We start from the raw sequence: 58,780 nt of genomic DNA, 5'->3' as shown, positions 1-58,780 counted from the left end.
ATAGTCTAGGTGAAAGGTGACAAAGGCCTGAGCTAGTACCTTATGAGTAGGGAAGAGCTTTTTACTATCTCATCTGATCTATTATTGTCCCCATTTTACAGTTGAGGAAACTGAGGCAAAGAGGTTAAATGACTTGCCCAGGGTCACACAGCTACTAAGTCTCTGAGGCTGGATTTGGACTCAGGTCTTCCTTTAGCAAAGGATAAACTTTCTTTCAGGGAATGTACCTTTATAGGGGTATTTGTTAGGAAGTGTGTATAGTATCAACACAAATTTTATATATATATATATAATGTACACACACACATATATATACATATACACACATATACATACATATATGTATACATACACACCACATATATACGCACACACATACATACACACAAATACAAACACCACATATATACACATATACATATACACATATATATTTTTTAAATTATGTGTTAGAGCACTGCTCTAGCTAAATATGAGGGGTAGGAAGAGAATGGAGAGAAAATACAAATATAATGGGAACTGGCACATTTTGATGGCATTTCCCCATGTGAAAGAGGCTGGAGGCCTGCTTTGGGGGAAGATGTGAAGACCTGTAATCCAAGTGTATTGGAGAAACACCAGAGATTATGTTAACTGATTTCACTTGGCTGACTACTTGGTGAACAGGAAGGAGGCTGACTAGAGCCATTTGTTTTGTACACTCTTTCTTGGTTTGATTTCGATGGATATTGGTGTCTACAAAGTCTTTAGGGGGAGGTCTTGGCTGTTTTCCCCTCTTGGGGATTTGGTCCTTTTGTTTGTGATTTTGTGATTTGTGGTTTTGGTCCTTTTGTATTCCCATTTGTTCTTTTACATTTTAGGTGAAAGAGATTAATTTGGATGCCTTGTACTTGGGAGTTTAGAAAGTTCAGGAGAGCATGCTTCTACGAGCCACTGGAAGTCCCAGATTCCTGAAGACTTGGGACATGCTGGGTCTTGCAGCTAGGCTGGCACTGACGTCACGAGGAGTAGGGCGTGAGCTTTGAGACCCAGCTCAGAGGTAGCTGAGACAACTCACAGAGTATGTGGACTTGGTAGAACCAACACTATGTAGAAACTGTTAGGTGTGAGCCTGTTCTCCTCAGAGTAGTACAGGGGAGAGTGTCCCCAGGTGCTGGAAAATGTTTGTACTTTTGTTCTGGCTGTATCTTGGAAGCAAATATCCCTTTGTAAAAGCTAAGTGATGTTAAGTGATAAAATGGAATTGGGGTGCTAGTCACCAGGATACAACAATGTGGAAGGGGAACACAACTGCTCAAGCACTAGAAAATGCCCCAAACTCCTCAGGGTACACCTAGAACCCTAGGAGGTAGATATATCAGCCTAGCTCTGGCAGAGTGAATCCAAGCACACTTTCTACACAAAGATTGCTAAAATATCCTTGCCCTCAAATAATTTACTCAATTGCAGAGGGAAAGGGATACACAAACAAATACTTGTAGGACAAATAGTAAGAGACATAATCACCGGAAGTGCTTTATGCATGTAGCTGAAGTTGTTAGCCTATAGGGGCCATCCCAGAGATGATCCTCCAGGAACACCTCCGGAAGCATCTGGGGACTCCAGAGATACAGGGATTCAGTGGTCGGGCCTTTCAGGCATGATAAACTTCCCGGCTGATTTAGGCCATGACTAGGGACAGACTGGTTGCTCTGGTATGGTGCTGAAAACCCTGAATAGTCGGCTCCTTAGTCCTCCCCCCACATTTGGAAAGGGGGATAGGAGGGGAGCAGGATGACGCATCAGCTATGAAAAGAGAGAACTTCCAGAGAGCTCTGTCCCTTGGACCCTCTACTTGGCATCAGGTAACTCCAAGGCTTCTGGTGACCGGGAGAGGATTGACTGGTGCTTCCTCCTGACATCATGACTCCTACTCTAAAGTAGAAGATAGATGATCCATTAGCCAGCTTTCACTTGAATCCTTGGTTGCCTTTTCTTTTTCTTATATTTCCTTTCCTGAAGAGCTGATGATGTTTCAGGCTCAAAGTGGACAGGTCCAGGGTTAAATGATATGAGTTCTACAAGTCTGAGGGTCCTTTGTCCATTGAGTAAAGTTGACTGGTGATGAGGGGAATTTCCTTATCCGTGATAACGAGGAAGAAGCAAAGCACTTGGCCTAGCTAGCCAGAAGATGTGGACTTTTGAGGTAAGCCAGCACAGGGATAAAAGTGAAATGTAACATGTTTCCTCAGCAGGCCTGCAAATTGCCATAAGTTCTGATGAGATTCAAGTCCCTCCTCCCCGCCATTGTTAACTGTGGTTATAAATTCTAAACCCTGTTTGTAGTCCTTACTGAGTCCCATGTCACCATTTTCTGTGAGGGTTTCAGATTTAGTGGGTTTTTTTACCTGCGGCAAACAAACACCTGTCCCATACCCGATTTATATCGGACACTGAGCAACTTTCTACTCTCTCCTTTCGTAGAGAGCTGAACATGAAGCACAACTTAATTTTTAAGTAATTGAAGGTGGGGGAGGGATGTGTTTAGGGACCATTTGGAGTATTTGAAGCAACAAACGATTGAGAAATGAGAGTTTAGAGTGACAAGGGTGGGAAACCTTTGGCCTTGAGGCCACATGTGGCCTTCAAGGTCCTCGGGTGCAGCCTTTTGACTGAGTCCAAGTCTTACAGAAGTAAATCTCCTTTTATTAAGGGGATTTGTTCTGTGAAGTCTGGATTCAGTCAAAGAGCCGCACTTGAGGACCTGGAGGGTCACATGTGGCCTTAAGGCTACAGGTTCTCCACCCCTGGTAGACACTCTCCTCCTTTGCATTAGAGACCAGATACTCCAAGATAGAGCCTGGTGCCTGGGTTCAAGGAAGAAAGGGGGCCCTTTTGGGAGAGGAAAGAGTATTGTGTTAAGCAATGCGTCTCCAGGATTGAAAAGATGAGAGGAAGGAAAGACAGTTTCCAGTATATTGGGGAAATCAGTGGTGATTTCACGGCTTCAATAGGTGATGACGGGAAGAGTTCATTCCAGGCTTTCAGGAAAAGGCCCCAGGCAACAAACAGGCAAGTATGGAGTTTGTAGTAATTTTAGATTACGGGGCCTAGAGTAGTTTGAAAGAGGAAGGAACGGGAGAGTGACCTTACATTAAGCTAAGGAGTTTGGATTTTATTTTGTGGGCATTTTTGGAGGCCAGTGAAGGGTTGGTTATTAGGACCGGGCAACACTGTAAAACATCTGTGGGAGAGTATGGAGCAAGGGATATTAATAAGGAGGCTGCTGCAATAGTCCTCGCAAAAGTTAATAAGGGAATAATTACAGACGTAAACTCATCAGTCTCACGGGTATTTGTTGCATAGGAAGATCCACTTTGTTGGAGGAAAAAAAAAATGTTTAATCTTCCACTTCCTTCCATCCCATAGGAAAAAAAAGAAAAAGCTGGATAGCAAATATGCAGTGAAATTGCCATTCTCAGGAAATGAGCTTATCCTTCTCCCTCCCCCCTTCTTATTTTCTTTCATTTCCTTTATTTTACTAATAAATTTGTTTGGACTACATGGAACAAGTCTGTTTTATATCATCAAGGAGGTGACCAAAGACCCACCTTCAACAGGCGGGGGATGTAGCTCAGTGGTAGAGCGCATGCTTTGCATGTATGAGGCCCCGGGTTCGATCCCCGGCATCTCCACGGGTTTTTTTTCTTCTCTTACCCCCGCCCCTTTCCAATTGCAAAGTAACAAAACCATCCAAGAACACAGGAGAAAGAAACGCATCCTGTGCTTGACGAATGCGGGGAAGCAGACCGCGAACGCTAACGTGGCAGCGGCTTGCTTTCTACCGCCCCCGGCCTCTGCGCGGCTCCATCTCCAATGCCACAAGCTCCAGAAAGAGGGCCTGTGCTAGGAAGCTCCCAGGAGCGAAGTCGGCTTGCGCGAAGCCCCGCCCCCCAGTTTAACCTTTCACTCGGCACGTGTTTCGGAGCCCCACCCCCCCCTCCGCACCGTGCGCCTGCGCCTGCGCGCTCGGCTTTGGCTGAACTTCCTGGAACGTGGGGCCGCGTCGGGCGAGGCTTGCGGCAGGTTCCCTCCCCTGGGTGCGCTGCTCCTCCAGGAAAAGCAGGTGCCGCTCCCGCTGGTCGCCCTGACTTGATGTGACTGGACTTTGCGGACTCCCCGTGAAACAGGAGGACTAGAGGAGACTGTCCGAGAGGGAGAAGAACAATAGGAGGGAAAGACTGGGGCTAAGGCAGGGGCAGGACGTAATTACTTAGCGTCGCTGTTAATGAAGGGCGCTGGTAGGATACCCAGGGCGGCCGTTTCACCGAGGCGGGAGTCCACCCCCCCCCCTCCAAGAGGGGCGCTCTCCCCGCTGGTGCTTTTGTTCGCTTTGGAAGAAGCAAAAAGCATTTGGTGACAACTTGATACTTTTTGAAAAAAGGAATTGACGAGGCTGCTTCTCAGGTGCCCGGCTAGCTCAGTCGGTAGAGCATGAGACTCTTAATCTCAGGGTCGTGGGTTCGAGCCCCACGTTGGGCGCATTGTGTTTTTTTTCCCCCACACCTGTACCTTATAGGAAAAACTTCACTACAGGCACTGATGACATATACGTGCGCCCACGCCTCTTTAAACTCAGTCGGCTCTGCGGGCTGAGACCAAGCCCCCTCCCCCAGCCCCTAGTTGGGCTGTAATTTTCGAAAAGTTGAACTCTGTCGGATATGGATGCTTTCCAAATGACGGAAACTCAGTATGAAGTGACTCGCATAGCGACGCACACTGTTTTCCTCGCGAAGAGGTGTCGATGTGTTAGAGTCTATAGTCGGCGATGGAACTCACGTATCCACAGCCTTGGGCCAGGGCCAGCTTCCTCCCATTATTAATAGCTGTGGGAAAGCCGCTTGCAGCTGGTTTCCGTAGTGTAGTGGTTATCACGTTCGCCTCACACGCGAAAGGTCCCCGGTTCGAAACCGGGCGGAAACAGTGGACTCTTCTGCTTTTCTCCTCCTCCCGATCTCGCTGTCCTTGTTCAACATCTTATTCCTTTTCTCCTTCTCTCTGTCGGGATACTGAACGTAGTGGTTAAGTAACTGGTCTTTGCAGTTCTAATGCAGTTAGCAAAGTCGGATTTTGCCGTTTTATGCGGCGATAATTACATAGGTGTTCGTCATTATTTTATACGGCAATCATATTGTCACTTTATATTACATGTCCTTTTATGTTTTGTGCATTTAAATTTTCTATCCCTTCCAAGATTTATCTGGGTCTGCTCTTTCCAGAGGAAGCCTCTTCTCAAAATCCTATGTGTTGTCTCTATACAGCCCACTCTTTTCAACTTGCTGAACCTGAAAAAGTCAATTATTCTCTTAGGGATTTCTGTAAAAACAAGACATTTCTGAATTATAACGAAAAAGGTCAAAATTTTGAATTGAATTATATCACCGTTTATATAATATTACGTTATTTGCCTCCTCCCTCCCCATCTGCTTAAGTGTGTCTGTTCTATGTGAACTCCGATGTTCTCCTCAATAGTTCGTTCAAAGCAACTGCTTTGAAAATCAAAAGGTTTCAGCCTCTTTTCCCTCTCCCCTCCATCCTCCGTCCTGCAGGGATTGTGGAGCTCTGTGAGTTAGTTTTAACCTAACCATTACACCTCAAAAAGGAACAGTGCCTTAACTTAAGAATTCTCGTCTGGGGCAAACGGTGTAAGGTCATTTAGGGTGCAACCCGGAAGTTAGGTGGCATATGCTGGAAAACCTAGAGACTTCTATGCTACTGAAGAAATGAGGATGAAGAATGAAGCTACCAGACGAGAAGAAATCTGCTGAATAAACTGGCAGCGTTGCTAAGGGAAGTTGAGTTAGTTCACCTGGGATACTGAGGGTAGGATGAACACACCAGGATAAAAGTGTTAGCGTGTCCTCTAAATGTCACTGCCCTGAAGCAACATCACCTTCCTACTCCCCAGTCCCATGGAATATGCAGCATGGTGCCTGTGGGAAGAAACAAAGGCTCTGGGTGCCATTCCTATCTCTGCTCAGAAGCTTACTGTGTGACCTTTGGCGAATCATTTCATTTTTTTTTTTTTTGGCCTCAGTTCTTCATTTTGAAAAAAAAGGGAGTAAACACATGACCTCTAAGGTCTCTTTTAACTCTAAATCTATGATCCTAATGGCCACGTGAAATGGAAACAAACAATCAACATTTAACCTACTAATTGCCAAGTGCAAATAGACAATGAGCTCACGGAGAAACATGCAAACAACTTTATAAAATTCGTGTGTTTATCATGCACATGTACATATGTACGCGTATACACATATGCGGGATAAATTGGAAATCATCAACAAAGTAAATTAAAATTGCACAAACATTTTGCAAAAGCACAAATGCAAGGACTTATTACATAATGTGCAAACAATTTCTTGTTACATAATGTGTATGAATTCTTTTCTGCCCTGGGCCACTGGGTCTCCCCTCCCCACCCCCCCAACCCCCCTAGGAACATTCTCTTCTACCTCTTTGTGGCTTCCCTATTTGTCTTAGTCTAGCAGTTGGTGGAATACGAGTTGTTTTGGCCAAGGACAACTACCCACGCTGTCTCTCTCTGGAAGGCCTCCAACACCACTCTGTCTCAATTCCTTCCAACAGGCTTGATTTTAATCACCACTTATCATTCCACCTCTAGGTAAGAGAAATAATCTTGTATTCATACCTAATTATTGAATCAGGAACAAGGTTTTCCCCCTTTTTTACTTCCTTATCCAGAAATGAACCAGTGTGGGAAATCTTTCTCAAAGACAGAAATAATCTTATAGAAATAGCTCATTGTGTTTACTCAGACAGGTCTGGGAAAATGTGGATTCTCTCTTTTGTCAGACAGGTGATAGGGAAAGTGACAAATCCCAAGACCTTCATGAGAATGAGCCCCTTGTTATAATAGTCATTCTCTCATTAATTATTAAATACCAGAAGTTTATTGACATCCTAAGGAACACCTGCTCTTCCAAGGGCATATAAATTGAGCCCACCCACATGAGGGGTCTTTGTGTGGGGGATGAGACCCTTACCTAAATTAAATTCAGAGGCTTCTCAAGGTAGAAAGCAGAAAGGAATTTTATTATGATCTCCAGAAAGGGTGACTCACACAGAGAATGCTCTCAGTGTCAGACCAAGCCAGATGCAGAAAGAACAGACTTTTTGCAGACCCTGAGCGCAGCTCCCCCTTCCCAAACCCCTTCCTCTTGGCTCAGAGTCATGAGCTTTTGAGGGTACAATCTAAACGCAGAATTCTCCCCCTCCCCGTGGCATTGAAAAAGCACAATGAGATATGGAAAAGTACAGAGTGACATTGAAAAAACACAGGCAGGTGTGGTTATCAGTATTCTGCAACATCTGCACAAATTTAATCTCCCCCTTTTCAGGCCACCGGCCCTAGGAGTTCTGCCTGGAACATTCTGTAGCTAATCTGGTTCTCACAGTAAAGTTGGGTGTAGTGTCAAAGCGAGGTAGGTGTGGGGTATTGCAGCATCTTGGGAGTTCCCTGTGTCTAGGTTCCCCTGAGGGATTTTCATTGTATCCCACTCATTTGGCACATGAATGTCACTGACTTTTTTCATTGAAATGCTAGCATTATTAACAAAATGACTACCCAGAAATTACTTCACTGGAACCTTTTGAACTTAATATAGGAAAGGATTCTTTAAACTAGGCAAGAGGGCAAAAGGAAAGGAGAACTGCCTAAAGCCACAGCCTCAGATTAGGTCTATTTACTAAATCTACCACCCAAAAGACTGCAGGCTCGTCATATATTCAGAATAGTATGGGGATTCATTTTTTTTTCCTCCTCTGCTTTTAGGGAGCTATAATCATATGTCCCAATAAAATATCTTTTGTTTTCCCTGGAACCCTCGGGGTGATAGTGCCATGGATTAGAATGAAAACCTCTATGTACCTGGCCTCGCCCTTTATCTATTCTACCTTTGAGCAGATGGTGATAGGGTGTCCCAAAAGTCTTCGTGCTGTTTAAAGCAATTGAAGACTTACAGAATATGCTATCAATCATGGTTTTATCTTAATATTGGCTTTTTTAAAAGACTGGGTAGGCAGAAATGAAAAAATATATTTAAAAAAAAAGCAGATTAGCTTGCAAGAGGAAGTGCAAGTCGTGCCGGGGGATAAGGGGAATGGGGGGGCGGTCCTGGCATGGACACTTGGACCTGGCATGGGGGTAGGTACGTTTCAGCTCAGCTCTCGATTCCATGGCAACTGTACTCAGCTTCAGCGGGCCGCGGTGTCTCTCGGGCAGCTCTCACCTTCCCGCTCTGTAGAGGTCGCTGTGACGTATAGTCTCTGCTCAAAGCGTCTCTTAGTTTCTTAACGCCCCGCTTAATACCTTTGGCCAATCGGAAGTGAGCCTGGGTGTTTGTTAGTTGAATAGGCTTTAAGGGAACGTTGCGCTCGTAGTGTCAGGATGGCCGAGTGGTCTAAGGCGCCAGACTCAAGGCTCTGCCTTTCTCTCTGAGTGTTCTGGTCTCCGTATGGAGGCGTGGGTTCAAATCCCACTTCTGACACATCTACTTTTTAAAATTTTGTAACTCAAATTGACGTTTTTAAGAAACGACTTCAGTTTAAAACTTGGTTTTTTATCCTTCAAATCGGCATCTTTAAGGAGAGAGACGAATTTTTTTTATTTTTGACTTAACTATGTCTCTCCAGAACGGTACAAGCATTTCATTTAAAATCAGTTTTAAGGAACTGCCAGACTGAGCTGGACCCACTCAACAGATAAACCTTTTTTTTTTTTAAAGTTTTTATTTATTTCTTTTGTTTTTTATCATCATCATAGTTTTCTCCAGTACCTTTCTCCCTCCCCCAGAAAGCCAGTCCATATGACAAAGAGTATTTTCAGATAAATATATTCCTTCTAAAGACCTGTTCTGTACTGATATCGGTCATATGTGCAAAGCACTTTGCAGACCTTAAAAGAACAACCACTTAATTAATCTGTAGTGGCTAATGAATTTCTTCACTCTGGATGCCACAGGCAGGATTTTGCAGGACACTATTACCAGGGAGGATTTAACTTGCATAGAATCTATTGTGGAATATTTTAATTCAGAAAGATCTAGGTGAAGTTGACAGTTTTGTCTTCTTCAATTATAAGCAACTTGTACATTGGATTCTTAGATTTAGAACCGGAAGACGCCTCATAGGCCTTTTGGTCCAACTCCTTCCATCTGTACATGAGAGAAATGAGTCTTGGGGAGATTACTTGATATATCAGTCAACAATCATTTATTAAGCTCCTACTATATGCCACCCACTGAGGCTTAGGCCTCAGACTTACCCAGAGTCACCCAAATAATAAATGACACAGGGGGAGATTAAGATCTAGCCTCTGGCCTGAAATCCCGTGTTTCATTTTTATGTATTCTTAACTCCTAGTAAAATGCCTCAAATAAAAGTTTGTTGGGTTTAAATTTATTGAAAAAGGGGATAGAAGCATCTTCCCCTCTTGAGGGGAACCTCAATTTCTCCATCTTTAAAATGAGATAATATTTGCATTATACTCAGAGAGAGATGCTGCTGCTTCCACCACAAGGTGCGGGGGGGCTTTTTAAACCTTAAAATACCGTAGAAATATTCATTAACAGCAAGTCAATAAACATTTATTAAGTGCCTATTATGTGCCAGATACTGTGTTAAGGGCTGGGATACAAATAAAAGGTTAAAATGCTTTTAATATTGTTGACTGCTGCTTGATCACTCCATTACTTTTCATCCTCTAAATTTTTGTCAGTGAAGCTGTGCAAGATTCTGAAATCCTCTTCCTGCGTGTATATTGTCTGTCCTTACTCGAGTTTTGGGAGACCACCAATCAGGTCTCCCTTTGCTTTTCTCTCCCTGTATCCTGTAAATAGTATTGATCGATTCCAGGTTGGTCAGTAAGGATTCAGACGTGAGAGGCTGCATTTTCCCTAACGAGTGGTCCTCTCTTTGACTTCAGCTTTTGTCCAGGACTGGGAGACCCTTTTTGCCCCCTCATTTTCATGGACTTCTAAAGAAATGGCCCCTAATGCTGAGGTCCGGAATTCAGATTTCCCGTTCTCAGCTCTGAAGACCATCTCTTAAGGCATAGAAGGATTTAACCCGCAGTGGTAGAGGAAACTTCTTAGCAGAAACAAGCCAGGATAGACAGAGGGTGGTCACCCAGCAGAAGACAGAGCCTAGTTTCAGTGACCCAGGGGCTGCAGGAGACAGGGTCAGATTAATATCTAGGCAGCACGTGCCTGACCCAATAACTAGGGAGCCTATGCCCAAGTCAGTATCCAAGTAGTCTGGGCCTGAACCAAAATAGAAAACAAGGCCAGACAGTCACTGCATAAGACAAGGCTTACTCTTAGACAAACTCGATATTAAGCAGGACTTACCCACACCATCCAGGAGAACAGGAGCAGAGTTTGACTCAACCACAAGCCCCCATTATGGAAATAGAGAGAGAGAGAGAAGCAAAAAGAAGAAAATGACACCCCCACCCCCCAAAATGAAGAAATTATCTTGGACTCAGAGAAACCCAAGAGATAAACCTAGAAGAAAAGAATAACTAACTCCATGACAAATCTAAGTAAAGCCTAGGAGAAAAGAACATCTCATTCATAAAGATTACTGAAAACATCTGGAAGAAATTAAACAAGAAATATAAAATGGAATAGCTAGGGGGAAAAAAATGACAAGGAGAATAGCCTTGAATAGATGATGAATTTAACTGCATGAAAATTAGAATTAGCTAAAAAGAAACTTAACTACTCATGAAACAAAAAGTATTAAAACTGAATTAAAGGATTGGGGGAGGGAGGAAGATATATTTGGGCATATATATTAACCGAAATAAGTGGCCAGGAAAATAGGTCAAAGATAGCTAATAAAAGAATTATTAGGCTATCTGAAAACCATAAGGAAAAAAAAAAGATTGGATACCCTATTTCAAGAGTTCCTAAAAGAATACTGTCCTATTTCTTTGAAACAAAAGATAAAGTGAAAATGGAATCTATCGTTCACTCGCTGAAAGAAAACACAACCTGAAAACTCCCAGAAACATAGCCAATATCCAGATCTTTAGTAAAAGAAAAATCCTGCCAAGCTAAAATACTGAGAACAGCGAGAGTTCAAATCCCAAGTATCCATTGTCAGGATTACACGATGTGGGCAGCTTCCCCTTTGTAGAAACCGATAGCTTTACAATGCAAAATTTCAAAAAGCAGCAGAAAAACTCTCACAACCAAGAATAAATAAATCAAAACTAAGTGTGATCCTACAAGGAGAAAAATTGGCCTTTATTGAAATAGAGGATTTCCAAGCATGCTTGATGACGCGGCCAGAACTGAATTAACACGCTTCAGAAGGAAAGCCCGGGAAACGGAAGGAATATAGAAAGGAAGATCCACACATTTGATCAGTTGAGAGATCCTATCTGAAGACAAGAACCTCATCTCCAAAAGAAAGAGAAATAAGACACGTGGGACTTCTAGATTGGTTTTATTCTGTTTTTATATCTTGGAAGAAAACGAGAGGCACGGGGGCTACTGTTCCGTGGTTTGCGGTCGTGTCCTGCTGTTCTGTAGGGCAGGAAAGGAAGGGGAGGTAACTCACTATCTGATAATAGAAGCGAGTGGAGACTCGTGTGTCAGGATGGCCGAGTGGTCTAAGGCGCCAGACTCAAGGCTCTGCCTTCCTCTCTGAGTGTTCTGGTCTCCGTATGGAGGCGTGGGTTCAAATCCCACTTCTGACACATTTGTTTTTGGGATTCTAGGCGGCGTAATAACAGTGATTCGTGTTCTGGAGTCTCCTGGTAGCTTTGCCAAGAAAACCCCAAACGGAATCGTGCAGCCCGACGCTAAGTGGCCGTGATTGACAACATAGGCACAAAAATGTATGGGAATACAAAGAAACACAACTCGAAAATTGTTAGGAACAGGGAAAAGAGGATTTAAGGAGCAGGGCAGGATACGTGAGCTGTGAGTCCGGCGTTGGAATTGTGTACTGGCATTAAGTCCGGCATTAAGTGTACTGGGAGAGGCTCGGACTGGCTTTAATAGGAAACTAAGTTGCTAAAGACCTTGTGAGTTGAATTTCTTCCCATGTAGGAAACGGAGGACTCTAACTTTGGATCAGATCTGGAAGGAGGAGTTTTCTGCTAAACTCAAGAGAATTTGGAGAAAAACGGGAGTAAGGCTTGGAGCGATAACAGTACAGCAGCAAGCAACAGTAGCAAACAGAAGATTCTTCCCACAAGACTGCCTTATCACAGTTTTGTTTTGTTACTTAAAAGTTTTGCTTAATCAATATTTACATTCTAACAATGGTTTGCTAAAGTTGATAACTTTTTTAGTTTTATTAATTTATTTTTAGTTTTCAACATTCATTTCCACACGATTTTGAGTTACAAATTTTCTCCCCATCTCTACCCTACCCACCACCCCAAGATGTCATCCATTCTGACCGCCCCTTTTCCCAGTCAGCCCTCCCTTCTGTCACCCCACTCCATTCCCCCATCCCTTTTACCCTTACCTTCTTGTAGGGCAAGATAGATTTCTATACCCCATTGCCTGTATATCTTATTTCCCAGTTGCATGTAAAAACATTTTTTTTAACACTTGTTTTTAGAGCTTTGAGTTCCAAACTCTCTCCCTTCTTCCCTCCCCACCTGCTCTCCTTGAGAAGACAAGCAATTCAATACAGGTTATACACATATCATTATGCAAAATACTTCCATAATAGTCATGTTGTAAAAGACTAACTATATTTCCCTCCATCTTATCCTGTCCCCCTTTATTCAATTTTCTCCTTTGACCTAGTCCCTTTTCAAAAGTGTTTGCTTTTGACTACCTACCCTCTCCCCCATCTGACCCCCCTTCTATCACCCCACCCCCATCCCCTTCCTCCCTACTTTCCTGTAGGGTAAGATATGCAATTGAATGTGTATGTTATTCCCTCCCTAAGCCAAATCCGATGAGAGCAAAATTCTCTCATTCCTCCTCACCTACCCTGCCTTCCCCTCCATTATAACAGCTTTTTCCTGCCACCTTTATGTGAGATAATCTACCTCATTCTATCTCTCCCTTTCTACCTCTCTCAATATATTCCTCTCTCACCCCTTAATTTTATCTTTTTAGATATCATCCCTTCATATTCAACTTACCCTGTGCCCTCTGTCCATGTGTGTGTGTGTGTGTGTATGTGTGTGTGTGTGTATGCATATTCACTTCAACTACCCCAATACTGAGAAAGCTCTCATGAGTTACAAATATCAAGATGATAATTTTAACTGTATTCTAAGTTTTTATTTTTGTTATAGGCTGTGAGAGAGAAGGGGAACATATGGGTAATAGATTAAGATAAATTCAACTACCCAAGAGATCACCCCTCCCCCCATGGCAATCACCAAATCGCTTGGGAGCACAGAACATTTTATGAATTCTATTTGTAATTTGTTCCTGTGTGTGCATTTTAGACTTTGCAGAGAAAGAAAACCAGATAGAACTGTGACCTTGGCCCTAATATGAATCATTCATTAGCTAATCTATTAAGCATGGTGATAAGTATGACCAAAATAGTTAAGACCAAGGTTAAAAGATCCTGGGAGACCTAGTATTATTAGATTTAGGGGTGCAGAAGACCCAACAATTGCTGGATGTCAGCAAGAAGTCAGACACTAGTAAGACAACTAGTAAGTTGTATTGTTATACCAAGAGCGACTGAGACACGCCACAGAGTATGTTTTAAATGGAGAATTTATTAGCCGGCGACCATTCAGGGTTCCACCCAAATCAGAATGGCCCCGAGTTGGGGTGAAGAAGTAGTTTTTATAGAAAATACAGGGTGCAGTGGTTAATTATCTCTCAGAATTTACAGGCCAGGTCACAGGGTGGTCTGGGGGAACAGGAACAAAGGTCCTGACAGATCAAAAGATTCTGACAGGTTATCATTAAGTGGGATAATCTTATCTATCGAGACATTCCTTGGTGGAGTCACGGAGCCCCAGGGACATTTGCTAAGTGCCGAAAGGTCTGAGTCCATTCTTTGTTATGCAAACTGGGGTTTTCTCAGGGGTCTCCTTAGCAATAACTGATTTCTCCAGTACCACAGTATGACCCCAGGCAAGTCACTTCACCTCTGTTTGCTTCAGGTTCTTCTACTGTAAAATAGGCATAGTAATAACACCTAACAACCCAAGGCTGTTTTGAGGTATGTGTAAAAGCACTTACCTGTGAATGCTTGTACCCCTTAATTTTAGTACCTTCCCTCTGTCAAGTATTTCCAATTTGTCTTGTTTATAGAGTGGAACCCCACTTGAGCCCCTTTGAAATGCTCTCCGAGTGAACCCCAAGATTAAGCTGACTGGGGGCATTCTTCTGATTATGACTGACAAGGACCAGGTACCTTGAACTGGACACCATCTTGATTAAGGGCACTTCTCTGATCTTGTTTAATGGATATGTTGAGGGTGAGGAGACGAAGTCCAGGAACCCCAAGACTGGAGTTCCCAGACAGGGTAGTTGAGGGGGAGTACCCCTCAAGGATCCAAGTACTGGAGAGGGTCGGGGTCTCCTGGAATGAATTCATGGACTTAAGCATTCTTTAAATCAAGGTGGCAAAGATTTATTACGCTTTTCAGAGTTCTTAGGGAACCTGCAACCTTACAGGAGTGCAGGTAAAGTTTATATAGGATATTTTGGGGTAAAACTTGCCAAATATTCTAATTAGTTGTTTTGGGGTGGGATTAGGGAGTGTTTAAAGGGGGGGGTCAGTTCTTAAAGGAATATGCACTTTTTGTATCTACTGCGCAGGTGTCTTACCCAGAGTTCACTGGGAAATAGCCCAAAGTGGGGCTACATGGAGGTGTGTTTTTAGGCTTGAAACATCACTAAGTCAACTAATGGTCAGGGCTGACTGGGAAATACCCAGGCTGCTCCCATCATTGTCTTGTTAGACAAGATGAATGTAAGGGAGTATACATATGTCTAGGTCTAGTATGCATATGATAGGTCAGTGAGTAGTAAATATCTCTATGACCTAGTACACAGACAGCTCAGCACATACACAACTGGTCAAATTAAGACATTCTATAGGTGCAGCTGGCTACTGTGTCAGGAGGAGAGATAAGTGTTTTGCTAGGGCATGCTGTCCTGCTTTGCTAGAGAGAAACTGCTAGGGCCAATATTTTGAAGCTAGGGAGAAATGTGATTTTGGAACTGGGGTCCAAGCACAGGCACCCAAGCATCTCATCAGACACTATCTTGTTATGACACTCTCATATTGATGACACCCCCTTGTTTATGGCTGACAGAAGCCAGTCATTCTGGGGGCATCCTCTTGTTCTATGGGAACTGTAATTTTGGCTGACAAAGGACACAGGCATCCTGAATTAGGGAAAAGGGAGGAAGGATGGGTATATAATTTGTGCAGCCTGGCTCCAAAGTGAGCTCATTTCTTATGAACTCCCATGCGTGGTAGTAGAAACATGCCTATACAGCCTAACTCTGTTTGTCTTTCTTAGAACTAACTCTGGCAGGTTGACAATAGTGTGTTTATACATAATAGTTTGCATTAGACAGAGAGAAGGCACTGCTCTTTGACCTTTCTTTGGAAACCCAGCAATTAGCTCTGTACCTGGACCATAATAGGTGCTTAATAAATATTATTGACTGGTTGACTAATTGAGTAAAGCACTCTTGCCTACTTTATCCATTGTGATCAAACTGCCAACCCTATAAGAGACCTCTCCATACATGCCAAGGTCCTTATGGGTTTTTTTGTATTCAGATCATGATGGTATAACACTGATAATCTGACTACTTAGCTCCCCCAGCTAACCAAGTCTCCAGGAGTGTCTTAATACTCTTTAAAGAAAAGCTAGCCTAACATGCATAGAGGAAGGGATCAAGATTGTGCTCTTACTGATGGGGTATAGGCTCTAGGAACCCCTTGAACTCTCCTTGTGATGGGGTTTAGGGAGGGTCTTGAGGAGGAGTCCAAGGAAGATCCTGATGGGACTGGGGAGTACCAGAGGTCAAGACTCCAGGAAAGAAGAGAATGGATTTTGGTAGGATTAAGGGTGGGAAGCTGCTGGGCTAGGCCAGGCAGAGAGCCTGACCTCTAGTCATCCCAGTCCAATCAAGATCATCCTTAGACTCCTCCTCAAGATCCTCCCTGGACCCTTCCTCCCATCACCCCAGCCTACTTGACCACCCTAGATCCCTCCCACAGTCTTTCCGTACATAAGATCCATCTTGCCTCCATGAAGGTGCTCAGGTTCAATCTAGCACAGATTCAATCTGGCCCTCTGGCATTAGCGACACAAATGCTCGGGCTCCTTAAAAGTCTACCCAATATGGTGAATCTTTAATAAACTTTGTTTTTCTTTGGCTGAAAAAAGGCTTGTGTCGAATTCATTTGGGCAGGACCCAGCGTGTTGGTATTTTGGGGTTCTGAGCAACCCTAAAGCCACATTACCACAGCATGTTTCTTCTTCTGCCCTACCACCCCCTTGAAATAGGGGAAATATATTTTTCCAGGTAGGTTGTAGAGGACCAGCTCTGAGAAAGTCCATTCTGGGACAAGATACAGGCCAGGATTTCACTGAAGCATGTTCTTGCCGTTGGGCTGATAACTCAGGTTGTGGGCTCTCCAAACCCCCTCAGTACACACACGTGCTAAATGCCACCTGTGGGCTGTTAACACCATATTGTTATGACAAAAAGGGAACAAAGCACGAAGAAGTCAGGCAATGTAACAAATGTTTTGCACCAGAACTTGTTGATCTGCTTGCCTAAAAAGTATATGTAAGCCCTTTCCCCCAGCTTAATAAATGGAGCTGTGCTATGCTCTCCTGCCTGGCCTATGTCTTCTTTTCACTCTCTGCGGCATCCTTTTTCCCCCTGGTGGCCTGGCCCCATGGCCACTGGCGGCAGTAGGTTGTAAGGCCAGAGCTGGTACATGTTGTCGACCTGAAAGTTTGGTTAAAGGAGGCAAACAAGCTAGGTGATATGTAAATCCATATTGTTTATTCCCTTAAAGCTAGCAGCATGCATACATGTATGGGGCCAGACGAAATCTGACCGTCTGAATAAAAGAATGAGAAGGCTTAAATGGATTTCAGGATGGCGCAAATCAGCATGTCTGTGTTACTCAGAATTTATGATCTCCATGCATGTAATCACAGCATAAGGAAGGAGGTTCTTAATTGGACAGGTTGCAAATACAACAAGATGACAAAACATCCATTGAAATTATGTTCCAGGACATCTGTATTTTCTTTATCATTAACATAACATAACATAGTGTATGTCTTTTAAATATTAAGATAAGAAAAAGTCCCACTATTCAAGATAGTGTTTCAGATTAATGGGCTTCCTGAATGGCCATGAACAGAGAAAAGAATGTTCTTAAGTCAGCCCCATCTGGGCTTGTTGACATAGGAAGAGGTATTCTCTGAGTTTACTCAGAGAACGAAGACGTTGTTAGGTCCAAACTTTTCCTCTGATTTATTAGTTCAGGCTCTGACCCTTATTGAAGTTACTAAATTGATATTAAATAATTATGAATATTAAGGAAAGTTAAGTAATAAAAATACTTTTGCATATATGGGTCATTTTCTTCTTTCTTCGACCATTTTGGAATATAGCCCTAGTAGTGGTATTGTTGGGTCAAAAGGTACATATGGACAGTTTGGTAAATTTTGGAAGCATAGTTCCTAATTGCTTTCATGAATGGTTGGACTAATTCACAGTTCTACCAACAGTGCATTAATATACCTCTTTTTCCACAAACTTTCCAACATTTGTCATCACCCTTTTTTTGTCAACTTTGCCTGCCTAATGGAAGTGAGTTGGAACTTGAGTTGCTTTAATTTTTTTTTTAATATGGCTATTGATAGCATGGGTTTCTTCCTTTGAAAACTGTCTGTTCATATCTTTTGACCATTTCTCAATTGGCAACGTGGGTGGCTTTCTCAAGGAATTTTGTTGAGGAGAGGAGAGATATAGGAGGTTAGCTAGCCCAAATGGTAGATTAACTGATAGGTTTTTTTGTTTTTGCTTGTCTTTTGTTTTTTTAAATGGGGGAGACAAGAGTGTGTCTGTAGGCAGCCATCAAGGAGAGAATAAATAGGTAGAGATTCCATAATGAAGTGATTTCCTTTAGCTTTAATTCAAGAGTATATGATAACAGCAAATGGGGCAGATTGTGGGAGTAATCCAGGGTTAGAATTTGTCAAGGCAGGATTTTAGATTGGACAGAGACAAGAGATTAAAGAGTAAAGTTGAACTGGTTCACCAAGGAGTTCAGATAGGAAGAGTATATAGCCAGCTCAGGAGTGATACTGGCCTGGGAAAGTTCTGCCATGTCTCAGTGCTGAAAGTCACTTAAGATTGAAGATCAAGATTAGAGTGTCTTAAGGCATGGGAAAAGATGAAATGATGAATGTTTATGATAAAAGAATCTGAGAGTTTGTGAAAATGGAACTAGAACACTGTGATGATTTAAAAAGTTCCAAGAGACATAGTTTCTGGGTAATTTAATCATTTTATTAATAAGGCCAGCATACTTATTAATAAAAAGGATGGTCATCTCTCTTAGACCAAAGACCCCTCATGGTGGTGGGCTCATAGTTTATATGCCCTTCCAAGAGTAGGTGTTTCTGAGGGGTGGCAATCAACAATTAATGGGAAAATGAATATTACAATAAGAGGTGGACTTTATTTACATGGATGTCTTGGGGTACATGACTTGGATCACCCAAATATTGGTCAAAGAGACTTATCCATTTCCTTATTACCTGTTTGACAAAAAGGAGAATCAGCACTTTCCCAGACTGGTCTGACCAAACACAATAAGCAGAAATGTACCCATTAACCCAAACTTAGAATTTCTGTCTAATTAGATCTTGGAGATTTCCCACACCAGTTGGTTTCTGGATGAGGAAGTAGGAAAGGGGAAAAGCCTTGGTCCTAATAAAATAATTAGTTATTAAATACAAAAGAGAAATACTCATTTCTCTTAACACTTGTAAATACTAAGAGTGTGAATATTTCTATGTCATGGAACTGAGAATGTGCTGAGAGCATGAATTGAAGAGGAAAGACTATAAGCCAGGAACAGAACTCATTGAAGAAGATATGAGAAGGTTCCATAGATAATGTATGAGTGTCTTCAAATATTTGATTTTCCAGTAGGCAGAAATAGTCTAAGGTGGAGGGAATCTTTCTTGGAACCAAGGAGTTCCACCCAACCTTCTTTCATAATAAAGATTACATCATTCTTAGATTTCTGTTTTATTGAAACTGTAAAACAGAAAATGGAACTGGAATTTTATTTATCTACCTATTCATTCATTTACAATTATGATGTATGAAAAGTCCAAGAGACACAATTTCTGGTAATTAATAATTTTACTAATTATGGCTAGCAAATAATTAATAAAATGGTCATTTGGCTTTCTCTAGTAAAGAGAAATCACAGAGGCCTCTCAAGGCTAATATGTCTTCTGAAGAGTGAGTGTTCCTGATAGGTGGAAATCAACTCTGATTGGTTATCAATTAATGACAAAATGACTATTATGAGAGGTGGGCCTATTCTAATGAAGGCGTGGGGGCCGTGACTTTGATCATGTCACTCTTACTCCTCTATACCGAGACCACCTCCCTGAAGTCTAGAGGAAGAGATTTACCACCCCAAGTTTGCCTTAATAGAGCAGAAAGGGCAGGAATTCATCTAGATTAGATTCTCTTTGTAAGGTTTTCTAGTTGGGTGGGGTTCTGTAATAGTAATTAAGGTGAGACTTTTTGCTGTTCTTCTCTTAAGTGTCTTTAATGATTCTGGCCTTTGTTTGAATGGGGCAGATAAAGTGAGATCTTTTTGTCTTGGGAGTATGGGGGTGGGGAGGCAGAGGCAAGATGGCGGCTGGAAAGCAGGGACTTGCATGAGCTCCCCGCCAAGTCCCTCCAAAAACCTGTAAAAAATGGCTCTGAACAAATTCTACCACTGCAGAACCCACAAAATAGCAGAGGGATACAGGGCGCCAGCCCAGGACAGCCTGGATGGTTCCCGGGTAAGGTCTATCATGCACAGAGCTGGGAACAGAGTGGAGCAGAGCCCAGTGTGGGCTGTGCCCTGGACCAACCAGACCAGGAGCTGGGTAGAACAAGCCCTAGAGCCCCGAATCAGTGAGCTGTGGCAGTTACCAGACTTCTCAACCCACAAACACCAAAGACAACAGAGAAGGTTAATGGGAAAAGCTGTGGGGAGTGAAAGGAGTTTGAAGTTTGGCCACCGCCCTGGGGGAAGCAGAGGTGGTGCAGCTACAGAGCTACAGCTGCAGTTGTTTCCAGCCCCAGACCCACCTGGTGGGAGGAATTAAGTGGCAGATCAGAGCAGGAGTGCAGAGCCTGCTCAAGATCTGAGTCAGGTCCTGGTTGGCGGTTCTTGGGGAAGGAGGAGTGCTGGTGTGGCAGAGCTGGCTGTACAGAAAAAGCTCCGAAAACAACAGTGCATCCCCTCAAGCTTGGAACAAAGTACTCTGTACTCTACAAGCAGTCATACCCCGATGAAAAACTCAAGGGTCAAGTAAGTTTACTGGGAACATGGCCAGGCAGTGAAAACGGACTCAGATTCAGTCTCAGACTTTGGAATCTTTCTTTGGTGACAAAGAAGACCAAAACAGATGGCAAGAAGTCAACAAAGTCAAAGAGCCTACATCAAAAGCCTCCAAGAAAAACATGAACTGGTCTCAGGCCATGGAAGAGCTTGAAAAGGATTTGGAAAAGCAAGTTAGAGAAGTAGAGGAAAAATTGGGAAGAGAAATGAGAAGGATGCGAGAAAACCATGAAAAACGATTCAATGACTTGCTAAAGGAGACCCAAAAAAATACTGAAAAAAATACTGAAGAAAACAACACCTTAAAAAATAGACTAACTCAAATGGCAAAAGAGCTCCAAAAAGCCAATGAGGAGAAAAATGCCTTGAAATGCAGAATTAGGCAAATGGAAAAGGAGGTCCAAAAGACCACTGAAGAAAATACTACCTAAAAAATTAGATTGGAGCAAGTGGAAGCTAGTGACTTTAGGAGAAATCAAGATATTATAAAACAGAACCAAAGGAATGAAAAAGTGGAAGACAATGTGAAATATATCATTGGAAAAACCACTGACCTGGAAAATAGATCCAGGAGAGATAATTTTAAAATTATTGAACTACCTGAAAGCCATGATCAAAAAAGGAGCCTAGATATCATCTTTCAAGAAATTATCAAGGAGAACTGCCCTGATATTCTAGAGCCAGAGGGTAAAATAGAAATTGAAAGAATCCATGGATCACCTCCTCAAATAGATTCCAAAACCGAAACTCCTAGGAATATTGTTGCCAAATTCCAGAGCTCCCAGATCAAAGAGAAAATACTGCAAGCAGCCAGAAAGAAACAATTTGAGTATTGTGGAAACCCAATCAGAATAACCCAAGATCTGGCAGCCTCTACATTAAGGGATTGAAGGGCTTGGAATATGATATTCTGGAGGTCAATGGAGCTAGGATTAAAACCAAGAATCACCTACCCAGCAAAACTGAGTATCATGCTTCAAGGGAAAATATGGAATTTCAATAAAATAGAGGACTTTCAAGCTTTCTCAGTGAAAAGACTAGAGCTGAATAGAAAATTTGACTTTCAAACACAAGAATCAAGAGAAGCATGAAAAGGTAAACAAGAAAAAGAAATCATAACTGTTTTGTTTACATTCCTACATGGAAAGATGATGTGTATGATTCATGAGACCTCAGTATTAGGGTAGCTGAAGGGAATATGCATATGTATGAGTGTATATGTGTGTGTGTGTGTGTGTGTGTGTGTGTGTGTGTGTGTATGTATGTGTGTGTATATATATGTACATATATATATTTAGACAGAGGGCACAGGGTGAGTTGAATATGAAGGGATGATATCTAAAAAAATAAAATCAAATTAAGGCATGAGAGAGGAATATACTGAGAGAGGGAGAAAGGGAGAGAGAGAATGGGGTAAATTATCTCGCATGAAAGTGACAAGAAAAAGCAGTTCTGTAGGAAGGGAAGAGGGAGCAGGTGAGGGGGAATGAGTGAATCTTGCTCTCATCGGATTTGACCTGAGGAGGGAATACCATACACACTCGACTGGGTATCTTATCCCACAGGAAAGAAGGAAGAAGATAAAAAAGTGGGGGGGGATGATAGAAGGGAGGGCAGATAGGGGGAGGAGGTAATCAAAAACAAACACTTTCGAAAAGGGAGTATTCCTCAGCACTGAGACAATTGGGAGTCATTGATTTGTATATAATGTGATACTGGGGATGGGGAACTTTCCCACACCCAGCCTAGGTGAGGTCAGAGACCTTAGGTGTCTGAACAGGATACAATGGAGGAGAGTTGGCGGTTGACTTTAGGGGCACACTCACGGAAGGAGTGTTGAGACTCTGGACAAGCCACAACTGCCCCCCACCCCACCCCCTTGGTCACACAGACCCGTTGGTTCTTCATATGTATTGTGATTTGAATCAGACAAGTTCTGTCTGTTGATGTTAGTAATTTCTGTTTGTATTTGCCTTGAAGTTCAGGGGGCAGATCTTTTCCCCCTGAACTGTGAATGATATTTGTATGTTTGATTAAACATACAAATTGTTAACCCCTTAATATTGCTTTCATTAGAAAAGCAGATCGAAGAACCTGCGTTGGCAGCTTTCTGTGTGCTGGTTGTTGGTGGGTCTTACACCCCCACAGCAGCTGCTAGCAGATTGTTGCTACAGGTTCCAACCAATTATGTACCCCAAGGATCTGGGCAATCTTATGAGCAATGTCCTTCAAAGACTGGATATATTTTTGTACCAGAAGCGAGCGAGACACACCACAGAGTATAAGTTTTAAGTGGAGAATTTATTAGCCGGCGGCCATTGGGGTACTGCACCACAAATCAATGGCCATGTGTTGGGGTGACAGCTTGGCTTACATAGGATATGTGGGGGTACAGGGCGGGGGAACAGGAACAAAGGGCCTGGCTGATCAAAAGATTCAGTCAGGTTATCATACTACTGGGATAATCTCATTTACATTCCTTGGTGGAGTCAGGGAGCTCCAGGGATATCTGCTAGAAAGGGTCTGCCAGGTTATCCTTCAGTGGGATGGTCCTATCTATTGACATTCCTTGGTGGAGTCATGGAGTCCCAGGGGGTTTGCTAAATGCCAAAGATAGATATCTGAGTCCATTCTTTCTGGGGGTGCTTGTCAGTAGCTAGGGGTTTCTCAGGGGTTCCTAATTTTCCTTGTATTACAATATAAGACAGGGGCTTATTTCTGAATGAGGAAAAAAAAAAAGGGGAAACCTTAATCTCAATTAATAATTGGTTGTTACTGTAAGAAATGTGTGGGATGAAGGACCCTCACCAATTAAAAAGTTAATAAGGAGCCATCTCAGGGTGGAAACAGACATAAATTTTATTCAATTCTCAAGAATAGGACGTCCCCGCTGGAACAGATCTAGCAAGGGAGGTGCTTTACAAAAGGCAAAGCACCAATAATTATACCTAACAAAAGAGAATTCTTGCCCACCTCTGACCCTCTCACCATTGGCTGAAGGTGGGCTTACAATCTCAGTACAAAAGCTAGACAAAGAACGGGGAAATCGAGGCACAGAAACTCCAATTCCCAGTCCCTTAGTTAATGTTTACAACTGAGGTGACATCTATAAATCTAAAGAAGGAGAATAGGATAAGGGGAGGGGGAGACCCTCTCCATTCTTCTACAGTACTTTTACAGTAATGGAAAGCAGGTCACAGTGACCCTATTCTTACTGAGCAAATCTTTAAACCAGAACCAGAAGTATGAACAGGGTAAACTTTCCCAGAGGCTGAATTTTCCACTTCCCTATTTCCCTATTTCTTGATTTTTTAAACATTTCTTAGTATAGATATAGATATATATTTATACGTATCTTCCCTGTGAAGTCTTCACATTTTATTTACCTCACACAGAAAGAAATAATTCCTCTCACAAACATGGATTGAACCCATGCCGCAGCATCATGAGCCCCCAAACACAACCACTCCACTTTGGGGGAGACGAGATTAGAGAAATTCGAAAGGAGCCTCACTGTCATCTGGAATGGGCATGTTTCAGTTCTGAATGGCTACCTGGTGGTTGACCGAGCCATGGATTTCCAGCGGGAGGAGACTTTAGAAATCATGTAGCCCAGCTTTCTCATTTTTCAGCCGAGCAGACCAAGGGACTGAGTGGTCTTCCCACTTCTCCAGCCCTAGGTTATCTACCTGTCGTCAGCCCCGAAGGATTACTCTGATCATGCCCCAGGCCCCACTGACGACGGTTTGAAGACCTGTAGCCTGATTTTGCAGACCTCCCTCCCTATTTCTTTCTCAATGAGCACCTGCTTTAGGAAAGGCCGGACACTGGCTTCCTGGACTGACCAAGGTTTGAGAACCTGATTCCCAGATCCAAGTTAGCGAAGCTGAGGATGGAGAGAGGAAAAAAAAAAAAGGAGCCCGGGAGCTCTGGGTGCTGGAGAAGAGAGGGGGCTGGATGGGCAGTGGGGAGCACGGAGTCCTGGGTCCCTAAGCCCAGCAGCGACTGGGCAGAATGTGAGAGGGGGATGCAGGGGAGAGAAGCCCCCCCCGGATCCCTGGGTTTGCACCTTTCTACATAGCCACATTCCGAGGTCCCTTCCTCTCCCTCATCCTCCTCCCGCCGCCTCCCTTTCCCTTTTCTGCGCATTCGCCCCAAACTGGTTCGCAGAAGAGGAAGTCACCTGCCAGGGGTTGAAAGGGTAATTCCTTTCCTTTGCTTTTCCCGCATCCATCTCTTCCAGGTTGCCTCTCCTTGCTTGTTCGCCATCCCATCACGACCCTCCCGCCCCGCAGCTCGCTGGCTGCACAGAGTTCCCCTCCACCCTTTCGTTCCAGAGGGGAATGAAAGAAAGGGTACACGTGAGCGCTTAGCGCGCCCAAGATTTCAGACTCTTGCATTTTAATTTTCGAAGTCTTGAGGTCTGTGCGAGCAGAAGCGAAGAGGTGAGAACAAAAAGAAACACTGAGCAACTGCAAAGTGGGGCAGAGGCAACGAGCAATAAGCGAACAGAGACAGGAAGAAAAATACAAAAACAGAGAGACTAGAATGAAAGAGACAGAATAGAATGAGACAGGTAAGCAGTGTGTTTCTTTTTCATAATAAGAGAGCAGAGACGCGAAGAAAAATACGGAAAAAAACCCTCAAAGACAGAATAGGGTGAAACAGATGAGCAAGGAAGGGGAGAAAAAAAGACTACCGCCCAACGTGGGGCTCGAACCCACGACCCTGAGATTAAGAGTCTCATGCTCTACCGACTGAGCTAGCCGGGCTTCTACAACTATACCCTGACCCATATGTCCCAGGAGGCTGGGACTCTTGACTGGTTCAGAGAGATTTGATCTTTTTCCTTCCAGTCTATGTTTACTTCTTTCACAGTGCTCCCTGTCAATAGTAAGGCGGGGGAGGAACGAGTGAGAGGGTAACAAATATATAGAGAAAACTATAATTTAAAAAAAGTGGCGGGGGGAGGAAGTAAAGTAAAGTAACTTTAAAAAAAAAAAAAGTGTTTCCGCCCGGTTTCGAACCGGGGACCTTTCGCGTGTGAGGCGAACGTGATAACCACTACACTACGGAAACTAATTAGCAGTCTTCGGTTTCCCCCAAGCCCTAAGAAGCATCGTAGATGTTCAGTAACAGCTTTCCAAATCTAAAAGTAATGCCATCCTGAACTGCTTCCTGGGAATTTTTTTTTTTTTCTCAGATTGTATTTCACAGTACCTAGGACCTCAGCCAAACGTCATCCCTGCTTTCAGACCCACATTTCAATGCATTTCAGGCGGGATTCTCGATTTCTTTGGAGTCTGAAATCTTGAATGCTCTAAGTCTTCACACCTACTACTTCGCAAAGGTGCAGTGACCCCGGACCCCACAGCCCTCGCAACTTTATGTCTTGTAAGTCCTGCGGTCTTGCTCTTTTCAGACCCAGTCTCCTTTGGTAGGGCTTACTTTAGAAGCGACTGATCTCCCCCAAATTCCTTCTCTATGGAATCGTCCAGAGTCCTCCTAACCACAAAGTCCTCGGGCTAGAAAGACCGGAAGCTTACAAGAGCGCAGGGGTAAAACTTCCCTCTTTGTCTTCCTGTTCCCACAGCTTCACTCCATTTCCGGTAACAGCCTGTTGGTTGGAGCGGCTAGAGACCTCCGTGGGGGTCTAGAGTGGCAACGGCGTATTCCCCCCGGATGGCCTAGAGCGTCGCCCTTCCTATTCCCCTCCCCCCCGCCGAAACGTGTGTCTTCCATGGGGGGGGAGGGGAGGGGAGAGGAGGGGAGGAGTATCTTCCAATCAACGCGACGGCCCTGGCCTCCTTAAGTACCATAGAGACCTGGATTTTCTGCGCCCACCCCCTCTTCCGCCTACGGGAGCGCCGCCTTGTAGCCCACTTCCTGTTAGCTGAGCGCGCGAGAGCAGGAGGAGAAGAGAGGAGAGGGAAGGGGCGGGGCAGCCCAAGACAGAAAGAGTCAAAGAGCCCCGGGTGGAAGGAAATGGGAGTGAGAAGAGGCCGGAAGTAAAGCCAAAGATACAGGAAGTGGAGGGGAGGAGCTAGGGGCGAGGGGAGGAGACCATATGAGGAGGGGGAAGGGGGAGTTAGGTAGGATTTGCATTCAGAACCCAGACTGAGGAAACAGTCCGGGGTGGAGGGGAAACAGTACCATTTCTCCCTTGTGCAGCGTGGGGGTGGGGGTGGGTAGGAAGGGCTATTTATTAGTCAGGCTTGTAAATGACAGCTCCTCTCTTCTTGGGGCTATAAAGTGTGTGTTCGTGCGTATGTGTGTGTGTGTACGCGCGTGTGCGTGTGCGTACGCGAGCGTGTGCGCCACTGGGTGTTTGGGTCAGGGCACCTCTGTGGCCCCCGTTGGGAGTGGGGAAGAGGAAGGGGGCAGAAAGGGAGGTTGGTTGTCGAGCCCAAAAGAACGAATCTCCCTCTTCCCGACCCCCACCCCCAGCCCTTAGCATATAACCCTCCCGGGCTGACTTGAGACTAAGATGGCGGCCGTTGCCATGGCACCCAACCCAGTCCAGACCCTCCAAGAGGAGGCGGTATGTGCCATCTGCCTGGATTACTTTACAGACCCCGTGTCCATTGGCTGTGGGCACAACTTCTGCAGGGTGTGCGTGACCCAGCTGTGGGGTGGAGAGGATGAGGAGGAGAGGGAGGAGGAGGAAGATGAAGGGGAAGAGGAGGAGGTGGAGGCAGTGGGTGCCAGCGGCGGGTGGGACACCCCCATGCGAGAGGATGAGTACGAGGGGGACATGGAAGAAGAGGAGGTGGAGGAGGAAGAGGACGAGGAGTTCTGGACCAGCAGCATCAACGGCCCCACCTGGGACAACATGGATTACGTGTGGGACGAGGACGAGGAGGAAGACTTGGACTACTACCTGGGGGACGTGGAAGAGGAGCTGAGGGGCGAGGAGGAGGAGGAGGATGAAGATGAGGAGGTGCTGGAGGAAGACGAGGAGGAAGAGCTCGAGCCAGCCACCCCTCCACCGCCAGCCCCGGCCCCCAGGCGGAGGTTCACCTGCCCCCAGTGTAGGAAGACCTTCCCCCGCAGGAGCTTTAGACCCAACCTCCAGCTGGCCAACATGGTGCAGGTCATCCGGCAGATGCACCCGGCCCCGCGCCGGGGCAGCCGGGGCAGCGAGCAAGGCGTGTGCCCCAAGCACCAGGAGGCCCTGAAGCTGTTCTGCGAGGTGGACGAGGAGGCCATCTGCGTGGTGTGCCGGGAATCCAGGAACCACAAGCAGCACAGCGTGGTGCCCCTGGAGGAGGTGGTGCAGGAGTACAAGGTGAGGAGGAGGCCTGGGGTGGGGGACGGGAGGCCAAGGCCGCCCCTCCCAGATGAGAGGAGAGCCGCAGGAGGCTGATAAACGTGCGGGGTAAGGGAAGGAGCTCGGGTGTGGTGCCAAACACTTTACAAATGCCCCCTTTTCATCCCCCCATCGGCCCTAGGAGGTGGGAGCTTCACATGGGTAGAAACTGGGATCGGCCGACCCCTTCAGAATATTCTGGGCACAGTGTCAGCGTGCCAGGGAGCAGACGGCTGCTGCTTTCTGCGCTCACAGGTGCTTTTATTTTTATTTTTATTGGGTAACCAAAGAAAACCCTGGCCCTGACAGTGATCCAGAGACCTCCTAGACAGGGACGGAGAGTTGTAGAAATTTAGGAGAAAAACAAATTGGGGAAACACTGTAGGCTGGAAGTTAGCTGATGACTTTGAATATCTGTCAGGTGTAAACCTGGAATAATTAATGAGGGAGGGCGCTTCTCAGACCCACACCTGCTTCGTCCTCTGGCCTTGCTGACCTGTTTAAATTAGTTGGATCGTTTATACTGTAAAGCAGCAGACAGGATGTTAGCGCCCTTATTGCTTCAACATTAGCCTACCTCTGGTTCTTTTCTGGGTGGCTCCTGATTGAGATCCCAACTTTGAATTCTGATTATAGATCGGTTGATACCTCATTTATTTCTGGGCCTGGCAGTGTTTTTGGACTTGGCAATGAAGAATTAATTGTATAATAGAGTACGTTGAGGCCAAGTTGTGTTTAACTAATTCACTGCATCAGGGTCACTGCACCTAATCTAGAATTGTAAACTGCCTGAGGGGGATTGAGTATTCTTTTTCCTTTGCGTCTCCTACACTATTTTGAACTGGGCTTTCCGCAGTAGTATGTAAAATTAATGTCATTAATATTGATATTGGTTATTTATTCTGAGAATAAATTCAGTATTTGCCCATTCTCTCCAGGCATCCCTCCCAGCAGAATCCTAAACCAGAATTTGAGTTTAGTTGGCAGGTTTTTGTTGGGTTTTTTTTTTTTTGAGTTTCTTTTATTTGTAGAGACTTGTACTCGATACCGTATCAGAGTTTGGTTGGGGAAGGAAAGAGAAGGATGCAAAAGACGCACATGGTCCTTGCCCTTGACAATCTTTGTTCCATCAATTTAAATACCATATTGACAGATAGGAACTTAGAACTTAGTTATAACAGATTGACAATTATGAATTACCCACTGTAATTATTATAAATTACTTTGTCAAAAGTTGTAAGTAAAATTCCACTACTGAGAAAAATGCTTTCCTTTCTTACTTCATAGAATCTTCCTTCTCTTTGACTTTGAGGTCTACCAGCAGAGTTTACAAGTACTATTGAGTAACCACTGGGATACTAAGGCAGAGGAGAGAGAACAGGGGAGGAAAAACATGAGAGTAGAAGACTGATAGAAGATAAATGCATATGATGTGGCAGAGGTTGAACTGTCAGTGGATTTTCAGTGGCACCACCCTTATGTTCTTGTCCTGACCATGTAATAGCTGTTTTTAAAGGAAAAAACATACCTTCTGTTAAATGGTTCACAAAGCATTTTTTATTTAGTCATTGTGAAAGTGAAGGCTGGAGAGCTAAACTGAATCTGACTTCCTAACTTTTGTTCAGAAATTACCCTTCATTTCCTTTTACTCCTAACTTTAAGTAAGTCAAAATAAAACAAACCTCCATTAAAAATAAGACTGCAAATCTAAGGCTTGGCAGCCTTTTAAAGAGTTATGTCCAGGTCTTTTCCCTTTCTTTCCAGCATGGTGGGAGGAAATGTAGTATGTTTTGTAGGCTTCTGACTTTCTTAAAAAATCAGAGAAGTCATATGATTCCAATGGTGACAAAGACTGTAGATTTCCAGCCCTGTATAAAGCTGGTTGGATAAAGGAAAGGAGTGAGAGGTAAATGTACAGGACACTGCCCTTTTTGCTCATTTGTGGAGAGTATTTTTTTCATTGACCATAAAGGAAGGCTGAGTGTTTTATCTAGTGATATAATCATTACAACCAATTGAAAAAAAAATAACTATGCTTGTCCCATTCCTACTATTCACATGTAACAGGCCAAGCTGCAGGGTCACGTGGAACCATTGAGGAAGCACCTGGAAGCTGTGCAGAAACTGAAGGCCAAGGAAGAGAGGAGGATCTTGGAGCTCAAGGCAGGTGGATGTGATTGGGAGGGTGGGCACAGTACAAGGCAAGAGTCCTTTATCTGGAGAGGATGGGAAGAGGCAGCATGGGAAGCAGCCAGACACTGGTGTGATGAGACGAGTGGAAAAGGGGGGAAAGGGCCTATAGTGGGAGATGGAGTGAAGTGGAGATCAAGGGCCAGACGCTGAGATCTTTGGACGAGAAAGGGAGTTCAGTGTGGGAAATGTGATACTAGGAGAGTCTTTGTGAAGAAAGTGGGGAAGGGCAATTAGAGAAGAGAAAGAATAATAAAAAATCTAAGGGACGGAAGGGGCCGTGGAGATCATCTGGTCCAGCTCACCTGTTTTACCAATGAGGAAATTGAGGTTCAAAAAAATTAAGTGACTTTCCCATGGTCACAAATATTGCAGTAACAGAACTGGGATGAGACACCCAGGTCTCTGGACTCCTTAGTGAATACTCTTTCACATGTTACTTAGAACAAGAAACCTTGGATTTGGTGTCCTATGGTGAAGGCCAAGGATAGGGGAGAGTAGTAGAAGTGAACTCTTGGCGTATGGATGGCCAGGTGACCCCCTCGTTCCTTTTTATCCCTCCTAGAGTCAGATGAAGACAGAGCTGGCAGCAGTAGCTTCAGAATTTGGAAGATTGGCACGGTTTCTAGCCGATGAACAAGCCGGGCTAGAACGGCGCTTACGGGAACAGCATGAAGCCCAGCTAGGGCGAGCAGGAGCCGCAGCAGGGCGCCTTGGGGAGCAAGCTACACAGCTAAGTCGCCTGCTGGCCGAGGCCCAAGAGCGAAGCCAACAGGGGGGACTTCGGCTGCTCAAGGTGAGAGTACCTTCAAATTTTATTCCATGTCTAGCTGCCTGTGCCCTTGTTCTCTTCAATCCCAGTTCTTCCCAGCCCTGCTGGTCTTTCCTCAGTCAATCCACATTTACTGAAAACTCATTAAATATGTATTTATCACTCACTGTGAGCAAAGTGCAGAGAATAAACAGAATCCTGGACCCTGCCCTCAGGCAGCTTTCAGTCTAAGTTAGAAAGAGGAGACATTTATAAATGTTGATGTGGTCAAACATTAAATTCTATAGGAATTCAAAGCAGGAAGAGGTTTGGTCCTAGATGGTTCACATTCTATGGTGAGTTATTAGAAGGACCATAAAGGTTGCTGAACTGGACCTAATCTATGTGAATCCATAGAATCACAGAATTTCATAGTTGGAAGGATCTTTGGCATCCAGTACTTGACCAAAAATCCCCTCTATGATACCTGACATGTAGCCTTTGCCCGAAGGCCTCCAATGAGAGGACACCTGCTCCCCACTGTGGCAGTCCACTCCACTCTTGACAGCTCAGATTGCTAGGAAGTTTTTTCTGACATCCAGCCCAAATATCCCTCTTTGCAACCTCCTCCTATACATCCTAGTTCTTTTCTCTAGGGACAAAAAGAACAAGTCTAATCCCGTTTTTTACACAACAGCCCTTCAAACACTCAAAGAGAGCTGTCATGTCTCCTCTGAGTTCTCTGTTTTCCAGGCTAAGCATTCCCACTGTCTGTAACTGAACCTTATATAGCATAAACTCAGGGCCCTTAATTAGATCACCTAGAAATGACTGGTTTGTGCTAAAAAGCATTCAGAAAAGACACATTTGTACTTTAGAATTTACAGATTCAAAATTATAATCAGTATAGTCCCACAAAAAGAGTTTCTTTTAGGTCATATGGGAATTCATAGGAATCAAACTTTTTCACTTTAGTAGGTAGGCCTGTTTCGTAGCATGTCTGTGTAACTACAGTTTGGCAGATGGGAACTACTCAAGTGCAAAGAAAAATTTAATTCCGCTTCACAGATATGTATTGAACCCTTATTGTCTGCAAGGCACTGTGCTGTAGGTTCTGTTGAGGATAAAAAGATAAATAAAACATAATCCCACCCTCAGATATGGAAATAGTCTAGAGGGAATAAAACAGATTCCCAAGTAAATAAGATACAACAGGGCTGTCCAACCTTAGGTTATCTTAGGGCCACGTTAAAATAAAATAATTATTCAAGGGCCACACCCAGAATAAAAAATACAGTACACTAATAGAGAGAGGAGGAACTCGAGTCATCAATATGACAGGCAAAGGCGCGGAGTGCGAAAGCAAACAAAACAACAAAGCGACAGCACAGCAGTATTAAGGTAGGTGCATACTGACTAATCTGCATCATACAGACTGAATGCATCCCACAGATCTGTTGAAAATTCCATGCGATATGTTCTATCCGTAATACTGCTTAAAAACACCAAAGAAAATTAACATCAACAAGATTATTTATTAGTGATGGAATTAAAAAATTTAATATGCGTTCCATGCAAATTATTTTTTTTTTTCACTCATGAAAATTAAATCGCACTTAGGACCGCATTCTGGACAGCCCTGAGATACAAAATAGAGGGCAGAAATTCATGAAAGGTAGATAAAGAAAAAAAGTGTGATCAGAGTTCAAAAAAAGACAGGGTCATTGCTGGTGAAGCAGAATTATGAAAGGTTTTAGGGAAGAAGTCACTTGTAAGGCTGACCTTGAAGGATGGGTAGGATTCTGAATGGTTGGCACGTAGAAGGTATTCCATAGGTGTAGAAGGGAAAAAATACAGGGCATGTTTGGGTAATCTCTGTAGGGCATTTTGATTGAATCAAATGTGTGAAATAAAATTAGAACCAGATGGTTCACATCAAGTGAAGGAGTCTGAACTGAATCCATTATATCAGGAAGCTGCAGAACATTTGTGAGCAAAAGGGGTCACACAGGACCTGAAGTAGAGAGGTTGATCTGGTTTCATTGCATGAAAAGCATTGGAGAAGGGGAGAGACTAGTTTACAGGCTGTTTTAATAGCATAAATGAGAAACAATGGAAGCCTGGACCAGAGATGGTGAAGTGGAGAGGAAGCTGTGTAGGACAGTGACTCCAGAAGCAAAACTAACTAGGTGGGCACCTGAATGAAGAAGAAGACTAAGGAGTCAAAAATTACTGAAAGACTCCAAGAGAGTCCCTCTGACCCCTCCATGGTGGCACAGCTAACAGGCATAGGTCATTTGAGTAGCAGCTCTGGAGGAAAATTAAGCTCTGTTTAAGACAGGTTGGTTGAGGTGGCAGAAAAACATCAGACAGGCCTGGTCACTGAGCACAACTGGGCCTGGACGTGAGTTTGAGAAATCATTAGATGGAAGTGATATTTGAAACCATGGGAGGAAAGAGGGCCTCCTTCATTCATTGATGCCTTTCATTTATTCCTCCAAGAAGCACTGATATTGGCTGATTGATTGCGCCATTCAAGTTTTTGCTGCCATGTCCTTCTGGGTCTTAGTTATCTGATGTTTATTAACTATTTCCTGACTATTAGGCTTTTCAAGGTGCTTACCATATCAAGTTACACTTCACTTGCCAGCCATGGAGCCATTAAAGCTCCATCTTTGACCCCTGACTGAAAAAGATTCTCCTCTGGTTGACCTTCAGCAACTTTATTTCTGGTTTTCCTGCACTGACCTTTATTCAGGGCCAACTTCTGCCAGACTGTGGGATCCTGGGTCAGTTTTTAGCTTTTCAGTTCTGTAGGCAGCACTCTCAGAATGCAAGTTGCAGAACCCTGGCTGATCTGCATTAGTACAAGGAGTTTCCTCAGCAGTAGTTGTCTACACCTAAGATGTCAAACTGGCAACCCAGGCCATGGCCTGAATCAGATTAAAATATAATTGGGAAATATTTAACAAAATAAAAATATCATAGAACATAGATGATGTTTACTTGTGGTTTTCTAAGTCAGAGTGTGGCCCACAGGGATCTGTTTCTCTTTGAGTTTGGTCTACCATGAAATCACAGGTCGGGTCCACAGAAAGAGGCAGTATGGTATTAATTAAAGGTAGGAACATGGGATTTGAGTCATAAGACCTCTGTTTTGAGTCCTGGCTCTGGGACTAACTATGGACTAACTCTGGGACTAACATGGCCATGGGTTAGCTCATCTCTGAGCTTATTTCCTAATCCTGTAAAATGTGTGTATAATAGCTATACGTCACTTCACGGAATTCCACCTAGAAAACTGTTTTGTAAGTTAGAAGGTGCTATATTAATACACACTGTTATTATGGGATAAGGTTAGCTGCAGCTTTCAGATCTTTTTGTCTATGAAGGCTTCATGGATGAGATGGAACTGGAGCTGTGTGAAGAACAGCTGGGATTTAGATAAGTAGAGATGAAGGAGGAAGATACTTCAGGCATGGATGACAGTAAGAGCAATAGATGAGGCAGAAATGAGTTTATTGGGGGTAAAAGTGTCAAACCTCTTCCCTCTTTTTTTAAACAAATGAATCATTGGATACTCTGGGGATTAAACAGTTTGCCCGTGGTTAGTGGCAGAGTTTGAACCAGAACCCATGGCCTCTTGATACGCTTCAGTACACACACCATGCTAGGCTACTGTAGGATCCAGAACAGGATAGTGATTTGATAAAAATGGTATTAGTCTAGTGTGTTTTGCTACGTAGAATGAACTGAATTGGAGAGAGACTGACTGCAGAGACCAAATGCAAGGCTTTTATAGTAATCCTAGACATCAGGCTCTAGATTAGGGCAGGAACAGTGAGAATGAAGTATAATGGAGCATTATACTCAGGGGTCTGAGAGGTATTTTTTAAAAAGAGGGCATGGAAGATTTCCCACACGTTGGCTCTAGGGATTGCAGGAGAGGGAAGGATCCAGAATGGGTTCAGTGATTTGACACTGCCCTGTTCCCCCTTCCTTCTTAAAATAAGATTTAGTGATCGATATCTTTCGTTTTTACATCGTAGTCATTTCCCAATATACACCTCCACCTTATTGATCAATCCCTGTAACAAAGAAAAGCAGTCCTGCAGTGCCAATAACATTTCCTTACATTTCATCTACCATTAACTTGATTTCCAGTTCTCTGATGCTACAAAAAATGCTGCTCTGAATTTGGTGCTTGTGCCCAATAGTGGAATCCCTGTGTCCCCCTCATCTTTCATCTTCTCATTTTCCTCCTGTCTTAGTATTCCTTCTCTCTACCCTCTCCTCCACATGGATGTCCCAAAGACTCTCACCTGAGCTCTTCTCTCTTCCCCTTGGCAGTGTCATTCTTGCTTGTGACTTTAATTACCTTTTCTATGTAAGTGACTTCCAAAGCCATATAGTCAGATTTTTCTCTCTTCACCAGGCCTTCATTTCCAGCAGCCTCCTAGGCAATCCTAGCTTTTGATACCTTAAACTCAGCATTGAGTTAAACATTGAACTTGTAATCAATCCCCTCTTCCCATGCTCTGCCCAGCTTTCTGATTGTTCGTTGATTTCCTTTTGATGGCCCCACCACTCTTCTATGAATTGTCTTTGACTCTCAGCTCTCGGTCTCTTTCGGCAGTCACCAAATCCTGTCAGTTCTACCTCCAGAGTACTTCTCCCCTTCCCTCCCTTCCCCTCTCCTCCATCACATAGCTCACTCTTCAGCCCCTCTGGCTTGGACTGTTTATTGTAATAGTATTTCTGTCTAGTGGCCTTCCCTCTAGTCCCTCCAGTAAACCCTTTGCACAGCTCCCTAATACTCAGGTACGACCTTCTCAGGAACGTCTGAAGGCTTTTTGTTGCTTTTGTAGGATAAAATACCGACGCCTTAGTTTACACATATAGCACTCTGAACACAATCTCTTTTTCCAGCCTTATTTCACATTTACTCCCCTTCACATAATCTACAATCCAGAGAAACCAGACTAGTAGCTGTCCTCCAGTCTTATCCTGGCCCCTTTTTTTCCTCTTCATTTATTTGCATAGGCCATCCCCCAAGCCTAGAATGTACTCCATTTGCCTATTGAAATCCTTCTCTTTCCTTGAGGTCCAGTTATTTGCCACCTCCCCCATGCCTTCTCTCACCTCCATCTCCCCTCCCTTCTACTTCTTCTTTTCCTCCTCAGCTAAAAGTAAGCTCTCCTCACATTTTTCTTATGTACTTTGTTTGGATCTCTCCCGTATATTCTACTTTACATTATGCCTGTTTGTATAGGTATTTTATCTTTCCTCCCCTCCCATAGTAAACTCTTTGAGGGCAGGGATTATGCTCTTATTTTATCTTTGTGTCTTTATACATAGCAACTGCTTAATAATTACTGAATATTGAATATAATAATAATTGAATTGAGTGGAATCTAGGATCTCTGAAGAGTGATGGTACTTTTTGACAGAAATAAACATACTAAATGAACAGCAGAAGGCTGTGAACAGTTTTGATGTTTACTCACATTTAAATTTAAATTTATTCATTTAACATATTTGGTTTTCAGCATTGATTTTCACAACAGTTTGAATTACAAATTTTCTCCCCATTTCTACCCTCCCCCCCACTCCAAGATGGCATATATTCTGGTTGCCCTGTTCCCCAGTCAGCCCTCCCCTCTATCACCCCACTCCCCTCTCATCCCCTTTTCCCTTCCTTTCTTGTAGGGCAAGATAAATTTCTACGCCCCATTGCCTGTGTATCTTATTTTTTAGTTGCATGCAAAAACTTTTTTTTTGTTTTTGAACATCTGTTTTTAAAACTTTGAGTTCCAAATTCTCTCCCCTCTTCCCTTCCCACCCACCCACCCTAAGAAGTCGAGCACTTCAACCTAGGCCACGCATGTATCATATATATGTATAACCCTTCCACAATACTCATGTTGTGAATGGCTAACTACATTTTGCTCCTTCCCAACCCATCCCGCTTTATTGAATTTTCTCCCTTGACCCTGTCCCCTTTCCAAAGTGTTTGTTTTGATTACCTCCACCCCCATATGCCCTCCCCTCCATCATCCCCCCCCCTTTTATTTTTTTTTTTTTATCTTCCTCCCTCTTCTTTCCTGTGGGGTAAGATACACAACTGAGTATGTATGGTATTCCCTCCTCAGGCCAAATCTGATGAGAGCAAGGTTCACTCATTCCCCCCTCACCTGCCCTCTCCCCTCCTCCCACAGAACTGCTTCCTCTTGCCACCTTTATGCGAGATAATCCACCCCATTCTATCTCTCCCTATCTCCCTCTCTCAGTATGTTGCTCTCTCATCCCTTAATTTCATTTTATTTCTTTTAGATATCTTCCCTTCATCTTCAACTCACCCTGTGTCTGCTCTCTCTCTTTTACATGTATATATATATATATACACACACACATATACAAAAACACATATATATATACATACATACACATGCATACATATACACATAGATATATACATACAAACACATTCACTTATATATATATATATATATACCTAAACATACACATATGCATATTCCCTTCAGCTACCCTAATACTGAGGTCTCATGAATCATACATGTCATCTTTCCATGTAGGAATGTAAACAAAACAGTTCAACTTTAGTAAGTCCCTTGCAATTTCCGTTTCTTGATTACCTTTTCATGCTTCTCTTGATTCTTGTGTTTGAAAGTCAAATTTTCTATTCAGTTCCGGTCTTTTCACTGAGAAAGCTTGAAAGTCCTCTATTTTATTGAAAATCCACATTTTGCCTTGGAGCATGATACTCAGTTTTGCTGGGTAGGTGATTCTAGGTTTTAATCCTAGCTCCATTGACCTCCGGAGTATCGCATTCCAAGCCCTTCGATCTCTTAATGTGGAAGCTGCCAGATCTTGGGCTATTCTGATTGTGTTTCCACAATACTCAAATTGTTTCTTTCTGGCTGCTTGCAGTATTTTCTCCTTGATCTGGGAGCTCTGGAATTTGGCGACAATATTCCTAGGAGATTTCTTTTTGGGATCTATTTGAGGAGGTGATTGATGGATTCTTTCAATTTCTATTTTGCCCTGTGGCTCTAGAATATCAGGGTAGTTCTCCTTGATAATTTCTTGAAAGATGGTATCTAGGCTCTTTTTTTGATCATGGCTTTCAGGTAGTCCAATAATTTTTAAATTATCTCTCCTGGATTGTTTACTCACATTTAGGAGGCAGAAGGAAGAAAAACGATTAAAGGAGATTAAGGAGTATCAAAAAAGGAAAGACTGCAATATCACAAAAGCCAAGGGAATAAAGAGTTTAAACAAGTGTCATCAGTACTAAAAGTCAAGGAAGAATGGCATTTGAACTTCACAGGGAAGGTTATTAGTGGCTTCAGAGTAGTTTCGATAAATTTGTAGGGACAGAAACTAGAGTACCAAGTTAAGAAAGAAATAATGTCAAATGTGGAGGCAGTAGATGCGGACCCTGTGTTTGAGGAGTTGGGCAAAGAAGGGAAAATAATGGGTGCATAGGAAGAATAGTTGGGTCAACTAAAAGGCACTTTCTTAAAAGGCACAAAAGAAAGTAAAATATGGGAAAGGAAAGAGTAAAGAGGCTAGGAGGAGTAGGTGGTGTTGAGGGGAAATGGAGTGTAGCATTTAGACAGAGAGGTTGTATTTACAGAAAAGGGAGCTTCCTTTGAGAAGGGAAGAAAGTGTGACTTGATAGATATGTGGACAGTGTCCTGAATCTCATTTCAGGATTGGACTAGATAATTTCCAAGGCCCCATTCATCCCTGACATTCTGTAATATAGTGATCTAAATGTGGTAGTACAGAGGGAACTCTATCAGATGAACATCAGATGAATTTGGGGTCAAGATCATCCATTAAGTGAGAGTAGATAATTGGAAGTTTAAAGGAAGATACCCTAAGTAACTACTTTGGGAAGTATGTTAGAGAGTAAGAGATGAATAAAAGAATTGCCAGAGAAATAGATAACAAGGTCAAGACATAAGGACAGCATAAAGCTTAATTGGGACCAGATCTTAAAGGTTGTGTTGCTTTTAGCAATTCTCCTTGACCTGAGAGCAGATAAATGGAATGATGATACTGGTTGGGAGTCATGGATTATCAGAGAAGGTGGGAGAAGAGAGAAAAGAGAGACACTGAATAGTCAGTTACCTCTGACAAATTTTTTGTCTTAAGACAGCTTTTCTCCAGTCCCCCAGCATATTTCTGGGCTACTTTCCCCCAAATCTGTCAGTATATACTTAGGCGTGGACTATTAAAATGAATTTGCATTCCATAATATAATTAGAAAGATAAACCCACTGTTGTTAGGGGGGAAATCATGAAACACATTCTAAAGCAAATAGAGTTGCTACATTGGAGTTGTATCTTTTGGATTATACCTGTTACCACTCCCCTATATTATTGTGGATCTTAAAGGGATGGTTGTATTAAGTTGTCTTTCCAAAGTACTAAAAGACTGGGATGATTCAACCTGAAAATGGAGCCAGAGTCATTATGGAAACTGAATAGTGGACATGAGTGTTTGAAGGCTTATTGTCAGAATGAGAAGGAATAGAATTAAATTTCAGTAGGTGGGGTATGAAGTCAGACTTGAGAATAATTTCCACACAGTAAGACCCCGGACCAAGTGAGGATGTGACATTGGTTTTTTTTGGGATCCCTTAAAGATGGAAAAGACCCTCAGTGAATGGTATGATATGGGTTGGGTAACTAGAGGTATAGGGGGTTGGAGATGAATTAAAACTCCATTTTCTCAAATGCCCCCCACCTGGCCCTTCTATTCCAGGCTGGAGATCTAGGGGATGAGGAAACCAACTGTGAAGGGCTGACTTTATCTTTCTTTCCCCTTCCTTACCCCCACTTTTTGTCTCTATTATTCTCAGGACATCAAGGAGACTTTTAACAGGTGAGTTTCTATCCCTCAAAACCCTGAATTCCACAGAGTACAGATTTTAACTAGGACCAAGGCATCTGATTTCCTTGGCCCTGACTCCTACATATCCTGTTAACCCTGACCAGATATCTGGATCTTCCCTTATCCCCCTCCCTGGTCCCACACATCTTGTCCCCAGCCCTTGAATCCTTGTCTTCCTTTCTTATGACCCAAATATCTATCTCCCAGACCCCACTTTTCCTCCCCTATCTTTCCCTCTCCCTTCTGGGACTTTAGTGTCCCATGTATACCAACCTCTAATCCTCTCCCAGGTGTGAGGAGGTACAGCTGCAACCTCCAGAGATCTGGTCCCCAGATCCCAGCCATCCCCACAGTCATGACTTCTTGACAGATGCCATCGTGAGGAAGATGAGCCGGATGTTCTGTCAGGCTGCCCGAGGTACAGAGAATTCACAAATCACCTTCCCTCATTCATCCCTGTACAATCTAGAGCCAGAGTTGGGAAAAAGTGTGTGTATGTTGATAGGATAGAATGGAAGATCTATGGATGATCTTTGGACTTGAATGTAGGCTAGCACCTACAGGTCCTAGAAAAATGGTTAGAAGTTGGGGGATAAAGCATGGCAGGATTACTGGTTTTTTGAAGATGAGCAAGAATCTTGACTCAAGACACTTAGGTATGGGAAAGGGGAAGAAATGGGACTGAACCAAATGAACTTTGAAACCTCTCCTTTCCTTCTCATTCCAGTGGACCTGACTCTGGATCCTGACACTGCTCATCCAGCCTTAGCTCTATCACCAGACCGACGTGGGGTCCGTCTGGCAGAGCGGCGCCAGGAACTCCCTGACCACCCCAAACGATTTTCAGCTGAATGCTGTGTGCTGGGTGCCCAGGGCTTCCGCTCTGGTCGCCACTATTGGGAGGTGGAGGTGGGGGGGCGGCGTGGCTGGGCTGTAGGGGCTGCTCGTGAGTCAACTCGTCACAAGGAGAAGGGGGGACCAGCAGGGAGTTCTGGGGGTGGTAGTGGGGATGCCACACAATCCCGCCACCATCATCGCCGCAGAAGGCCCCATTTGCCCCAGCAGCCAATATTTCAAAGGGAGGTGTGGTGTGTGGGTACCAATGGAAAGCGCTACCAGGCACAGAGCTCGACTGAGCAGACACCTTTGAGCCCTGGTGAGAAGCCACACCGATTAGGGGTATACCTGGACTACGAGGCAGGACGACTGGGCTTCTATAATGCTGAGACTCTGGGACATGTACATACTTTCTCAGCTGCCTTTCTGGGTGAGCGGGTCTTCCCCTTCTTCCGGGTGATTTCCAAGGGTACCCGAATCAAACTCTGCCCCTGAAGGATACCAGTGCTTGCTTCCCCTCCCCCAAAATTCCCTTATCTTGATTAGGGGTTAAGGGTGGGTCCTCAAGCTAGGGAGGTTGGTTCTCTTCTACACTACTTTTTCTCCTAGGTTTCCACCTCTGGTTTTCATTCTCCTGCCTTCTCTGTCGTCTGTTATCCTTGTCTATAGTTGGGTATGGGTCCCTAAACAGGAAAAAATTGTTGAAACAATCTGCTTTCCCCCCACCCCCTGGTCTGTTTTCTACTCCCCCTCTCCAATTACACCTCTATTACTTGTTCTACCCAAGGGAATTTTTTTTAGGGAGGGGAACTTTTTTTTTTGAATTGGATGAGACTCCCCCTCCACACACACACATATATATATATATACACACCTTTCTGTCAGCTATCTATAGCTGAGGGGGATATATGGGGAAGTCGGATTCCTCTAAGGTTGTCTGTCAGATCAGAACCATAATGGTAGTCACCTTCATGGTTTTCACCTTATGTCTCTGCCTCCTCCACTCCTTATCCTCCAGTTCTGCTGCTCGTTTGCCTCCCACCTCCAATTCCTAAAGGGAAGCTTGTCACCAAAAATGTGACTGTTCTCAGGCCCAGATTCCCCTTTCCCCTCCCCAGTTTGCAGCATCCCCTACTTGGCTCAGCCCACTAGGGGAGGTAGAGATAGGTTTGATCCTTTGAGAAGAGTCTTGGGCATAGTTATATTTTTCTAGAACCTTCCACTTCCAATTTGGAGGTTACCCCCCCCCCCCGCCACTCCCTATTTCTTAGCCTGCCTTTCTCTGTACTGCTGTTTGGGGGGAAATTGAGAAGTGGGAGTGGAATGGTGTGTAGAAACGAACAATAAAAGTTTACTGTTTTATCAGTTTCAGTGAGTAGTTTTATTTTGGTAGCTTCTGGGTGAAAATGCTGCCTAATTGCTTACTGCTTTCTCTTCTACCCTCCATCCCATTCCCACCCCCACTTCCACCTTGCCATCATCCCTTCCAGTGAGTGGAGTGCCCCTCTGCATGAAGTAGGGGCACATGGAAGTAACTGGAGGAAACTGAGCTGTCAAATGGTTCAGTTTTAGGGAGGGTGCCCCACTTTTGGTTCTTTGGATCTCTCTTCCGACACCAGGCTCTACGTAAGTTTTCTCTCTTAATCACTTATGCTTTTGTGTTTCTTATTTTCCTATCTTCATTTTTACATTAGATCCTGTATCCCAGATAAGATCATATTCTGCATACCTGCCTGCCTCACACACAACTCAACTCAACCTTCCCAACCCATATTGAAAGTTGATCTTTCTTGCCTTCCCCCGCAGGATTTCCATTCTTTTTGGTGCCTCTCCGTTTGCTGCTCTTTCCTACCCAGTCATCACCATTTAAACTAATCTTCCTCTCATACTTAGGATTTTCTTCCACTTCCACAGCCTATTTATTTCAGACAGCTAATTAACACCTCCCACTCTGCTTTAACACCAAGGGAACTGGACTAGTACTAACACCCAATAACTAAAGGAAATAAAACATAAGGAAGATACATTTCCCAGTTGCACTTTAATCTGATCTAGCCACCTGTTTGACCCCTTTCCTGCTCAGGAATTTCTGGTTGACATTCTTTGGCATTAAAAATCACAATGGATTTCTTAGTTATTTGATCTGGCATGAACTCAAGGATTAGGTTATGTGGAAGCTGGATTGTGTTTTCCATTCAGAAGGCAGTATCTTAAGCAAATGTTCACTAACAATTTTTCCATGCCTTAAGCAACTACACAGTACATTCATGTATGTTTCCACACTTTCTCTGCAGCCCACCCACCTCCCTAAGTTAAAACTCATTTTCTTTTGGCATTCAGGATATCAAAAGATTCATGCTCACATCTACTTTGTTTGAATAACCATTTCAAAATCCATGTTACTCAGCAATTCTAACATTACAAATGTCAATCCTTTTGCCCAGTGTAAATTTTGTCTACACTAGGCATCTGAGCTAGCTTTTCTAGGGAGCAATGTTAAAACTCATTGGTACCAAGATCTTGTGATATTTATCAGCAGTATTACCAGTTAATTCTTTATGTTTATCTAAATCCCAAGCTCCTGAGTCCAGAACCTATTGTATAGAATCTTATGCCTGCAAAATTAGATCAGCTGCCATTCCTGTGATTTTACAAAGGGGGGGTTGGGTGACAAAGAGAACTCAAGAATGATCTGGCATCTGGGGACTGGAGGGTATATGGTGCTGTTAACTGGCCAAACAAAAACCCAAACCCCAAAACCTTGACTGATGACTGACCCAAGGAATTCCCAAGTAAGGTCACAGTAACGGGCAGAATCACATTCTAATCCCTGATCTTGACCCCAATTCCACTGGTGTTTTACCACTGTACTACACTGCCTCCTGTGTTTAAACACATTTAAATCCTCAGAGGCCTTTGAGCTCCAGTCACCATCTAGTACACTTGACTTGTGAACTGTGCTTTTTGGACAGAGGACTCCCCAGCCTCAACCGCCCTGGTCAAAAGGCCCATAGCCATAGCCACCCCACTTGCCAGCAGAAGGGGATGTTAAGATGCTACGACAGCCTACGATGTTGAGTTGTCCGCTTAGAGTTTATTTATCACTCGTGGAAGGTCTTTATAGAGCATCCAAATAATCAACCCCAACTGAGCCTGATTATCAGAGATTATCAGTCCAATAAACTTTCAATTTTACTTTGAAATCACAGTTGGATAAACAAGTAGCTTATTACTAACTTAGATACCATATGTTTATCTCCCAAAGCTATCACATTAATGTACTTTCATCCTTACACCACCCCTAAGTAGCTTAAGTGTGGAAAGGCTTATTTGTTTCCTCTACATGACAAATTGGACACCCAGACAAGTTAGGGTTTTGTAGCTTGGTGTCCAAAAATTAACTTAAGAAGACAAGCTAAATCAAAATAAATATACAGAATACTCAAAATAATGGATAAAACAAAATATATCATGACAAACCAGACAAATCAGAAATTGGGAGGAAAAATCTTTGCTTCAATTACCTCTGAAAAATCAGATGACCAAAAAAGCCATTCTTCTGCTAAGTCAAAAGATACTCATAAGAAGTTAAAGGCCTGTGTTTTGTTTACAATCCTTGCAATGCCTGTAGAAATGCCACTTTGTTACATTCAGAATAAAAATAAAGTCTAGGTTGGATAAGGGCCACTGGATCCTAGCTAAAAGGGTGCTATGTTCCTGCATAGAAAATGGCTTATTTTAAACTAACATGACCACTTCCTGCATACTCCAGAAATGAATATTTACTGCCCTTTTCTATTCCCATGACATCACAGCCAATGATTCTGCCCCAAAAATATGTTCCTTGGCTAGCCCAATCTTTTTCGATCTCAAGAATCCATACTCAAAAGTCACTTGCCAGTTGTTAGACTAAAAAAAAAAAACCTCCTCTTCTCTTGTCAGGGAGATACAGGAAGTACCAGAAGTATCTTCAGAGCAGGGGCTCAGTTGAGAAATCAGATCAATTGATCCAAAAAAAAAAAAAAAATACCACTTCATTTTTTCAAAAGGCAGAAATTAAGGTCTTTATTTCAAAATCTTTGAGTCATGGTTGACCCCTTTACCGAGTGCCAATGGTCACTTGCCACACTCGTACCAAGTTGTCTGTGTATCCAGCAAAGAGAGTCTGCAGGAAGAGAAATAAAATGTCACACCCACATAAATCCCAAAATAAAATGCAATCTTCCCTCCCCTTTTATAGAGTAGGGAACCCTACCCCAACCCCAGTGGCTATTGACATCCCTTAGAAATCTGTATATATTTTCTATTTAATTTTCTACTATCTCTATTATCTCCTGAACTGGAATGGAAGCCCTCTGAAGTCAGGAACTGGCACATTGTAAGCACATAACAGTTGCTGAATAAATGAGCCACAGGGAGGCTTAGGCGAGGATGGAGACACTATCAAATCAAAGGATGCCATTCTATCTACCCTTTCATTTCCCAGAAAACTCGCCCAAAGTATTATTAAGGAAGTAGAAGAGGCAATATCCAAATCCAAGTCCTCTTTCCACTGTTCATACTGCTTCTCCAATAAATTACAATTCCAAGCAATTCACCCAGGCCCAGGGACTGCTTGCAACAATTCCTTCTCAGTGTTTCCAAGAAGGGTCCAAGGGTTCCTTTGAGACAACCAACTGTGTAAGGGAGGGCAGGACGAACAATTACCTGGCCATCAGCAGACCAGGCTAAGGAGGTGCACTGGGGAGGCTCGGCCTTGCTGCTGGTGCTGATCACTTCTTGCTTAAGCTCATCCACAATGATTTTGCCCTCTAGGTCCTGAGATTAACAATAACAACTAGAATTATACCACGCATTAAAGTTTCGCAAAGAGAAAGTGTGTATTTTTGTTTATTTCATTTGACTCTTACAACCTTGCCCAGTAAATATTACCCCTAATTTACAGAGGCTACGACTAAGCACTGGAGGCCAGGAGTAGAAACATTTCTCTCCCTTGGCACACAAGGATGTAATAATTATTTCATACACCAAGGATTATATTCAAAGCGGGTGAAGGGGTGTGCATGCCACTAAACTATCCCATATACTTCAGCTCCTTTTTTCCTTAAAGGATACAGGAAAGATGACATAGACATACAAGATCACTCCCTACCAGTTTAGGGCATATCCCAGACCCTATCCTATTCTAACTTCAGACGCTGGGGAGCCAGGAGATTGCTCAGAAACAGCCTCTGGGTTTCAACAGGGTTAGTCAGATGGCATGTTGGGTTTCATCACAGCTCTACCATGGCCCCTAGGCCCCTTCCACTAATATCTCTCTGAAATCTAGGCAATATGAAACCAAACACTCACCCAGATCTTGATGCTGGGCCCAGTGGCAGCACAGAGCCAGTAGCGATTGGGGCTGAAGCAGAGAGCATTGATTATGTCACCACCATCCAGAGTATAGAGGTGCTTACCCTCATTGAGGTCCCACAGCATGGCCTGACCATCCTACAAAGAGAATACAGAAATATTCCCATTTCTTGCAATCAGTCCATTTCATTCCGGTCTCTCTTTTCCCTGCTCTGGAACTGCCTGTGACTCTTCAATTCCTGTCATTTTCCCTGTTCCTACAGAGGCTGAAGGAGCCAGGACAGTTAATTTTACTTTTCTAGCAATCCCCCCCCAAAAGAAAAAAAACACCACAAACCCACATAGGCAGTGATAACTGAAATTCTGGTTCTAACCAGGTTCAAACCCAGCACTCCCCACTCTACTGCACTGGTTCCCATGATCAAGAACACATGAATCCTCTTCAGGCCGGTAGCCTGGAAACTCTTGGGTAGCTTTTTGGATTAAAGTCCTCCCACCTCTCATACCTTGCCTCCAGAGGCACAGAGAGAGCCATCAGGAGAAACTGTAACTGTGTTTAGGTAGCCTGTGTGGCCAATGTGGTTTGTCTTCAGCTTGCAGTTGGCCAAGTTCCAGACCTAGGGACATGAGTGAGAGAAAATGGAGAAATTTCAGAGGGATCTATTCTGCATACAGAATCCACACAACTCGCAATTCTTCAGCTTTCCTGAGGCCAACGGTGAAAATCCAACAGAAACCTGACTTTAGAATAGATGTCTTTCTTACGGGTAAAGACAATATGCCCTCAGTTACACTCTTGCAAATCCGTCATACAAAAGCAGTATTAAGTAGTACACAAGGATTCTCTCTCCCCTTTTATAGATATCAAAAACCAGCACCCAGACAATTAAGTTACTTGCTAACTTGGGCCATAGAACAAAGCTGATAATGCTAACCAGGCCTTTGGATTTCACAGCTTGCCGAGATGTCTGACATACACGTAACTAAGAACCACTCAAACTTGGGATAATTTCCTAGGTGAGTTACAGATTGGTATCTGCATCAAATCTGACAAGTGTGATATCCAAGATACGAAGGAAAATGACACATACCTAAGACCCAGAAAAAGCTATTCCTCAAGCGGTCGAAGGATGAGCTTAAAAAATATGCAAATTTTTACCCATCATAAAAAGAAACCCTCCATTGTCAACACAAACACAAATTAAACCAAAATCAAGTTTTACCTCACATCTACCAATCTAACAAAATGAGAAGCATGTTTGGAAAACAGCAAACTAATACCCTGTAGAACTGGTCCCCCATTCTGGACCAAAATTTCAGCACTCTTAAGAGACGTATCTAAATTCTTTGTAACCTTTCAACCCAGTAATACAACTGGGCACATATCTTCAGGAGATTAAAGTAAAGCCTCCCTTACTAACCAAAACCACCCACAGCAATACTTTCTGGCAGCCGTAAGATGAATCCAAATTGTCGACCAACGACTGGATAACTGAACGAACTTATATAAACGTAACTGAACGTTATTATGCTGTAAAGAATGAAGGAATACTGATATAAAAAATAACGAACCAACAAAGCGTGTCTTTTGAAGACCTGGAATTAGTGAATGTTATCTAATTTTAACCGATCAGACGAACTGCCAAATTGAAGAGCAGGTTAAGAACATACTAGTAGGCCAACACCTAGATAAATCTTGATCATTCTCACCTTGACCAGCTTGTCCCAGCCACAGGAGACAATGATGGGGTTGCTGCTGTTGGGTGAAAAACGGACACAAGACACCCACTCCGAGTGGCTCTCATCCTGTAGGATATTGAAAGTTAGGCACAATTATTCCTTTCTCTGTCCATTGCTTTAAGGCTGCAGTTCAATTGACTTACTTTTCTTAACACCCTAGTTGGTTCAAAATGATTGACCAGATGAGAAAATACCTCCTGCCATACTCATGCATGCACCAAAGTGGGGAATAAAGTTACTGTAATTCCAGCCCCAATTATCAGTCACAGTAACTCCACCTCATATCTGAATCCATGTCCCATACCAGCTCTAAGATGAGGAAGTTCTTAAGTATGAAAAGGGCTTATACATCAACACTTATTTGTGTACAAATACCACCAGTCCTATTAAATGAAGGGCTTTCATCTGCACACCCAGGTCAATATTCTACATTAACAAAATCTAATTATTAGACTGACAACTAATCCAGACATCACACTTCTTTTAGGGGTAAGGGAAAACAGGATGGGGGCAGTGGCAAATAGGGTTAAACCACACCACATGCAAATAGACTCATAACTGAGATTGTAGGACAATAAAACCCTAGGTCTTTGACAGGAATCATGGATATTATACAGCTATGAATCCTATACTGACTTTTTACCTGCACAGTGTATTTACAGACACCCAGGGTGTTCCACAGCTTGATAGTCTTATCCCGGGAACCAGAGACAATCTGGCGGTTGTCAGAAGAGAAGGCTACACTCAGCACATCCTTGGTGTGACCAACAAAGCGCCTGGTGGTAGTGCCACTAGGTGGGGAAGACAGTATTCGTCAAGTATATGAATTCCCTTTCTCCCAAGACAGTCTTCCACAATCCCTCTTCTAAACTGCGTTTTTTGTAGCCTCCTATGTCTTTATAACCCACCAGGAAAAATGACCCTTTCTTTATGCTAGAACCCCTTGCTGAAAAAATAGATGTCCAATGACTAATATTGGTCCCAGCAGGGAAGATAATGAAACACCTTCCTCCCCTAGATTTGAGGGATGAAGGGAGCAAAGAGACAGGTACAAAATCTTGTATACAGCACACATCTGAGGTCACTTTGTTTCACCAGAGTTGGGAGGTTGGAGAGAATACTGGGAAGTCCCTATGCCTATAGTTTTAAAGGTCCCATCAGAATTGCAGGACTTGTCTTCAGTCCCCAGGGGGGTCAGGTGACAATGTCATACTCTCATCACTGGGACATCATGAATTTTTTTTTCTCCTGGCCGCCATTTGTTCATTGCCTTGATCCAAGCCACAAAAACTTCTCTAATTACCCAACCCTTAGAAAAACTAATGGTCCACTTCAAACGAGCAGTATTTTCTTACTCAACATCTCCCAGGACTATTCTTCCCTGTTCAAACACCTGGAGCACACACGAATTTTATGCCTTCTAAGTCCACTTCTTCCCCTCTTCTATCCTATCTTTCTGCTAAGGACCCAGAGGTTTAATACCTACCCCAAGAGGTAGCCATTCAAGTAGGTACTTACGTTGTGAGATCCCACAGCCTTAGTGTGCCATCCCAGGAGCCTGAGAGTGCAAACTGGCCATCCGAGGAAATGACCACATCACTAACAAAATGGGAGTGACCCCTGAGGGCACGCTGGGGGATCCCATAGTTTGTCTCATCTCTGGTAAGCTTCCACATGATAATGGTCTTATCTGGAGAGGAGGAAACAAAAAAAGAGAAAAGAAGATGAGTAAAACTAAATTCATCTTTGTCCTCTCAGTCCCACCACACTAGTTCTTATGCTGACAGGACCAAAAGGAGTAAGACTATCTAATCAGTGCTGATGGCTCCTCAAGACCTCAAAGCTAACAGTTACACAAAAATATGACATGCAGAAGCATGGAAGAGATCTTCATTACCTACACGAATAACTTGTTTCTCCAAAGTCTAGCTGAGGAAATAGAGACTAATACTTTTACAAGGAATTCAAATTAGATCCCTGGGAAAATTTCTTTATATTGACAGAAACTGCCACCTGTCCCAGATTAAATTCAGTTAAGGACTTGTTGAGAACTGCCCAATACTATGCTAGGTGTTGTTACAGGAGTTCTCAATGGGAGGACAAGACAGACATATAAGCCCAAAAGCAGGCATGCACAGTAATGGAGTGCCACAAAAGTTCAGAGGAGAGAAATAATTACCCATTGGGAAGAGGCTTTCATTCTAAAATAATGCTTTAACCACCCTACTTCTCAAGCTATAATTAACTTCCTACCCTGAATGGGTTTCATACTTTCTGATACCTATAAAAAATTTTAGGAGAGGAAACTCTCCTTGCCCTCCCAGTGCTGGCTGCAAGAAACTTCATATGGATCTCTTAAAACCACCCAAATGATGAGTTAATCCCAACTGGATTCTAAACTCCCCTCTCAGAGCACTGCCACAATAGTAGCAGATAAATAGCTTAGGTCTCCTCTCCCCCAACCTATTGCATCTTTTCTCCCAGCTATAAGCTCTCATTACCACCCTGGACTATTTCTAGTCTTCCTGTGCCTCCCTCCTGCCAACCAATTAAAGGTCAAACTCCTTTCTACCAAATCTTCATAGGATGCGAAACCTACTATTTCAGTCTCACATTCCTTAATCTACATCCCAGAAACCTGGACTATATTATTTCCGCAACATTCCTTGTACTTTCTCACTTCCTAAGGCCACATCTCCTCCTCTAGCTTTACCTAAAATTTTCATCCATGCATCAAAGCTTGACTGCAGTGCTTCAAAGAAGTTGGTGATTTAACCAAGGCTACAGGATAACTAGAACCAGACAGGTGTCCTCACTCCCAATCCAGCACTCTCTTCCATATATCACAATATCCCAAAAGTAAAAGTGTCGACCCAGCATTTGACACAGAAGCAGCACTGGACCTGAGGGCAGAAACTTGGTTTTGAAATCCTCATCTGCTTACTAACAAGGCACCTCCGCGACCCAACTTTCTCACCTTCTCAGTTGTGACAAGAGCACTCCATGAAACGTAAATCACCATATAAATGCCAAGGCAGGCAAAACTACCCAACCCTTTCCCCTCAGACCCAAGGCACACAGGAGATGCTTGATAAAAACCGGCTGGATGAAAAGCTAGTTCACCAGGAATGAAAAGACCCACAGAGTAATACTGAAGCTCAGAAACAGCCTCTGTATTCAGCACAGGCAATCAGACGGCATGTTAGAAAATCATCATTGCTTCTCTCTGGCCCCAGACAACTTCCCTGGGGGGAGACCACCTCTTCCCCCCCCCAAGGTCTTCCCCATGCCTAAAATTACTTGCTGTTTCTCCTCTACAAATCTCTATCTTACACCACTCTTCAACTCTTCCCTCTAGTAAAATCCCAAGAACACTTAACAAGTAAGCGTGCCCACTATTTTCTAGGTCCTGGATACATAAAGGTGAAAGCAATCCGCGACCGATTGAAGAATCAAGTTATTCATTACGCCAGTCAGGCACAGAGATAAATGAGGACGGGATTAAACACACAGAAATGAGGTAATAGCGCTGGAAATTGAGGAAAAACTAGGATGCGTAAGACCCTAGTGCTTCAGGACGCTGCCTGAAGTCTGTTAGTTGGGTCTCCAACATAGATCACCACTAGCAAGTTTTTCTATCCCTCGTCGCTCGTTTTGCCTCAGTTTCCTCAACTATAAAAGGAGGATAAGGAAGGCCCCACGGGGCCCGGCACATGGTGGACACCATACACATGCCTGTCCCTTCCTTCCTAGGCCCAATTCAAGGGGACCCCGAGGCTCAGGCTCTCTGGGGCCTGGCGGGTTAATTAAGAGGCAAATCCAGAACTCCAGCTCTCTAGGACCCAGGGGAATCCGACAGCCAGGACTCACAGGCTCCATTCAGAGGTCCTCGTCAGAGGGCACTTTCCTTGGGAAGGAGTGTGCGGTGAGGTCCGGGATCATAAGAGGAGGCGCTGGCCACTGGGCTTAAAAGGGGAAATCCCCGAATAAGGGACCACTTGTGCCTCTCTTCTTTCTATAAGAATGTCAACACCAGCCCCTCCACGTCCCCAACGTGGTCCAGGGCACGGACACCGCCAACTTACTGGGGTTTTTTTGAGGCAATCGGGTTAAGTGACTTGCCCAGGGTCACCCAGCTAAGGTGGTCACTACTGAGTCTGGAAGGCTTCCACAAGGCTCACCCCTCAACCCTCTGAAACTTTCCCAGGACAGTTATTAGTCATGGGCCTCTCCCCCGCCCCCTTTTATCTGACCAGGACAGCCCGGGTCCCCCCCGGACAATGGTGCTCTCCAGCCCGGGTCTCGCGCCGCGGACAGAATGAGCTCTGCCCAACTTTCCCAAAGCAGCCCGTCCCCGCCGCCCGCCGAACTGAGGAAGCGCCCGGTCCCGATGCCTCCCCCCTCCCGGAGCCCTCCTTCGGTACCGGAATCCCGCCTTCCGTTCCTTTAGCACAACCGGACGTTCCTCCTACAAGCCCCTACCACCACCATCACCTTCCACCCGGCCCTGGCAGGCGTGATCCGGGGCGCGGTACCTCGGGAGGCTGACAGGATCATGTCGGGGAACTGGGGAGTCGTGGCGATCTGGGTCACCCAGCCATTGTGGCCTTTCAGGGTACCCCGAAGGGTCATCTGTTCAGTCATGATGACGAGACCTCGGTGGATCGCTCCAGGAGGAAGGATGGATCCAGATTGCACGGAGAGAGAGCGACCCTCCCTCACGCGAGGAGCCCAGCAAGAAAAGAGAGAGCAGCTTCCGGCCGGAACCGGATATACCCGAAGTTCCCGGATCGCGTTCAAAATGGCGACCCCACGTAACACGTTTCCGTACGAAATGGCGGAGGTATTGTCCACAGCCAATAGGAGAAAGAGAGTGGGCGCCGGGGGGGGCGGGCGGAGGAGAGGAGGGAGGGGCCGGCAGAACGAACGTGCGTCATGACGTCCTCTTCCCGGGGGCTGCGGAACATCGTGGCCGCGTTCCTGAATTTCGCTTTTGCGGTGCTTCTGTCCCTGTGTGTTCTCTGCTGTTTTCCTAGCTCCTTCGGTTGCAAAACCAGAATAGAAACGTACAGAGAGAGAGCCATGAAGCCATGTTAGGTGGTGGGCGGAGAGAGAAGGCCCCAATATATGTATAATAATGAGAGAAGCGAAGATGGTACGGCGAGGGGGGGCGGGGGCTCCCACATTGTGACTGAAGGTTGACTCGGGCGCCCCGCGAGAGCCGCTTCTCCGGTTCAGTGCTACCCATCCCTTCCCTTTGGCGAGCTATACAAGCACGTCCCCGAAAAATAGGAGCATTTTTATACAAAATAGAAAATATGACTAATAAACTATGAATCTTTTTAAAACTGCTTTCTTTTTTAAAAAGTATACAGTAATGTCAGCTCCGCTTTCAGTACAACTGCTTTTCTCTACTTCCTTTTGAGCTTCCTTCTGCTTTTAAATTTAAAATTTTTTGATTCGCGTGCTTTTAAAAATGTTTCAATGGTCCATCACCAACATCGTTAACCCTTTCCTTGCCCTCCCACCCCCGTTAAAAATAGAACAGAAACGACAATATTGTTTCTCTGTTATTTTTATGCCATGTTTTCCAGGTTAGGCTGCATCCGTTCATACTTTGCAAGTTTCTCCAAATTTCTCTTTTGTCATTTTTTATGGCACAATGATAAGAGCTGTTCAAAGGGGGTGTTGAAAAGGCTGAGATACTAATAGTTTCTAGAGATTTGGGGGGCAAGTGCGGGTCAAGGAAAAAGACATCTGTAGACACAATAAACTGGGATGCAGAATGTTTAGGAAGGCCTGAGCAAGGTCTTAAGTCTTCACCTGCTGCTCAAGGCTGCCCTTGAGCTGGTCAAGACTGATTCTGTGGTTTCTAGAAGCTACAGGCATCTCCAAATTTGACTAGAGTTCACTTGCAAAGAGTTACTGGTACGTCAAGCTGCCCTGGGCTTCAGAAATCCTTCTGATTAGTTGGTTGTTGTGTATCGGTGTTGTCCTGCTACCAGGAAGTTCCAACATATCTAATGGGTTAAGCCCATGTTCACAATTGCAACAGCCTTGATTGATGATGGTCTGTTGGGAACATCGTGGAAGTATTCAGCCCATACCATCTCTCCAGAATCATGTCTTTATCACTAATCAATGTGGCTCCATCAGCACTGAATAGTTGAGATGGACCACGGGTCTTTGGCCCATAACTAGCCTTCAAGGCATCATAAAAGCCCTTTGGATTGCTACTATCACCGTAAAACTGAATTTCTTCTGCCTTCTTACTGAGCCAAGAATCCTGCATCTCTCTAAGTTTCAGTTGTACTTTTCTTTTGATGGAGTTAAATGCTGCCTTCTTAGAGACTGATGAACTATCCTGCCGGTAAGAGAGACTGCACTTCTTTTTTTAAAAATTTCTTTATTTATTGTGTTTTTCATTTAGCAGCTTCTGATCTTCCCTATAATTTTCAACAAAAGTAGTAGCCCCAAGGCAAGATGATTACCAAAAGACTTGATGTCAACAGATTAGAGTTCTTCACCAAGGGTGAACTTTTGCTAACTTGGAGGGAAAGCTGAGCTAACACGTTTGGCAACAGTGGAGCAGAAAAGGAGTGGGCAGGTTTGAGAGATTTGGTGTACAGCTCTGCATTTACTCAAGTGGGTCAGAATACTTCCAAACTTCAAGACTGGTTTTCAACATTCACTTCCATGAGATTTTGAGTTCCAAATTTTCTCCCCATCTTTTCCCTCACCATACCCCAAGACGGTGTGTGATTTGATATAGGCTCTACATGTACATTCATATTAAACCTATTTTCACATTAGTCATGTTGTAAAGAAGAAGTAGAACCAATGGGAGAAACCACAAGAAAGAAGCAAAAAGAGAGAAAGAGAGCGAACAATATGTTTCAATGTGCATTCAGACTCCATAGTTCTTTTTCTAGATGTGGACAGCATTTTCTATTATGAGTCTTTTGGAGTTGTCTTAGAATTGCTAAGAAGAGATAAGTCTGTGAAATTTAGTCATCACACAATGTGGCTATTACTGTATACAATGTTCTCCTGGTTCTGCTCACTTCACTCTGCATCAGTTCATATAAGTCTTTGCAAGTTTTTCCAAAGTCTGCCTGCTCATGGTTTCTTATAGCACAATAGTATCCCATTACATTTCATATACCACAACTTGTTCAGCCATTCCTCAATTGATGGGCATCCTCTCAATTTCCGATTCTTTGCCACCACAAAAAGAGCTGCTATAAATATTTTTGTACATGTGGGTCCTTTTCCCATTTTTATGATCTCTTTGGAATACAGACCTAGAAGTGGTATTGCTGGATGAAAAGGTATGCACACGAGACTGCACATCTACATTGAACCAGTCAACCAGAGGTGTGAACTAGCTGAGAACAAGGCCTGGACATCTTAAGTCAATCAATCACATCACCATACCCCGCTTTAACTACCAATACGCCTTAACTAAGGGAACGCTTCTTCATCAAATCAATCCTAGGCTTCAGACTAAGCGCAAAAAAAATATTTTTTTAAAGCTTTGATCAATTTAGATGGAAGGAAGGGGTGAAATAATTCATATGTCATCGATAATTCAGCATCTACTACATGCCAAGCATTGTGCTAAGTAAATATTATTTCATGGTTTCAAAGCTATTGGAGGAGCTGGGGTTGTAAAGGAAGTATGGTCAGATTGGTTAAGGAAACTTTGTTTCTCTCTTTGAGTCAATAAAATAGCAGAACCTTTCAGAACCCAGGAGATTTGAATGAGTGGTGAGCTAGAAGAGGGCAGTTACAGCTAAACCCCTGAGAAGGAATTAATTGGGGGAAGGAGTAGAACCTGAGCTTCAGACTCAGTCTCAGTTTCCTCCGCTCACTCGGCCAGAGAGAAGGTCTTGAATTTTGGAGGACCAGAGGATTAGGACTTTTCCATTGCTATCCTAGTAGTGTCACCAGGACAACAATGGCTGATAGTAGTGTCTACATTAGAAGATGAGGACAAAATGGATGCAAGAAGTCAAACAGATTTAAGGTTCTATGAGGAACAGTCACAGAAAAAAAGTATTTCCAAGAGCAGTGAGTTTTCTCCTTTACCATATAAACTTCTTAAGGTTGAGCCCACTCTCCTACATACTGATGGAAGTGTATCACAGATTTTGGGGAAGGTTGTTTTATATCAACACTACAATCACAGTAACTAACTATTTCCAAAAGAAATTAATATCAACTATTGAGCGTGAGGCACATGAGCATTAGAAAATGAACCCACTGCCCCTAGAATCTTGAGGGGGAAATGCAGTTAGTAGATTTCCTCCTAGGACCTAACCTGCCCTTGAGATTAGGGGTTTTGGAGAGACTAATTGTGAGAGTGTATATATGCTACACTGATAACTATTCTAACATTTTGACTTCATAATTCTGCAACTTCTTTAATTAAAAGATATTCTGTAGTATAAAGAGGTATTTGAAGTAAAAAAAAAAAACCCTAGCTCTAATCAAATTCTGGCTCTAATGCTTACTAGTTTGGTGACTCTCTGAACCCCAGTTTCCCCGTCTATAAAATGTCACCTTTGTGTTACAAATGTTTTTGTGAGGAGAGTGTTTTATAAATCTTAAAACTTTATATAAATGTGAATTACTGTTGAGTGGAGGTAGAGTTAGGCTTTTTTTTGGAACCCTGGGAAGGGTGCTCCTTTTACATAATATCTATTTTTTTCTTTTATATTTATTTATTTTTAGTTTACAGCATTCAGTTTCACAAGTTTTTGAGTTCCAGATTTTCTCCCCCTTCCTCTCCTCCCCCCTTCCCACCCAAGAAGGCATGTAATCCAATATAGGTTCTACAGATACCTTCACATTAAGCATATGTTCACAATAGTCAAGTTGTAAAGAAGATTTATAACCAAGGGAATGAACCACGAGAAAGAAGAAACAAAATGAAACAAAAAACGAGGGAGAGAGAGCAAATAGTTTGCTTCAATCTGCATTCAGACTCTGTAATTCTTTCTCTGGATGTGGATCGCTTTTTCCACCACGAGTCTTTTGGAGCTGTCTTAGAACCTTAAATTGCTGAGAAGAGCCAAGTCTATCAGAGTTAGTCATCACAGATACAACGGTGTTTGTAATTGTGTACAATGTTCTCCTGTTCTGCTCCCCTCACTCAACATCAGCTCATAAAAGTCTTTCCAGGTTATCGTGAAGTCCGTCTGTTCCTCATTTCTTATGGCACATTCATGTACCACAACATAATATCCATTTTTAAAATTATTGTTGTCTTTCATTTTTTATACCAGACATATCCCAATGTTTGACCCCGACATAAAACTAAGCCTCCCTTGTCACAGATAAAAGCAGCGACCTTGTCAGCATCTTACAGGGTGTACAACATTAGACATTCATACTCCCCTACTTTTCTAACAAGAATAAGGAGATATGTTTTATCGCCTATCCTTCAGTCATTCAGTCATTTCAGTCGTGTCTGACTCTTTATGACCCCCATTTGGGGTTTTCTTGGCAAAGATACTAGAGTGGTTCGCCATTTCTTTCTCCAGCTTATTTTACAGATGAACAAACTGAGGCAAACAGGGTTAAGTGACTTGCCCAGGGTCACACAGCTAGGAAGTATCTGAGGCTGGATTTGAACCCAGGAAGATCCTAGCACTCTATCCACTGCACCACCTGGCTACCCAAAAAGGTCATATCAGTAAAGTGGTTAGCCCATTTTTTTTGTTTGGTTATCTCAGACTCTTTGTGACCAAATGGACCATACTGTCCTTGGGGTTTTCTTGGCAAAGATGCGGGAGGGGTTTGCCATTTCCCTCTCCAGCGGAGTAAGGCAAATAGAACTTAAGTGACTTGCCCAGGGTTACACAGCTAGTAAGTGTCTGAGTTTGAACTCAAGTCTTCCTGACTCCAGGCCTAGTATTCTATCCACTGAGCCACCTAGCTGCTTCTGGACCCAATTCCTTATTCTGAATTCAGCCGCCTTTATTTTTTTTTGGAGGGGGGAAGGCAGGGCAATTGGGGTTAAATGACTTGCCCAAGGTCACACAGCTAGTAAGTATTTCAAGTGTCTGAGGCGGGATTTGAACTAAGGTCTTCCTGACTCCAGGGCCAGTGCTCTACTCACTGCGCCACCTAGCTGCCCTCAGCAGCCTTTCAGTGTTGTTTTCAACTGTTTTACTGTAGTAATTGTATATGATTCTTCTCCTGTTTCTGCTTTCTGTACTTTGCATCAGCTCATACCAATCTTTCAATGTTTCTCTGAATTCCTCATATTCCTCATACCTCAAAGCACAATAGGATCCCATTGTATTCTAACGCCATAATTTATTTAGCCACTTTCTAATCTATGAACATTATTTTTCTTTCCAGTTTTGGCTATCATAATAAGTCTCACTATGAATACTTCAGGATATGTGTGACTTTTATTTCTGTCTTTAGGGTACATGCTCAGTAGTGGATTGATGACTGAATGGACTTGACCTATTTAGTCATTTTTCTTGCCTAAGTCCAAATTGTTTTCCAGAATCATTGGACCAATTCAAGGATTCACCAATAGTATATTAGTGTAAGGCTACCCAGTAGTTACTCCTACCTTACTTTCATTACTCATTGGATCTGATCTACTCTCTGTGTGTGCCTGGCCCCCTTTGCTGAGCACACCAACTCAGAGCAGCCTAGTTGCACCATGCCAGTCAAAGGAGGTACCAGATTCATTAAGCAGGTTATTTGGATTTAACTTTTTTGGCTTGCACAAATTGTGTTCCTTACCTGTTCCTCAAATGTGATCCTCAGACCACATTTGTGACTGGAAATCACTCTGAGTATAAGTTGATGGTAAGCTCCTTGAGGGAAGGGGTTATTTCACCTCAGACTCTTTGAGAAAGAAGATAAAAATAATTCATTCGAATTTCTACACAGGTGTTTACATCTAAACAGCAGTTAGTATCCCCATAATGTTGGTAGGTTCCTTGAGCTACTCTGGGATCATATAAGTACACATTGGGCTTGTTCTTTTCCTTCTTCTTGGGGATTTTTG

The 58,780-nt window shown here is 43.5% G+C and overlaps 2 protein-coding genes and 8 non-coding genes across 10 annotated transcripts; 6 read left to right on the top strand and 4 right to left on the bottom strand.

Annotated features, from left to right (window-relative positions):
• Positions 1-3,602: 3,602 nt before the first annotated feature.
• TRNAA-UGC lies at positions 3,603-3,674 on the top strand. Its single transcript has one exon. It is a non-coding gene; the product is annotated as a tRNA-Ala (tRNA).
• A 774-nt stretch (positions 3,675-4,448) lies between these two features.
• On the top strand, positions 4,449-4,521 carry TRNAK-CUU. The gene has a single exon. It is a non-coding gene; the product is annotated as a tRNA-Lys (tRNA).
• Positions 4,522-4,889: 368 nt separating this feature from the next.
• TRNAV-CAC lies at positions 4,890-4,962 on the top strand. The gene has a single exon. It is a non-coding gene; the product is annotated as a tRNA-Val (tRNA).
• Positions 4,963-8,446: 3,484 nt separating this feature from the next.
• On the top strand, positions 8,447-8,552 carry TRNAL-CAA. Its single transcript has 2 exons — positions 8,447-8,484; positions 8,507-8,552. It is a non-coding gene; the product is annotated as a tRNA-Leu (tRNA).
• A 3,112-nt stretch (positions 8,553-11,664) lies between these two features.
• Positions 11,665-11,770, top strand: TRNAL-CAA. The gene is made up of 2 exons: positions 11,665-11,702; positions 11,725-11,770. It is a non-coding gene; the product is annotated as a tRNA-Leu (tRNA).
• A 13,563-nt stretch (positions 11,771-25,333) lies between these two features.
• TRNAK-CUU lies at positions 25,334-25,406 on the bottom strand. Its single transcript has one exon. It is a non-coding gene; the product is annotated as a tRNA-Lys (tRNA).
• Positions 25,407-25,640: 234 nt separating this feature from the next.
• TRNAV-CAC lies at positions 25,641-25,713 on the bottom strand. The gene has a single exon. It is a non-coding gene; the product is annotated as a tRNA-Val (tRNA).
• Positions 25,714-26,871: 1,158 nt separating this feature from the next.
• TRIM41 (tripartite motif containing 41) lies at positions 26,872-42,018 on the top strand. The gene is made up of 6 exons (XM_036766028.1): positions 26,872-27,922; positions 30,011-30,106; positions 30,699-30,929; positions 39,779-39,801; positions 40,101-40,228; positions 40,538-42,018. Exons 1-6 carry the CDS (start codon positions 27,122-27,124, stop codon positions 41,140-41,142), a joined length of 1,884 nt encoding a protein of 627 aa, XP_036621923.1. The 5' UTR covers positions 26,872-27,121; the 3' UTR covers positions 41,143-42,018.
• A 2,662-nt stretch (positions 42,019-44,680) lies between these two features.
• Positions 44,681-52,523, bottom strand: LOC118855985 (receptor of activated protein C kinase 1). The gene is made up of 8 exons (XM_036766034.1): positions 52,278-52,523; positions 49,261-49,432; positions 48,386-48,533; positions 47,713-47,808; positions 46,509-46,619; positions 46,000-46,140; positions 45,355-45,465; positions 44,681-44,812 (listed from the first exon to the last, which is right to left on the bottom strand). Exons 1-8 carry the CDS (start codon positions 52,384-52,386, stop codon positions 44,747-44,749), a joined length of 954 nt encoding a protein of 317 aa, XP_036621929.1. The 5' UTR covers positions 52,387-52,523; the 3' UTR covers positions 44,681-44,746.
• LOC118858846 lies at positions 45,862-45,930 on the bottom strand. Its single transcript, XR_005010969.1, has one exon. It is a non-coding gene; the product is annotated as a small nucleolar RNA SNORD95 (small nucleolar RNA).
• Positions 52,524-58,780: the final 6,257 nt, after the last annotated feature.

The sequence above is a fragment of the Trichosurus vulpecula genome, chromosome 7 (genome assembly GCF_011100635.1).
Source record: "Trichosurus vulpecula isolate mTriVul1 chromosome 7, mTriVul1.pri, whole genome shotgun sequence".
Lineage (NCBI taxonomy): Eukaryota > Metazoa > Chordata > Mammalia > Diprotodontia > Phalangeridae > Trichosurus > Trichosurus vulpecula.
The sequence above is the reverse complement of the archived record's forward strand: the minus strand, read 5'-3'. Positions and strand labels throughout refer to the sequence as shown.

Bases quoted from the DNA above. Each gene is read 5' to 3' on its own strand.
- TRIM41 (XM_036766028.1), top strand. From the start codon at position 27,122: ATGGCGGCCGTTGCCATGGCACCCAACCCAGTCCAGACCCTCCAAGAG. The intron at 27,923-30,010 runs GTGAGGAGGAGG...CACATGTAACAG, and splicing joins AGGTGGTGCAGGAGTACAAG to GCCAAGCTGCAGGGTCACGT. The intron at 30,930-39,778 runs GTGAGAGTACCT...TATTATTCTCAG, and splicing joins GGGGACTTCGGCTGCTCAAG to GACATCAAGGAGACTTTTAA.
- LOC118855985 (XM_036766034.1), bottom strand. From the start codon at position 52,386: ATGACTGAACAGATGACCCTTCGGGGTACCCTGAAAGGCCACAATGGC. The intron at 47,809-48,385 runs GTAAAAAGTCAG...AATATCCTACAG, and splicing joins TCTGTAAATACACTGTGCAG to GATGAGAGCCACTCGGAGTG. The intron at 46,141-46,508 runs GTATGAGAGGTG...TTCTCTTTGTAG, and splicing joins TCTGTGCCTCTGGAGGCAAG to GATGGTCAGGCCATGCTGTG.